At 35.2% G+C, this 72,089-nt stretch overlaps 1 protein-coding gene across 1 annotated transcript; it reads right to left on the reverse strand.

Moving 5' to 3' along the window:
* Positions 1 to 9,817: 9,817 nt before the first annotated feature.
* On the reverse strand, positions 9,818 to 43,554 carry LOC149794644 (neuronal acetylcholine receptor subunit alpha-3-like). Its single transcript, XM_089963951.1, has 3 exons — positions 43,435 to 43,554; positions 17,807 to 18,324; positions 9,818 to 12,011 (listed from the first exon to the last, which is right to left on the reverse strand). The coding sequence occupies exons 1-3, from the start codon at positions 43,487 to 43,489 to the stop codon at positions 11,160 to 11,162; spliced, it is 1,425 nt and encodes a 474-aa protein (XP_089820077.1). The 5' UTR covers positions 43,490 to 43,554; the 3' UTR covers positions 9,818 to 11,159.
* Between the last annotated feature and the right edge of the window lie 28,535 nt (positions 43,555 to 72,089).

Genomic DNA, 72,089 nt, shown 5'->3' on the forward strand with positions numbered 1-72,089 from the left:
GGAGAAATTAATATTAGATAAAAGTGTTTCTTATAGCAAATTGGACTATATTCTACCTGAAGATATATAAATTATTGCACAGCAATGCCTCTTTCTGTGTCCAATAGCTCACCTAGCATCGATATTAACATGTTGGTTTAAATATATGCGTTTTTAAAGATGTGAGCTGCATTTTACGTTTGAAGGTTACTGTAGTATGATATAAACTTTATATCACTACGGATTGGGTTTTGAGACTCAATAATGCAGTCTGTGATTTTTTTTGTGATGAGATTTTTATTTTTAACGTAGCTTTAACAATTTTTCAGTCATATCGCTACGATGTCTGCAATGTGGCAGTTTATAGTGATGTCTAGTACTGGGACATCATGTGACTGGGTGGGACATTATGCTACATGTCTGCGGCATGATGCCCCAGTGCCGCAGACATGTAGCATGATGTCCCACCCAGTCACATTATCCTGACACCAGGCCGACCAATCCTACCACTAACCTCTTAATGCTTAACGCCAAGCGAGGCAGCTGTTAGTACCATTTTTTTAAGTCTCTGCTTTGACTCGGCCGGGGATCGAACCCACGACCTCCCGCATCCGAGGTGGACGCTCTGACCATTAGGCCACCGGAGCGGTGAATATAGTCTGGTTAAAAATGTGTGATTTTCTTAACGGCTTGTTCCCAAGTTTGTTTTTAAAACGCAACTTAAAGAAAAATGTAATATATCACAGCCTATTTGTCTAAAATCGTATAACACATGCTGAGTTAAAAGGGGAAAAAAAGTGGCAATGACTGAGGAGTCCATTCTTAGCCACCCCCACCCACCCCCAACAAAACCCCAACAAAAAACAACGGTCTTAGTGTCTACGACAAAACTTCGAAGCTATTGAGATCTTTCTTTCTTTATCCAAATAATAATACAGACTGTGGGTAAAAGGATGCTATAAAATTATGAAATTCAGCGGAAACACTGTATAAATATATACACACAGATATACACTTACTGGGCATATAAATACAACTTTATTTATATAGACAACATAAACTAGTTTAGCAGTAAATTCTTATTAACACCCATCAAAATACGACCACACATAGAAGAAAAACTCCCTTAATTGCGTTCAGGAGGCGTTAGCCCTTAATAGCTGTCCTAAGCCGTTAATTGTAGTCTCAACGAAGTTGTAGATTCTGTAAGAGCCATTAATGTCGAGCTTAATCAACTTTATGGAGAAATTTTAATAACACCAGGTACCTAAGACTTTTCTTAGTGAACACCTGACTCAAGCAAAAAGTTATAACAAAATCTACGAGTGTATATACCAGTGACGTTCCAAAAATTGTATATACCAGAGTGTATATACCAGTGACGTTCCAAGAATTGTACATACCAGAGTGTATATACCAGTGACGTTCCAAGAATTGTATATACCAGAGTGTATATACCAGTGATGTTCCAAGAATTTTCTCCATTGTCGTGATTTATTTATGTGAGTTTGATGTGATTTTCCCAACGTGACAGGACGTTTCAATCGTGACCATATTTTTCTACTGTGGAAAGGTCTACCAGATGTGTATACTGTGACCAAATATGTATATCTTGGCAAGATGACCAAAGTGAAGTCTTTTTTTAAACAGACTCTGGCAAACAAGACCAAGCCTTCGACGGCCGAAAATCGACTACAGCTACCTCGAAAGAAAACATAGACTGCAACAGCGTCTCAAAAAGGAAGATTGGTTTAGTAGCATGGCATAATTGTAATCGATCGTTTTCTTTAAAAGCATAAATATTTATTATTATTATTATTATTATTATTATTATTATTATTATCATTATTATTATTATTTGCTTTTTAAGTTTACTGGTGCCCCAATAGAGTATTCCTTGAGAGTCGATTCGACCAGAGCAAAGACTTTAGACAGTTCTACGGTCTTTTCCTCTGTTTGTTTCCTTAGCTTGATCAGAGCCTCAAGCGGTGCTCCAAGAAACATGCGGGACTTTGACACCGTGGTGTTAGATGGCCCGATACTGCCCGTGAAGCTGAATCTTAGGTGTAGGGTCGAAGAAGCAATTTATAGAAATTGTCTTGAGAGATGTTTGATTCAAATATCCTTCTTGTCTACGGCATTTAGCTAAAGAGTTACTTCTATATAAAATGTTTTGAATACAAGCTGTTGAATGCAAAATGAGTTGACAGAAAGACGTAAATAAGAACATTGACTGTCTATAACCCATGTATTATCATCGCTAAACAAAGTATTGCATTTCTATTATCCTAATTCTAGTTGTATTAGCGGGATTTTGATACGCGCAATACAAATTTCCACAGCTTTTAACGCTGTCAAACCGTAATACCATTATATGACGCTGTCTTTGGTTTTACGCATACTGACGGAAATTCTACAACTTCTGTATTTTTTCGATTTCAGGTAGATGTGTTAAATAATGCATTAGAGAACCAGAAAGTCTAAATACAGGCAAGAGTCTCCATTTAAGTAATGTATTTCTTTATGTTCTACAGATAATAACATTTAATATTTATTCAGGAATAATGCCAGAAGTTAGGCTTGAGAAAGATATTGTTAAACGCATTTAACAGAAGTATTTGCCATTTGATTTTATTTTTATATTCGAAGGAAGTGATTTATGTTTTAAGAATCAAGGGAAAGATACACATAGAAAACTAAATGAATGAAATCGAACTAGTAAAGGAAAGCAAATTAAGTTCGTTGAATATTCTAATTGAAAAGAAATATATAATTACACATTTATTTATAGAACAGGGAATTCTCCATCTGCAACACAATATATACGCCAATATCAAACAAAAAATTTCTACCAATTGTAGGCGATTTAAGGTTTTAAACATTCCAAATTGATTTTAATCTTTATCTAAATTGGCATATGTTTTCTGAGTAGAAGTTCAATATTAAAAGCAAAGGATTTTTTTTTTTTTTTTTTTTTTATTGTTTTTTTTTTTGACATTCGAATGACTTCCTGCATTTGTTGTTATCATGAGTTCATTGTGAATTGTGAATCGTTATTGTGTAGACAAGTGAGTAACCAATTTTCGCGTCTTTAAATCTATTTTCATGTTGATTAACAGTTTAGGTTACGTACAGGTGCTACTTACAAATGAAAATAAGACTATCGGTAAATGGTTGTAGTGATGGGGGTCCAATATTCAAACAGTGCAATACATCGAAACTAACGGTTACTAAGGGCGTGTAGCGGATCTCCCACATACCCCACATAGTAAATATCAAGTTCGGCGTCTTACATTGTAGGACTGTGAATCAAATTCTTATAATTTTAGTCTTTGAACCTCCTTCTCCCAATCACTATATCCATTACCTATTGTTTGAAATGCATTTGTAACGAGCTGCAGTTAAAGTGATGTAGCCCCAATGTTCTTGGCAGATTTTTAGTTTCCCAGCTTTTCTTGTTTTCAGATCTGGTCAAAAAAAAATTATTTATATTCATAAAAGAGCCAAAATATGTTATTTGATTCTGTCAACTCAATTTATTCAGTTTTCTAAATAAAATATAAACCCACCGTTTTTATTTTGTTTTAAAGTCATGCAGTGTGTATGCCTTCCAGTTCAGTGTTAACGTTTGTTACTTTGCACGTGACTATATTTCTAGAAGTTAGTCTAAAGTAGTTCTCCGTACAGTTCATATAGAAATAAACGCAGTTGGGTTTGATTACATGATTGTGTTCTGACCAATGGAAATCTTCCCTTCATTTATCAACTGATGCAACTGCAGTTATTAAGTAATTGAAGCAATATTTGTTTCCAAACGTAATTATATTACAACATACATATGTGTGCATTCGACTGACATATAAACCTTGCATGTTTGCGTTCGTGATAGTGAAATGTTTTTCAGCATTGAAAAGTAAGTGTTTCGAAGCATTGTATGAGCCTCGTTCTGGTAAACGGGGCTGGGGGGACCCTGGTCTGCATCCACTAACATAGTTTTACACCAAGAATTCTTGTGGTATTTAGTCAGTTTACAATTATCTAGAGCATACAAAAGCGAATATCTTGTTGCCATCTAAAGTACATAGACTGAAGCGCGTGAAAATAATAACGAAAACAAAATTGAACTTATTTATTACGCAAGGAGTTCTATTTTTCCCCCAATAGTAGACTGGTTCCCTGCTCGCAAATAGTTCGAAATGTTAATATGCCACCTAACAGTTTTAGATAGGCATACTCAAAGTACAATACGTAAATATGTGGCTTTGGGCCTGAGTGCCTCAAAAAGATAGGAGAATCCAGGCCTAATATACGAAGAATACTCATATTAAGTGAGGTCAAGAACAGTTAAAACAAATAAGGCTAAGGTAATTGCAATCAAATAATCCTAAGTGTGTGTTAAAAATGGAAGTGAGGAGAGTCAAATGATTTAACTTCAGTTTATCTTTATGCTCATTTCCGGATTTCCTTAATTTTTGCGATAAATGGGAGATACATTTGCAGCTTGCCAAGGGGCAAAAGGGTTGCAGAATGCAATACGTAATTAATGTCATAATTATGTCATGTTAAAATGATATATACACACGCCAATCTAAGTTGTACCTCACAACTTGTACATAACAGTCGTGGATAAAAGACACGCAATGTGAGAAATTAATGTCGTTTCATTTCCACATAATGCACAACAGACTATCGATACAGGCAGTGTTCATATTAACATACATGTCGCGACGATCAGTGTTACATTATTGTGTAGTTATTGACAATGTAACACATGCGAAAATAAGGAATCTGTTTGTAAAACCATGCATTTGTGCTATCATTAGTAGTTGCAATAATATTTCAAGATATGCACGTGTAACCGATGACATTGACATTTTGTAGCCCGAAGTTACGGCGTAGTGATTAAAACTAATCACGTCAGCATAGTCCTTCAAACCCCGCGAGAGCTATTTCGCCGTCTTGTGTTTGAAATGAATTCAGATATTACCCATTGGAGCGTTCCATTGAACGGGTCCAATACGATGTCCGAATTTCGCTTTCACGTCCATTGTTGTGTGCTGACAAATAAAATGAATACATCTTCCATCATGACAAATTCCTGTCATACGCTCATGGAAACAAAGAAAAGACTACCTATGCTTATCCATGTGATTAGAAAACTTGATATGCCATTCTTCAGTTCTATGACAGCATTCCCAACGTATGCTACATGAAATATCTTGACAACATAGAGTAGATCCCTAATATTTCAACTCTCTGTTTGGTTGAAATCTAAGGCATTTAGCCAACATTAACCCCGGTCAGCACTCCACTATCTGATTGAACTTTTATCTATGTAGCCAAAAGCCTACGCATTATTCTGCCAGCCATATATCTGTTTAATATATTAAGCATCAAAACAAATAGACGAGACATTGATTTTCTGGCCTCCGGTTTTGACAATAGTCGTTAATATGTAACCAACATTATACGCACTATTTTCTTTAGCCCACCATTTACTTGAACCCTTATGAATATAACCATCAGCCCATACCATGATGTGCCTGCCCTCTATATCCTTGAAATCATAAGTATATAACCAACATCATAGACTCTTATCTGCCAGGCTTCCTTGTTTGAAGTATTAGGTATCTAAACAAAATTGTAGACCACGATCTGTCTACCCCCTAATTCCTTTAAGTCACAAATATCTAGCCAACAGAGTTGACCCCAATATGTCAGTACTCTGTTTGCTTGTAGTACACAAATTGACAGTACAGTGCCTATTCTATTTTTTTCTCTCTTTGTTTGCAGAAGGACACTAGAACATTAAAAATAAATGCAAGTAATTTACCAGACCCCCGGGGAGTGGATGGGTAGTGGTTTAAAATTCAAAGCCTGATATATCTGTAGATGAATTCGATTTTTCTCTTTCATTGTCTGAAATAGGGATATAACAATAAAAACGACGTGAATGTACACAATAAACGATGGCCCAAAACAGAACTTTAGATCTGTGTCGAGCTATTTAAAAAACAAACAAACAAAAAAAAAAAAACAACGCATACAATAATTGCCCAAAGCTAGATTTAATTCAATTCAACAATATGTTAAAGAGATAACATACATATTTCACGATATCAACATGAATGCAACAATGTCGCTATCTACCGATAATGTCCACTTGTTTATGAGTTTGGGCGCAATACAAATGTGCTCATTAATAATGTTAAGTTGGTAGTATCAAACATGAAATATACAGGTACTCCAATGTTTAACAATAGATGATGCGTTACAGATTACCCGAAGAAGGAAACATTGTCATATTGTCATATTTGATGCAAGTAAATATTAAAAATATTATATTATGCTAAATTTGCAGGAGAAAATTAATGAAATCCTGTTAATATAACGCGATTCAAAAAAATCAAATCGAATTTGTAGAGAACAATGTACAAACAGCACATGACAAATACAAGAGTGAGGTAATTTTTCAGAGCCAACAAAAGGGGTGGTAAAAGCTAATCAAAATCTAAAATCATTTATCGTCGAAATCATTAAGTAGAACTCATTTTTACTTTCGTTGAAATTCATTAAGTGGCTAAGTTTTATGTTGATAACGATTTTATAAACTTGACTTCAAATATTTGTTTCATATATTGCAACAACTACTGCTAAGCGCATATTACATCAATAATCATGCATGGTTGAGCGCATTTGATTTTTTTAAAATCCGAATAATGACAATTTGAATCACGGATGAATAACCACTAAATTGGTTTCGATTAAATGAGCAAACAATAATGAAATGTGAATCACATGGTTGACTGTTTAGTATACTAACCAGGATATTATATGATTGTTGTTCCGCCTCAATTTAATGTATTATTTTAATTTATCATTTCACTCTTACTGGTTACAAATTACATTAATAATAATGCATGTTTCATAACACACCCGATGACATCTGGGTAGATAAGTCCATCATTTCATCCGAAAAGTCGACCGCTCCGGCGGCATAGTGATTAGAGCGTCCGCCTCGAATGCGGGAGGTCGCGGGGTCGAAGCCCAGCCAAGTCATACCAAAGACTTAAAAATTGTACTAGTAGCTGCCTCGCTTGGTGCTCATCATTAAGAGATTAGTGATAGGACTGGTCGGCCTGGTGTCAAGATAATGCGTCTGGTTGGGGCATAATGCCACATGTATGCGGCATGTAATCCCAGTGCTAGACATCATTATAAACTGCAGACATCGTAACGATATCACTGGAATGTTGTTAAAGCTATGTTAAAACTCCAAAAACACACACACCTTATCTGAAAAGTAAGACCCCGTTGTTCATTTTTGATGACAATGGAAAAGCTTACTTGGAAACATATTAACTATAATAAACTCTATTTACAGCTCAGTGCTTTCGTGAATAAAGCACTTGAACTCGCACTGAGACTATTTCAGCTGTTCACTTGGGCTTCTTCAAAGGGAACGCTTCTCTCTATTTCTGTTTTCTCTTTAAATTAATAATCTGGAAATCTAACTGCAATTAAATATATAGATGGGTATCATTTTAGAAGATACCTCTTTTTATCCTTTGCTATTTGCTGATGATACTGTGATATTTTTAGAGATGGCAGATGGTCTACAAGAATGATTAAATAAGTTACACGCATACTGTATAAGATGGAATATATTTGTAAATTATAATAAAACAAAGTTACAATTTTGAGCAAAAGAGTAAGAAGATAAGACGTTTTATTCAAATACAGAGATGTATTTTGGACATTGTGAATATACTTGATTACTTTTGAACATGTTTATACCAACAAATGTGAGTTTCGATGTGTTATGGATACCAATGCTGCCAAGGGTGTCCAAATAATGAATAATACTAAAATGGACAATGTTCAGTAAGTATAATGAGTGATTTAATTTATACTTCAGTATCTCCATTTAGTTTTATGTGTGTGAATTCTGGACGTTTGAAAGCATAATTCATATAACTGGTACATACAAATATTGTAAGTGGTTACTACATGTCAAACTTTACACCAACAATATGCCTGTGTATGAAAAGATGGTCCAATATCCTCCTTGTGTGCGTGGATCTGTGCGTTTAATATATATATATATATATATATATATATATATATATATATATATATATATATATATATATATATAAAATTTATGTTGGGGTTTGGGCCGAGACAAGGAAATCTCAGTCAAGGGTGTATATTATTTGTCTCCCCACGAGGCTTGCCCGAGTGGGGAGACATATAATATAAGCCCGCGACTGAGATTTCCTTGTCTCGGTCTAAACCTCAACGTAGATTATTTTTCTCACCCAATATTTTCCTTTAAAGTAAAAAGAATTCTGCACTAGTGTTCACGTCCAATGTTTACATGCGGCGCATTAATATAAATATGTTAATGAGGGCTGTGGTGTGACCGTTGCGTCCGAAGTACACAGTTTATACGCGTGAGCAAAGAAAAATAAAAACATAAAACGTGGCATAATAATGATGTATTATCACATTTAATATATGGATGTTATATGAAATTGACAATAAATAATTAAATTGTATTGCAAGAAACTGTTTTATTTTCATCAGTTCCAATTTTGAAAAGTTATATTGTAAATAATAAAACGATATTGGCTACTCAGCTCTACTCTAGTTATACTTAATACAAGCTGTAACGAAGAGTAACATCTTTCTTTAGATTATTCATGGGAAACTATCGTATATAACTATTCTTTTCTTTGGAGTAGGTGCAACTGTGTGTGACATACTTGTATTGTCCTAAATATTGATTGTAAAATTACCTCTGTGTATAATAATAGACCCTCCAAAAACGGGCTCTAGCGGATATCCATGTGCTAAACTTTCATGTTCACGGATTCTTTGAAGATTTATGTTTCTGTCCTGGAAATATGGCCAGTGCTACAGTGAAATTTGCTTATGGAATTATGTGCTGACGGATAAATGATTCCTCCTGGCTGGTAAGTGTATTATTTGTCATTAAATATTGTAGGTATCTTTTTGATTCAACCGGGGCACAATGGAGATGCTTAATAAAATTAGAAGAATAAAAAACAACATGTTTTATATAACACTTTTCTGGCTTTTACTAAGTTTTCCGTAGTTGTTAAGAGAGTTGAGAGGCTATGAAGTGTATAGGTCTATAGTCTATATGCATGGAGCAGTGTTTCCTATTATATTGTTCATTTCACACACCATTGATAATTTTATCATATCTGTAGCACAGACATTTTCAGGTCAGCGTCATTAAATGTAGCTAACAGTATATACTTTGTTTCACACGAAGTATTTAAAATTAGTTAGGTAGCTTTAGCTACATTTAATGACGCTGATTTAAAACTGTACTGAGCTAGGACTGCATATAGGATAGAATTGACCATGCTGTGTGGAACGAACAAGCATAATACCAAAAAGCTCGACATCATATGCGTTAGTCTTTGTCTCTCTCTAAATGTTTTTGTAAGGTGTGTTCTCAAACATGGATTTAACTTAAGTTACTATATTTTTGTTATATATCTGTTGTTGTTGTTGTTGTTTAATTTTAGTACAACTACGTCAGACACAGCAGAAGACAAGAAGGGTTTCTTTTTTAAATGTAGTTCTGAGCGCGTGGACACCTTGACTGAGACGATTGGTCTGAGATGACTAGACTCAGACAGGAAAAGTAAGGTTAGCAAAACAAGCAGATTTCTCTGTCGCATGGGTGAGAAATATATATATATATATATATATATATATATATATATATATATATATATATATATATATATGTGTGTGTGTGTGTGTGTGTGTGTGTGTGTGTGTGTGTGTGTACAGTGTTGGTGTAACAGAGCTGCATGTGAATGTCTAAATGTTAAATTCTGGCGTTATATGCTATTATATCTATCTCATGGCTGTGGTTTTGCAACTGAACTTAAGGAAATACCTATCCTGAGATAATTTTCAAGAAAAGGAGACCCAGACGAGCTTAGACATAAAATGACTAAAACCCTCAGAACTATACAGAACTTTCTGTCTTACCAGAACACAATATATGAACCAGGTAAATCATGCATACAGATTGTGCCCGTGAACGACGCCCCTATATAAGTATGACATAACTAGGGCAACGGAGCAGTAATTGCCGCCCTTATTGCCCTAAAGCATGATTGTAAAGGCTAAGACACTTGATAAACTCTAAACATTAATCACCTAAATAAGTACAAATAAATTAATACGCTCAGACCTCACGTATTGGTCCCATATATTGAGCACTCATCATATTAAGTAATTATATTTTCTTTTCTTCAAATTTCCATTAATCATTTATTTTCGGACAATTTTGGAAATGGCCTGAATTTGGGGAGCAGCTTCCCTCACATTCCAAAAGTGGCTGCTTTAGACTGGTTCGACTACCACGATAAGCAGCTAGGCAAAGTCAAGCGTCGTCTGTTCCATTCAAAATTTAAACTATTATTAGTATTATTATTTTCTTTTTGCACATTTTGTACCTCTCAACCTCTTAAAGACATATTTCTAAGCTGCACAAGATCATGTTAATAAAAAATGCACACACCAGTGGACAGGATCGAATATCAAAGGCGATGGAGATACTTACTAAGTGAACTTTCTTTCTTTAAGTCTATCTTTTTCATGATGTGCTTTATTTTATGCATTCGTTTATCTCGCGCATTAATTCTAATAAATATGTTTTACTCTTACTGCGCACAATTTATGTTTTGTCCGTAGATAAAGATAAATAAAAGGACAAGTTAATTAGATTGCTTCTTAATATAATATAAATTTACGGTGTTAAAGTTACCATTTTATTTTGATTCCCGACTGCTGTAAATATTTTAACCTTAATCATATAATACAAAATTAATTATTTTGTCATATAAATGAAGAATTATAGCAAATTAGTAAGAAAACCAGTTGTTAAATCGATGAAAGCTAACAATTTAAACCATGGTTTTCTAATAAATGGCCATAGTTGTCAATAACAGCGCAAAAAAAGGATAATCTTTATGCTGTCAGTCTATATAAAAGAAACATTACAGTATGCATACATTTGTTTAAAAAATGAGACCAAAGGTTCGCATTTTCAGCAACATCGTAAGCATAGTGCCACAATACATTGACACGAATGGTATAATTCCTCAAAATGTGCAAAATGTATTTTGTTATTCAACACCTTTCGCCATGATGGATAGCACTGTCACTGTAATGATAAGGACTGCTACAAAGTAAAGCCAAAAGAAAACGAAATCGAGGGAATTAGAGATATTATTCCATGTAATTTCCATCTTTGTGTCCTCCTCACTTGGTGGTGGTACTTTCGATTTTGTAACGTCAACCATCTTCTCGTCCAAAGTATCGTTATACTCAGAACCGGAAATAAAAACTCCATTTTGTGCTTGCGCAGTTGGGCGTACTTTATTACATCTTCTTCTTCGCAAACGTTCTACAACCATGTGCAGTTTGATCAGCCACGATGGAATAGGGTCTATATTCACATCTCTGGAATTCATACGAAGTTGAAACAGTGTCAGAATGACGGTCAACGTGCTGAAACCAGCCATTATTACCAAGTAAATACCGAGGTAGGAAACTTTGTCCGAATTCTGCGGCAGTGTTGACGTGACAATTGTCAAAAATACGGCCAAAGAGAGGAATACAGTCACGGAAAACGCAGCTTTTTCGTCTGATTTTGCCGGAAGTACAAATACGCAAGTGTTCATAACGGACAACATTATTACTGGTACTATAACATTTAAGAGATAGAAGAGAGGTTTCCTTTCTAACTTCATAGTAAAGGCCACCGTGGCATCTGATGATTGCGGCAATGTGTCCACGTTTGACCCAACCACTGTCCATGCCGAATTCTCCTCGTAGTCATCCAATAAAATTTGATTGCTACCGACCATAAGCTGTACTTCAGTCTCATAATAACTCCAAGCCGTGAATCTGAGGCTGCACGTTTGAATATCAAACGGGAAGTATGTGATATCTACTTTACACGTAGATTGCAAAATCTAAAAAAAAGAATCAGATCATGAACAAATTAATTAAAACGTTATAATTTTGATACATTGATGGATCCACAGATATATAGATACATGTAACTAGGTCACACACACACACACACACACACACACACATATATATATATATATATATATATATATATATATATATATATATATATATATATATATATATATATATATATATATATATATAGATAGATAGATAGATAGATAGATAGATAGAGAGAGAGAGAGAGAGAGAGAGAGAGAGAGAGAGTTGAAAGCTTACATAGATTGTTTAATGCTTCGTCTACCTTTATACAAATGCTTAGTAAAAATTTAGTTTCTGAAGACGGGGAGTTAGCTCGATGAAATATGATTATAACGGTGACAACATACTCGCCAACAGAGTTCATGATTGTGCTAATGACTGACCCTGAGATTTTACGAGATAAACTTGAGAAGTTTGATCCTTGTTAAGGATTTTTTAATCTGAGAGCTCAATCGTCCGACGCGTCCATTCTTAACGTAAGGAACGTCCGAGCAGAAATATCGTCTTAATCATCACCATTCGTATCTGTTATCGTTAAAATAGAGTCATGTACCGACTTAATTATATTTCTTCTATTGACTATCTTTCTTGGAAGTAATAGAGTTCGTCTAAATTTAATCTAATATTATATTTTTGGTCCAATGCCAATGCCTTAAGAACTTCGATAACCCTGATATTTGTTGTCAACTTCAGTTGGTCAATTTGGTTAATGTTTACACTCATTCTTAGTGAACGTGTATATTTATGCATGAGCTTTGTTTTTTGCTGTTAGCGTAGGAGAGGAGGTATACTTCCTGTGCTTATTCCCAGCACGAATTAGTCAGGGCAAATATCACAGGAAGGATTATTTAACCTGCAATCGTATACGTAGCAAGTAATAAACATTTATCTGTAATATTTTGCATTACAGCAATAAACAAATTAATGTAGTCATCGAAAATTTCAAATTTCAAATCTCCCAAAACTGCCTAAAAGTCACAAGGCCTGTCAAAATCCAGCGCATTATTTTGCATATTAAAATCTTCTTGAACGTTCACATTCTGAAGGCAATTAAAGCAACGAAATCTCCGAGCGAACACTAATTTGAATATTTTATGAATAACCACGCAAGGCTAAATAGTACGGAATTCAACAATTTTCATAAACTTGATAGAACTAGTTCAGGAGTTAAATAGGAAAGCAACTAAGTTCGTATATAAAAAGATACTGTCTACATGCTTCCAAGTTTTGACAAAATAAAAGAGTGGTCAAAGAATTTTTTTTTCTCCAACAAATAACAATCGATAGAATGCAATTTTTCATGATTTCAGATATTTAAAAGGATCTACTGTATATTTAAATATTTTGGAATTGAAGGTTTACATATTACATTGAATGATGACTAAAATAGCCCTTGGTAAAATGCCCCTTGGAAGGAGTTTGTTAAATTCAGGTGGATGACCGGTGGCAAGTCGATGTAGCTAACAAGATGTGATTGTACCATATAAGTGATTGAGAACGAACAGTATTTAAAGCACGTTTACTACACCCCTGAAACTATAGCTACCAACACAAGTATCACTGTATTGTGGCAAGAGATAAAATAAGATAAGACATACACAGCAGGTAAAGAACAGTTAACTGAACAATCTGCTTTAGAAATGTATACGCAAGCGAGAAAGAAAAGTCGCTTGAGAAAAGTGAGAAGTTGATATGCAAGTATATGAAGAAGAAAACAAGCCATGCATAGAAACACATGTTCACAGTTATCTGTATTTTTTGTTAACGTTTCTGCGTAAAAGTTACAAAAATAGGAAGATAACATACGATATATAGAAAAGTCCTGATACGACTTAGTTGGAAGAAAGAGCTTTAGAGAAGAAAATTTCATGGTCCACTTAAAAAAGAGAACCTTTAATATTTTTCAACTCACTCAGACAAAAGAGCATCAGTAATTGAATGTTTTGACATAACCGTGAAGACTAGAACGTGGAAGTGTTTAACAGAAAATGAACCCATTACATGAACTCAAGTTTTCCCAAAACTAATTAATGGTCACAAACACACTAATCATATTTTATTGAAAATGATTTGGTTAAAAGAAGCAAGGAAAAAATCCGATCAAAAATATGCATGAACATGTTCCGTTACGTGTCTTCTGATATATTTGGGATGTATAAATTTAAACAGAAAATATTTAGCAATATTTGAAAAGAGATACTTTCCTACCGATGCAATTTCGGATAATAGAATCATGAAAGGAAAAGAAAGTATAAAAGTGCATGTTTCATAGACGAAAATATAACAAATATGAAGTTCAAAATATTTTAGAAAGAAAAGATGTAGACGATTAAAGATATGTACTAGGGAAAGGATCGATCAACTATATGTAAATGAAAGAAACGAAGCACAATGCAAGAAAAGAATTAAGAAGCATGAAAACTTTGATAATGTATAGGAGAATTGGCTTATAGAATGTAACAAATGTAAAAACAACCTAAGATAAAGGAATTACAACATGCATCATACGTGTATTTGGTTTGATTACAAAATCATGAGTCGAAAAGGTACACCAAGAACGACAGTAGTAAATAACAATACAAAGACTTCAAAAACAAGATAAGGCAAGGGGAGTCCACCTATCGCCCCATAATTGTAATACAGGACACCATGGAAGGAGTAAATGACATGGTGAAATATAAAGATTTTGGAATAAATAAGTTGAATAGTACTGATGAATGACAAAAATATATAATTACATATAATTGATTTTCTTGTTGGTAATAAAAATGTTTGAAAGGAACTGTGAAAGGATATCTTTCCCTACATTTATGACATGAACCGAGAGCAGATGAACTATCTTAAGTGACTGGCATTCAGAAAAAATCGCTTGAATAGTGTGGAGATTTACAGTCAAAACAGGAACAGTTACATACATATTTGGATGATGAAATTTTGAAATAAAACGAAAGCGAGCTGAGTTTAATATGTCAGTGACTGTGCGAAGAAAAACAAATAATTTTAACGCAAATAAACTACTTAAACACCAGGATAGTATCTAACACCAGCCAAAGGTAGCAAGCAAAAAATAATTTTACCGAAACAACAAAAATTTAATAGATCAACAGAAACAAAATGAAAGATAGGAACCCAGATTATAGTCTATATATCACTGAGTTGATGACAACAATGGAAGAAAATGCTATGATATCGTGCATTACTTTCACGGCAAATTTAATTACTTGGGACGAACTATGGAGAACATATACAAATAACATATACAAATAATTGAACTTGTTCAGAAGTGAAAGTAATATCGCTGTGTAGTAAAGAAATAAAAGATTAAAACTGTAGCAGATTCATTTGAAGTTAACATTGTTTCAACGACGCCCGCATTATAATGTATCACTGATGCAGATCTAAACTAAGTAAACAAAAAAAAGATTCATTAAAACTTTAATTAAGGTGGGAATGGTGCATAAAGAGTCCCATAAAGGGTGTTAAAGTGGGTTAATTTAGAAATTAAATTGATAATAACAAAGACGAGGTTAACGACGAATCCATAATAATGCGAAAATGAATGTAGTTTCTTTCCCGATATTCACACTTTCGCCTTGCATCAACACAGGATCATCCAGGTATTAGAGTGTGAATTTAAGAGATGCATTTTCAACTGCTTATGACGAAATATCGCACCGATAACGTCCTTATACAGAATACATAACAAAGAAGATATTAGGAGATATCTTTAAAACCGAGACTTCACGTCCGTGTTGTGAAAGCAATAATGCATGATCTAAGCATGATTAAATTTGATTAATATAATGTATTCATAATATAATGAGTAGATAATTCGCATTAAAAAAACAACTCTAATTTATACAAGTGTTCGTTTAATATTGAACAGATATTATCATATGTTTTATTGATTTGTTACATTGAATTATAGCTAAACAAAATCAGTTGTGTGTTGCGTACTCATTAGAAGTAATAAAAGTATCCGTCATGTACTTTGTACAGGAGTCATGGGCACACTAATAAAAGAAGCCAATGTCTTCATAATCATATTTAAAAACACAGAATGACCTTGCTGGTCAGAATGTAAGTAAAAACTGATGGATGTATCGAAATGGATTCTTCTTAACTAAAACGACGTTTCTTAGTAAGCAATGGTCTGTACATGTTATTTTATGCAGATGAAATGGAAATGATATACTTCTGCTGGACAAAATAGCAGAAAAATAACAGGGGAAAAACTACAAATCAATGAAATAAAGCTTGACTACGTACATTAATAAATGATAGTATAAGGATTTGTGATTCATTTTTTGAACAATCAAGATGGTGAGTTTGCTTCTGGTGCATCTTAAGGGGGGACATGATGGCAAAGCAAAACTACGACGGTCAAAACTGAGTTATTTCTATTAGCATCTTGATTAACACATACAATAATTTTACAGCAAAACTTATAAAATGTGGAAACGGGGTTGTGAAGCGCAGAAACTGTGACATGAATTAAAAAGTCCTGGAAATGCCTATCTGGTCCGTCTTGTCCGTTGATCCAGGGGTATATGTTTCTATGGCGTTTGATGTGCGCCTTACAGGCCCACGGATAAGATTCGTTACACTTGCATACTGTGCATTATTGTGCGTTTTGGTTTGGGTGCGCTCGGTTTGCCATTGATTTCTGACGTCAAATCAGGCGAGCTGATTTAGAATCACTGCATTTCACGGTTGGATTTAGCCAAAACTTTATTCCCTAGGTGCTCCTAAAGTGACTCAAACTTCGCATAATAAGAAAACATGGATGCTTTAAGGTGCACAACATTTAGAAATGTAATGTAATGCAGTTTGATGTCGAAGCGATGTGATTTGTTTTTATATAATCTTTACATCAAGTAATTCAGATCATTTTCACTTTAATACTTGACGAGCAGTCAGTGAGAGGAAGGACATTTTCTGTTATTAATAATGCCAATTTTTCTTTAAACATCGTTATCGTCACATTGTCAAAGAAATAATGCAGTAATGTTATATTTTACTTGGTAAACGAGACCTCGACACGTGTGTCGGTTGTACCACAGAGCACGAACAAAGCCTGTCATTATTTAGAGAGAATGGAAAATGCAATGATTTTCAGCATTGCAGAGGGGCTTTTCATTTAATTTGTCATCTTAATAAAATAAGCGTCTAAGGATATTAAGTGCGAATATTTAACAATATGATGGTAATTTTTCTTGTGAATATATATTTTTTAGCAGATGACCATCCCCATTTCTCTAAATATTGATTTTCCAACAAGAAAACTATATACTGTCGTACCAAGCATTATAAAATATTCCTCACAGATTTGAGTAAACAGTATTTCAATATGGCTACAGTCTCAGAAAATGTCTGGCGCACATCTTATCAGTTTAGTAGTCTGGAATTGTTGGAAAAGTAGAGTAAGTGAATCATACACTTTGTCCTAATACTAAGCAAAGATGATTAATTTGCACAATATATGACATATTAGCAATAGCGATCAATTTGAGACGTTATTATATTTTATATGCTTGCTGTTTGCTTTGTTCACCGTCGTAAATGCAGATTTTCAGCACAATGGTCATCATGTGTAAGCTTTTCACAAAGATTCTTCTTCAAAATGTACATATCAAGACTTTGCACCAAAGAGTTCGAAATATTAATGTCCCTATCCCCCTTTGGTCATAGTAGATGTAGATGGTTTATTGGGGCTTTTGTCATTCACAATATAGAAAGATATACATACCGCATAAGGCCACCAAGAAACGAATCCATCGTTAGTAACGTTAACCAATAACTCACTGGAGCCAAGCCCCTTGAATTCTGAAACGCCATTTTGCAGAGCTATGTCTGGTTTCCACACGTTATCTTGGTGAATAAATACGTTTGATGTCCCATAATAATCGGATGGGTTCCACTGCAAGTAATAATCGTTCCAAGTAATAATAAGGTAGCCGGATGTGGTCAGTCTTTCCTTCTGTGAGTCGAATTCTATTATTCCTGTTAGAGAAAAGTCAACACTGACATTGGTTGCCTGACTATGGTTGGCAGTTGGTCTAACCGCCTTGTTGTAAGCATCTGTTGTGAAAATTCTGGTAAGAATACCCCTCGCGCCATCCGATGACTGGGCATTTATTTTAGGTATATATACCATTATTACGAATGACAACAGTATAACACAGAGTCTTGGAGGTGCCATATTCACTGAATTGCGTTGCCTACCGCTCGCATATGTATACATTTCATCCAAAACGATGACGTTGACTGAAAGCAAATGAAAGGAAAATTGTTAGTTCAAGCATTTATTGCATCTTTATAAAAATGTAGGCCAATTTTGTGTTTTCATACATGTGCAAATATTTACAGAAAGACACATAGCTTTTATGTACCTTTCTACAAGTGTTTCAAAGTTTCACATACAGACTGAATTCTTGATAGATGTCTTGTATGTCTATGTAATTATTTCAGTTCAGATCGTCGTACATTAAGCCGTGCCTATTGCGCTTTATTAAACACGACCTATTTACGTCTGATCACGATATGAGCTTTCGCATTCGTTCCAAAGTAGTAAAAACAAACGTATTAATATTCTCATGCATAAAATTGATTAAACGATGTTTTCTTAATATTTTTAACATTGTTAACCATCCTATTCACGCTTGCTTCTGATGTTAGAATATCATGGTTTTGTTATATCATATCCACTATTATAATAATGACTTCTTTTCAGTGAACAGGTACTGATACATCGCTCTGCATGGCTCATTAGATTTCGTTTTTTTTTTTAACTCATTGTGTTCAACCAAATGTACACTAAGGTACAATTGACAGGGTCAATACTCATTGTGTGGACGCTAGACACTTGTGCATAGAAAAACGGTTCGATATGTCAGATCTAGTCGAAATGTAGTGCTTAAGATCGTTACCAAGGAGACACAATTATCCTGTAATGTCTTTGTTCTCATTATTTGTATCGGTTCGTATTTAACTAATAATTATGTTCTTACAGTTGTCTGCTTACATCACGTGCTCGAGTAAAGCAAACACATAACAGTGTAAGGCGTAGACTTGTATCTGTCATCACACCAAGAATGATCAGATCAGGGTCTACTCAGTTTCTTTTATTGATTTTTTCAAACGAACAGTCCCGGAATAACTAGTTAACATATAGTTGTGGTATAGGCGCGAGGCTGAAACGGGTAAATGTAATATAAGGTCTGACCTGGATCAATGGTCGAAATAATACTTTGTCTTGTCAAATATAGAATTTTAATGCAAACACTATTAATTAATGTGGAAGGGTGTAGCAAACTTTATTCCTAGTATTACATTTTCTGCAATCAAAGGTTCTTTCAAAGGGAACAAAAGTAAATATTAATGATTGTTTTTGGAAACATCTGTTTTTCTGTCTCTCTATGAACTATGAAACAGACAGAAGGAGCTGGATAAATCAAATAATAATTTACTGGCATGAATCGACAAATGTAGTGTGTTAAAAGAAAATCACAAAAGAGGTATAAATACTACCGATTATATTACAATCAAGCATACACAATGCAACCTATCAACCACTTTCCATTACCAGCCCTACACATGCAATACACTATCCAACAACCACCTTGATTACAACCCAGTTCAAAAACCAAACTATATATACTATTAGGCATAAGCGTTTTCATTAATATCCAAACATAACGTCATAATATATATCATGGAGTTATGATTACTTTCAAAGCAAATCATTGGTCTTGTCGATTCTGACTAGGATGATGGAGATTTCATCCAGAATAATGTTCTCGCGTCAGGCTGGTTATTTTTTTCTCTCCATGACATTAGGAAAACATAAGAATAACAGATTGTTCTTGTTCCAGCCCCCTTGACATTGTGACTGTCAATCTATATTCCAGACTGAAAAGATTTCTAAAATTCTCATATTTTCGTGTTACATGTGTTCCTTACTTTTGATAATCTGTGATCTTTTCTTTAGATTTCTGTGTTTAATTGTGCATTCAAGATGACGTTCACCTTGCTGGCCATAGATTTTGTGGGCTGTAGTTCCATACAAAGATGACCTCAATTTATAGAGTTGAAATGTCATTGCAGTGGTCTGGAGTAAAATAAAATCCTTGCAAAGTATATCCTTCCTAATATTCATCGTACGAACTACAGCGGCTATTGTCGTTACTCAGATCTACAGTTGTTTCAGTTTGTGTCAACTAAGACTTCTGGTACAAGTTAAGTTCCCAAAGAGTGTGGTACAAAAAGTCTGCCCATTTCGGTTGACTTATATCTTCGACATGTTTAGTGTGAATCACAAAAAAAGATTTTAGTTAATGGTTCCGTTCAGTGCTGCATTGATGACGATACAATTTCTCAAACATTTTATTAGTGTCGTTAGAAAACCATAATCCTCGAGATTGGATTAGAGTTCAGATGCATCGATGTAGGTTTTCACTTCCACTCGTATTAGAGGATATCGGTATGTCGTACTGCTCAAAGTTAGACTATACTTTGTTCTCACGTTTGGAAAGACCTCCGTAACTTCTTGATGACTGTTTTGTACTTGTTACATTTGTTTTCGCCAAGCATTTTGATTTACATGTCTGCACCGTTACCTTAAATCAGCACAAGATATTCTCGTAGTGGTAAAAGTTTGAGACGGAAAGCTAGAGGCAAACAATGTGCTGACATCCAGATGTCGCCATATGAATCATGACGCTTCGCGATGACACAGGTAAATATTCAGCTAACAGCGTACATCAAAAGTTGTTTACATTTTTCATTGACAGTAGATTCTTTTTTAAAACATGTATTTGTTTCTTATATGTGGTTCTTTTCTTTTATCTTAGATATGTTCTCATTCAGGATAGATAATCTTCTCTTTGTCCAAATGTAAACATATATTGTTCTAAATGTGTCACTGTGTATGTATCTCTATTTAAATATTCCTTATGGAAGACCCTTCTATAGGTCAAAAATGGGGAAACGTTGTTTATTATGTTTCTACTTTTGAGGTGTATGTGCGTGTGTGCGTGCATGCATGCATGCATGCATGTATGTAATTGTGTGTGTGTGTGTGTGTGTGTTCACTGTCGGGCAAATAACATTTGTTTGGTTAAAGCTCCACTTGCCGTCGTTGATCATAAATGTCACCATTCTTCTAATGTAACTCAAGTTTTGAAGGAATGAAATGATTTGTTAAATGGGGTATCTGACATAAACCATTCCTTGAAATGATCAAGTTGCTTGGCTTAATAGACTTTAAAATGTTCAATTTACAATTAAGAGGTGACACCCGTTTATGTCCACTTGGTTTTAAGCTTTAAAGAAAGTCAGTCAGCCAACTTTCTTATGTTTTTGTTGATGCCAATCAAATGCAGACAGCACCGTTTAACACTCAATAGAACTTACTATTTTCCTACAACTCAAGAACTTAAACTGTGATATTATATTGCAGACTGGATGTGAACGAAGATATGTGAAGATATCGGAACCAGAGCGACGTAGCTGCAACTGTGGGTATTTGCTTCTACAAGTGATGATTTTCTAAGATAAAGTACATAACAACAACCTAATTGACTAAATCAGTAAATACATAACATGCAAAAATGTCTTATATGTTACATTTAATAGACAATCATACGTCTTAGGTAGACAGCATTTTCCTCAAATTTCCATAAACCAGTTTATAAGAGTGCGAACAGTCTAATTTGTTATTCATTTGTGCTTTGAGCTGAAGACAATCCTGGATAGCGTGGTGTTCTTATCTTTAAAACGGCAAAGTCACCATATCATGTGTTGCAGCTTTTGACTGAAATCGGCTCACCCACGGATGTCACAGATCAACATCAAATTAATTTGTACACAAGTGAAAAATGATCGGGTCTCTCTGTTCGAGGGAGAATTACACGGCTTATAAAGCGATGAAACGTCTATATTATCTGGTTTAAATGGAAGCAATATCTTTCAAGATCCTGTATTTTCCAGATGATTTGGAATACATTACTTTTTGCACGTAACAGCGTCATCGGGGCTTTAAAAACAGTAGGTCAGCCAACTTTGTTAAGTTTTTGCTGATGCCAATCAAATGCAGACAGTAGAACTTAATATCTTCCTACATCTCATAAACTTAAACCGTGATATTATATTGCAGAGGGGACTTGAACGAAGATCTGTGAGTACGTTTAGTAACACGCCTGAAACATTTGTTATGACTGAAATAATGTTATGGTACACACATTCTGAACACGGACGAGAGCAACAGGTAGTACTACCACATTTGCCCAATGCATGATATTAAGAATGAAACAGTGGCAAGCAGATCTGTGGGAGATCTTTTCACATGGTACCAAACTCTCTATTATAACACTCTGTAAATATGAATGTTCAAGTCTTCTTGGTTAGATGTCATTGTATTGCGACGCTGTTGTATAACACTTCTTAAGTTATTCACCTAGTACATCAATGTATATCCTTAGAAGAAAGAGTGTACCGTCGTCAAACGGATATGTGCATAGATAAAATTGCATTATTGACAATCTAATTATTGTGCCGCCATAAACGCATGCATTTCTTAGCCGTATGTGTTTGGCAAGGGCTTTGATTTCATTACATTATTTATGTAAGATTTCTAGACAAGTGTATACAGCATGTGCTGGTAGAGATAAATTATTGCTCCTTAGTTGATTGTCTTGATTTTGGTCCTTAGTTGATTGTTTTGATTTTGAAAACCCACAGATCATACGAACCGAGAACAGAAAAATCCATATAGCAAATTCGACATGGAAGACTTAAGGAAGGTCTCAGAATATATGCTACAACGTAGAATCTCAAGGATATCGCTCAATGGAAATGTTGGAGTACAAATGAAAGTGAGTTCTAGAACTTAACTCAGAATTTCGACATTTCGAGATCAGCTAAAGATGATCAGCCTTTACCAAAGTGATGAAACCTTGTTTGTGCGAAAACGGGTTCGTGACAGACATTGTCCATTTGAAATCGTACTCGGTTGTAGATCATCTAAATACCAGCATGCTTTGCTTAGATTAAGACGGCTCTATCGACCTGGATGCTATCACCCACGCATAGATAACAAATATATAGGAAAATACCAATGAAATCATTGTGAATTTTCTAGTGGCGGACCCAGTAATTATATATATTAATGCCAAGATAAGAAAGGGCAACTTGCCACAAGGTGCAAAGTTAAATGAGTACAACTCAAGTTTTATGTAATAATCAGGAGGTAAACGCTGATATGTAGAAATAAACAGGAATGGACAAATTCTGTATCGTCAAGACCTGTGAACTTCACAAGATTGTTGGCTCGTCAGATCACCAGTTTGTCACTACACCGTCGAAAAACTATGTGACATCGTTCGAAGTGTGCAACATTCAGATTAAAACACTATACCTTAGGGCTGTCATCAATTATTGGTATGACAGAGTCGTAGGGATGACAGGAGACATCGAAAACAGTGTTCTGATTGGTGTTGAATACAAAGATGATGTCACTGTGTAAGGAAGAGGTTGGATGTATCTTGTTCGTACATAATACTTTTCAAGAATGCTGGGTGGTTACTGTACTGATCTTCATCGGCATACACTTTCTTTGGCATGATCTGTGCGACTGGAAAAATCCTGACTTTTAGGCATTTTCTATAGTCTGCCACAACACACCAGTCTCCCTACCGACCTAGAGAAATATAATTGGAATTTCCAAAGTACATTCCAAGTTTTAAAACCATGCATTTCAACATAGAATCATTGTTCATTTCCACTGCTCCTCCAGCTTAAAAATGTGTCTGCTAGTCTGTTAATAAGTGTAAATGTCTGTCTCACCATCATTTTCTATTCCCACAGAGGCTTGGTCTGTCCTATTAAGTTGTACAATTCCGATACCGACCCAAACGCAATATTAAATTCCCATAACCCCTGTACCAGATTAAACATAATGACAACTGCTCATAATCACTACATATTAGACCCAAACGTAATGTTAATTTTACATAGGACTATATAATGACCAAAATATAATGTAAACTTGTCATAGCCCCACAATGCGATTCTATAAAAATTTGTGTAGTAACGTATGTACTGTTAAATTCTCACCATTCCCTTCATTTAATATCATCCACTATAAAGGCTGTACTATTTACACGTTATACAATCCATTCTTTGTATAAAAAAAGTCAAATGGGTACAAAACAGTGGCAAAAAGCAAGGCTATTTACGTTAACGTTTTCAATGCACACTTCAATACAGGGTACCTCTAAGCATCTAGCTACGGACGAGCTGGGGCGTTTTAGGCTAAGTAACCTTGGCGGTAGGCGCTCGCTGATACAGGTTACCCTTTGGCAGCTAGCTAGGGACGAGCTGGGGCGGTATAGCTAGGCGGCCTGGGCGGCTAAGTCGCGATATGCTATTAGGACCTAGGCTCTGAATTATATCGAAGATGACGAAGTTTCAAAGAATTTAACTTGCAAGTTTAACTAAGCCCAGGTAGGACTACAATGCTCTACAAAATGATATATTGAAATCGATATCAGCATAATTAAATTGCAGTCTTTCTGCCAGTACCTATAAATAGATTTCTATACAAATGAATAAAACAACAATCCTGATTAAACGTAAATATTGTTTAGAGCTTTGCAGATACGGTGCCAAATTGTAAAAGAAATTATGTACACAATCAAACAAATATTTGTTTAGAAAAAAGTGTATTGTCGGGTGCATTTAGTATTCACAATATCTTGGACGGATTTGAAACCTACAGAGGAATCATGCCATTTAATCAGAAGATCTGGTATACAACATGAAGGTGGGAGAGGGTAGATCAAGAACATCTTACCGATGCGACATCTTGCTGAACGAAAAGCACGCCGATTATGCACATTAGAAGCGACCTATCGTAGAAGGCTAATATAGAGCATGAGTGAATGTCACTATGGCACGATGTTGGTCCAGCTTTAAAACTTACTGCCTCTGATTGAAAAGCTGTTATTGAACAGTTATAGCAACGTTGCATCGAAAGGCACGAAAATATGATGGATTTTATAGTTTTTTGACTGCCTATTAATCAATGAAATTCATCACAATATTTCACGAACAAATAACCTATAAGTAGTAATTCATTTTTGTTTGTTTTTTATATCCTTTTTGCTATTGACTAATATTCGGTGATTTTGACTTAACTCGACGGCTTGAGTAATGTTTGAATATTTGTTCTTCCAAAGATGACAAATTTCTCTGACGAAGGATCATAATTTTTAAACGGGGACCATTGAACGCACATGATAATATCTAAGACTAAGAAATCGTTCCCTATACTTAAAGTAAAATGAAGGCAGAGCGAGTTCTTTAACAATTACAAAAGACACTCTGGCACAGATTTATATGTGCATGGGTATTTTCTTGCTTGCGTACATAACTTGTGTAACAAAATGATATTGTTTAAAGGAATAGCTGTACAAGTATACATAATAGCACGTGTACTGCCAGCTTTATCGAAACTGCGTATTCTTAATAGTCCAGGCTAAACAACATTATTAAACAGATTATTGGTAATTCCTAATAAAATATGTTAGCTACTGGAAATCATGTACATGACTCAAAAAAATAAGAGCTGTAGAAAGAGAGATTATTGGTTGAAAATGGATCACAGCCTACCGGAAACAGAAATGAACCACAGCCAACCGGAAACAGAAATGTACCACAGCCTAACGGAAACAAAAGTGTATCAAAGCCTACCGGAAACAAAACTATCACAGCCTACCGGAAACAAAAATGTGCACATATAAATATGACAGTAAGCAAGGTTACTTATTTTTTATCTATAGTACTATATTTTCTAAACTATTCAAGAATAATCCGTCGAATAAAAGGCAAAATGCGATAGTGGAAGACAGTGTACAACAAATGTTTACAGTATTCAACCAAATAATAGCCATGTCTAATAAGCCCATCCCTTTTTTGAAAATGCTAAGGGAAATGACATAAACATCTACTGTAAGGATTTTTTTTATATCCAAAATGTCTAGTGAATAACATGTCCTGTCTGCATATGCCTTCAAGTATTTTCATTTGTCAATATCTTACAAATGACATTTTTTCTTAGAAGCTATTTGAAGCAGCGATTTCTAGTCATGCTTGAATATCGATTCATGTGCAGTTCTTCCAATGAAGCAACAGGCCAAGCCCAAAACCTTCAAAGCATTTCGTTGCTTTTTTGTACACAATTGTATTTCAGAAATACCTTGATAGAGAGAAACTGTGCTAAAAGGGGAAAATGTCAGAAGATATCTGTGAAGTACCTTGTAGTACGTTAGGCAAATCAAAACTGCTTTAAAAGCATTATGATACCTTTGTGGAATTATTAATCATGCCTGAACAATGAAACCTTGGAATGGTTAGGCCAGTAATACTTCATGTGAATTGTGTGTTATGCAAATACATTAATTTGGTCAACAAGGTACATGCACATGTACCCATTCATATTTGTTTTCCCAACAGTTGACAGAAAGTCCACTGCTTTTCTCTTTTACCAAACTTAAGCTTATTATTACTTAAAAATCTGGACACATTGAATTTAATATTGGCTAATAGATTGGTCCATTATCCTTTCTTGACTCACCTTACATAGTTGAATGGTAAACGTTTGTAGACACCGGCAGACACTGGTAAATTTAAAAAAATTGCATACTCGTCTTTTATAACGGTGTGGTGTGTATCGCTTCCTACTAACAGTTCGTTGTATTTCTGAACATCAATCACACGCTTTCTTATATATAGAATGGTGTTTGACTACTCCATCCTTTTGTAACCGTTTTGTTTTCGATGGAGGAGGCGAGACGTTTTATGTTTTAAAATTTCTTAATAAAATCTAATTTACATTACTCTGACCGTCATGATATGACCATTGCTTGAAACATGCTGATGAGATTTGTTGCTATTTTATATTTTAGGTAGAGAGATAAAGTATGCAAAGAACAAGGGAATAAAGCTGTAATATGCCACATGACACTGCTCGAAAAGAAAGAAGCCATGTTCTAGCTATTATCAATGTAAACTTATTACACAGCAAATGAAAACCTTTTCCTCAAAAGTCAGATTATTACACTACCAATGATAACTTGTTATTACAGGTAAGTTTATTACACTGATGATGATAACTTGTTATTACAGGTAAGTTTATTACACTGATGATGATAGCTGGCAATGTTTATAATATCATCGCGGTTCTTGAGGACATCTGAACTCACTGTATGCATTTGTCTATTGTTGACCATGTACTAGCTATTATCTATATACAAAAACAAACATTGCTACAATCAAGCCCGTAGCTTTAATAACCATATGCGCTGCCAAATCTTAATGTTTAAACATGTGTATTATCCTTGAATTGAATGGCAATTATCCTCACATTTTGAATTTAGTTTTAAAGTTGTGTCTCTAAACGTAAGCTTGAGATCTGCTGAATGTTCAACTTGGCTGTGCGGTTTTACTGTTCATTCTTTTCTAAAATTTATTTCAATTAAACTTTTGTTTGCAACTGCTCCTTTGTTGATCCGGCTATTACAACCTCTTCATCACCTAATTACTGATCAAACTGTAGATGAGTGAAAGTTGTATAGATCTCTATTCCTTCGCAATTCTTATTAGTTACCTTTGCACAACAGTACTTCTAAAGATCGTTATAAAGATTGACCTACAGTTTTACCACTTGGTAGTGTCCACTTACTTGTTTTTGTCCAAAGTAAGTGTGGAGATTATTACCACATTTTATTGCTATAAATTAAGCACCAATATAATGTTTCCATTGCACATATTTGAAATATGTTTTGTATTTGCTTGTGTCACTACTTTTCCCTCAGTTTTTAACGAGGCATGATTGTTTTTGTGTACCATGTACCATCGTTTAACAAATTGTATGTATTATTCGAGTAAAAAGGGGACACAGATGTTTGTTATACAGTTTTAAAATATTTATTGGATGACGCATCAGTGAAATCGTCATAAAATCTTGCACCAATAAATTAGTCATTAAAACTATTTTTAAGTTTTTAAACGATTATCAACTTTATGATCAAAATCGCATAAAGAACGCTATTGAAATGGATAAAAAGAAGCAGGTAAAACAAAATTCAGTTTCGGAAGAGATAAAAACAGCAATAGATTTTTTCACCTGAAAACGGTAAGTATAAATTTAATATAGCAGATTTAACATACGAAGTGGTCAAACTTTCATGGATAAGGAGTTGTACAATTAGACGAAATACAAACGAGATTTTCAATGCAAGATCAGCTAAAATAGTTAAGTCAGTTTCATATTAATGATTTAGATGACTTAGTCAGACATATGTCTCGTTTACTGTTTTACTTCACTGCAACTCTAGTAGGTTTTTCAGTGCAAAGGCAATTACAATAAAATATATTTGATAAAGAAACACAAGGAGTAAAATGTCCAACTGATTTGATGGAAGAGTCTTCTGACCTCATCAGTTTCCTTATGCGGCTTACATGATAGCGTATTTGACCTACTGTACACGGGGCCCCGAGTGACCGAGTGGTCTGAAGCGCTCACCGTTATGGATCAATGCCATTTCTACGTGGGTTCGATTATCGGGTTTGGCGAATGTGGGCAAATGAGATAGCTTACCAGTAGCTTCTCGATGGTCGGTGGGTGTTTCCAGGGTTTTCCCGGGTTCTTCTTCTACCATTTATACTTACCATCATGTATAGCCTATCTTGTGCTGAAAAATGGCGTTAAACCCTACAACAGCAACAATATATTGTACACCGACCCTCGCAACAAAAGAGAGGGAAGGGAGGGTTTACTGAGAATATTTAAAAGGAGATTGCATGCCATAAACTAATATTGGATTCTAAGTTGTGTTACAATGACCTTTGGGGTACAATCTACATGGTTTGCGTGACAACTTGCCAACATTCCAACACGTTAATTGTAATTTCTTTAACATTAAACCAGTTTAACAATAGTTCTTACAATTGGAGGGTATATCTATTATGCAGATAAAACTTTCAGAAACATAAGAGAGGAAACAGACAAAAGCATTCAATCGCAAATCTTCTCACTGAACAAATTGGCCTTTTTGAAAACCTTGGTTATTTAATCACGTTAAATACGCCCATGGAGGTCCATAGTTCCCACATCAGCTACAGTTACAATATAGCGCTTTTAGTGAGACGCGTTTAAGAGTGAATATAGTGATATTACATAAGCGTGCATATATATTTAATTCGTAAAATACTAAAGTATGGTTCATGAGAGCGGCTATATGAGATTATTATTACAAAATATCACATTTGTAGATGAATCCGTTTACAACAATAACAATCACACTGCGTTATAAAATTCTAACATTTATCATCATTAAAAGCATATAGGATACAACTTAAGCAAGCTTGCCTGGTATAACATGTCTAACCTGAATCAGACGTTTTTCGATCGAAATGCATAGCGAGATATGACGGGACTGACTTTCTGAAATTTATGATAAATTCATAAAATATTAAAATATTTTAAATAATTTCATCACATGGGATGGGTTTCAAGGAAACATAAGGTTTTATATTTTCTCATATCTCTACATTTGAAGATTGCTTCCATAATGTGGACATCTTCCTATAAAGGCCGTTTCTATTTTGACGTAAAGAGAAAAATAGCTTTATAAGTGATATGACCCTGGTCAAATCCATTGCCACAGAACTCCGAGTTTATTTGATTCCCTTCCGACACTTTGTGTGTTTTAGTCCGTGAAGAGAAAACATCATTTCGAAATCGTCAAGATTAAATCCATAGATAGTAATGATGTATGGATCAACGAAACCCAAATTACACTTATGTTTAGATTGATACAAAATATATTTTCATGCTAACAATTCCGTGACATCAAAGTTGAATCAGATATTTATTTATGTTTTGAATCGAGGCAGATTCGATCGCAATATAACGCTCTGGAAATGGGACACATAATAAAACAACAGTACGTATATGACAGTCGTGACGTACCTACCTATATTATAAACATTAGGTACATCAGTCTAGGTACAATAATTCATGTACCTAAGTCAAAATATATATAATATGGTCTTGGTGATATTTAATGTGATTGTCTTACTGTCCAAAATACTCATTCTTTTTGTAGATGGTAAGATTTTAATGTCTCTTCTTAAGCTTGGAAATAAATAATAAATCCCTTATTGGTTCTTCAACGACTGGAGAAAATGTATTATGTACATATTTTGGCTTGAAAATGAAAGATTTGCACCTTATCAACATCAATGAAAGAAACATCTTTCCAATAAGATAAGACCTCAGACGCAAAATGAATCTAACCTTGTAGTAAATGGACTATGCTAAAAGCTTTAAATTGTAATACACGTATTTGTGCTATTACTATTATCTGCATTTTATTGTAAAAGCAAGATAAACGCCAAGGCATGGTAGGTGGGATAGTTGTTTACTTTCCAAATAACGTTACATAACAAAATGCATTTTGAAATAAATACTAAAAAATAAATATGGATCGAGTTAAGTTTCCTCACTAGTAAATCTGTATCTGCTGTCTCTTCTTTACAGACCTCCAGAACTCGGCACCATGGTCTGACCAATCTGAGTATGAGCTAGAGCTTGCATTGTCTTACATCGTGAAATAATGATCATGTGAGACTTAAATATTGATTTCTTATCTGATACTAACAGCAAATGGCTACACATGATGCAACTGCACCAACGTACACAGGTAACAATACACCAGATCTAGATAGAATTGGCCTCAAAACTCTGAAAATATTAGCTTTATCAATATGTGAGTCACTGAAAGAAGCAATTAACTGTAGTATCACTTATGGTAAATTTCCGGAGTTATTGAAATTAGCAAAAGTAATTATAATGCATATGGGAAATGAAAAGGATGACCCATCCTACTATCGACCCATATCTGTTCTATCTATACTTTCCATATTTTCGGTATTCTTAACAAGTACCAACTCCTCCATAAATAAGAATCGGGTTTTCGACCGAAACATTCAACTCCAGCTGCATTGACAAACCAGTGGCTACTAGCTGTCAATCAGGCCAACGTACGGTCGGAATATTCATTGATTTTATAAAAGCGTTCGATTTGGTTCACCTTTAGGTGTTCATTAGAACACTTCCAGCCTAAAGTTTTCTTCAGTTTGATTGGTTAACGTCGTATATCACTAACAGACCTGAGGTTGTTTGCACGGGAAAATGTTCGTCCGAATAAAGTCATACTTGAAGTGGTCTTCGTGAAGAATCTATATTACGGCCTCCTCTTTTTTTTACTGGTTACCAATGACTTGGCTTGTATTAATATCTCTTAAATTTTTTAAAATTAAAATCAGAACAAGTAAGTGCATATCGATTAACATGGATTATTTTCTAGTTAAATTCGCATAAACATTTGATGTTCAAAATTTAAAAGCTTCTTGGAAACATTGATCTACATCTAAGCTCGAATACAAATATTGATCATGTATGTGCATTGGTAGTAATAAAAAATATTTAAAAAAATACTGTCGAAATCTCCCCAGTAACTAGAACTTTATTTTAAGAGATATATACTACCACTGATAGAATCGGCTGTACCATATGTGGGAAACATCCAATTATAATCTATCTAGAATAGAATATCTTTAGTTAAAGGCCGTAAAGTCGTATTATGACTTCCTCGAATGTTTTGTTTTCACTTCTGCAAGGGCTTCTATACAAAAACGTAATCTTTATTTATAGGAAGATGACATGTACATCTTTAAACGATCTTTCTCTAGAGTATATATCTAACCAAACTGAACTAAGATCATTAATTACTGAGCTTAATTTTCGATCAACAACTAACAACGCTCTCTAAATTCTGTCATCAAAAACCAACTAATACAAAAGCTCACTGACTGTATCAGCGCCTACCATTTGCAATTCCCTGCCTCTGAAAATATTCATTATTCAGATATTGTTTCTTCATGAATTATTTCTTATCTATCATATCCAGAAACATTAACATCAGATTGTTTAATTTGTGTAGCTTAATAATAGCATTGAGCTTTACTGATGGCTCAGATTTATATAACTTGAGTTCCTTATCAAAACACTGATTCTGTTTTGTCGTTTTTGTTTGCGGATTAATGAGCTCAATCTCAGCGACGGTTGCACTTATTCATCATTTTCTACATAATTTGTATCTGTTAGTTTTGATCATAAACGTATATAAGAAAATCCACAAAATTGCTGGCCTGTGTCGACGTCACATAATCCTTATGTGCCTTGCATGATTGTATTTATTTGTTTGAAAAGGTCTAAATAGTTATTTATGTTGTCTGCTACAAACTAGTTCCACATCTTGCTTCTGAGAGTTCGAGTACAATGTTTAACATCCACAGCCTTTCCCTAAAAAAACATATGATACAATACGATTATCAGTTATCCTTTTTGAAATGTTTTATTAAAACGTTTTGTTGGTTCTTCAATTTAAAGCACTTCTATTTTTCTTTCTCTAATGTCATATATATTTATACCCTTTGTTGTGCTTACTATATCGCTGCAGGTAAACCAAATCGGCTGTCCATATTGAATATATTTAATTTATTATTGCATGAAGCTGAGTGAATATTTTTTCTATGGGTTCGTGTAATTCTTCAGCTAGTTATGTTGTCCACTTCAGTGCCTCATTCCGTTTTTACTTATAAGCCTTTACCGAACTTATGCTTAAGGTTTACGATTGGTTTTACAATTTATTTTTTGTGTGCTTTGCCTGGTGTTTTTTAATCTACGCAACTATTACATTCATCAAACATTTCCTTTCGACATTGTGATTTAGGGATACTGCTATAAAATAGCAAGAATCATGTTTACAGTTGGCATCTAATTCCTTAACTGAAGTTATATTATATGTATTATATAATTATGTTATATTATATGCATTATATAATTATGTTATATTATGTGTATTATATAATTATGTTATATTATGTGTATTATATAATTATGTTATATCATGTGTATTATATAATTATGTTATATTATGTGTATTATATAATTTATGTTATATTATGTGTATTATATATTTATGTTATATTATGTGTATTATATAATTATGTTATATTATATGTATTATATAATTATGTTATATTATGTGTATTATATAATTTATGCTATATTATGTGTATTATATATTTATGTTATATTATGTGTATTATATATTTATGTTATATTATGTGTATTATATAGTTATGTTATATTATGTGTATTATATAATTTATGTTATATTATGTGTATTATATATTTATGTTATATTATGTGTATTATATAATTTATGTTATATTATGTGTATTATATATTTATGTTATATTATGTGTATTATATATTTATGTTATATTATGTGTATTATATAATTATGTTATATTATATGTATTATATAATTATGTTATATTATGTGTGTTATATAATTATGTTATATTAGAAGTACACATTGTTTCACTAAGTTCTCACTGAAATGACTTGCTTGACGTTGAGAATTAAGCAATACATATTCTGTCTGTCAGCATACCTTTGCTAAAACAATATTTTTCTATACTATTCTTTACCATAATTATTTGTTTCTTCTTCATGGTAACGCCAACACTTTTCCTAACCTTATTCCCATTAGACCAAGTAAAATCAAACCTGTTGCCTCGTTGAGCATACATAGCATAAGAAGGACGGAAACCACCCTCCCCCGATTCTGTGAATGAATATATGACAGGGCCGTTGATTCTTGCTCTCGTAATTAGTTTGAATTGCTTTTTTTATTAACAGCAGTACATCTAAGTCTTGAAATTGGATTTCATTAAGCATTACAACGATTATTTTGTTTTGTTTTTTGTTTGTATATTAGCGTCGTTGTTTTATAATGTTGGCGTAGACTCAATCCGATTCCAAGGTATAGCGCTTTATTGTTACATTAAAATCGCTTTTTCTCAGAACTCTTTGTTTAAATAAACTAAAACTGGAGTTGATTTTGTTGTTGCACCGTGAATAGATCATGTGACTGCTGCCCAACTAATGTTGGCAGCATATTTTCATATGTTGTTCCTCTTTTCAGAGTAAGCGCTGCAAGAAAGAGTAAAATAGCAAAAACGATAGAACCACTTTCTTTCAGCACATTTATTATCACTTTGTCACATTTATTCAGAGTTTAAATTTCTCTTATTGCAATCATTACATTTCGTAATTGCGTTTTAGTAAGAATAATTCTATCATATTTACATTTTTAATTCTTTTTTAACAGAATTGCTGCTGGTGTATTGTTTAAAAAAAAAACATTTTAAATGTTTCGTTTTGTTTACTTGATAATAATGGAGGAACTTTGGTATGACTTATTATGATACTAGTTTACACATTAACATTCATCTTACCATCTCACCATTTATTTTATTTAATGTTAATTACAGTAATTTGACATAATACAATAACAATTATGCGGGGCACCTGCTAGTTGATCTCCATAAAAATGCCACACAACTCACAACTAACCTCAGTATTACTCATACTATCTACAAGTGTTTAATCATTCTAGGTAAAATCAAATTTAAATATGTAATATATGGTTCCAAATGTAACAGACATAATGTGACAGTATGAAGGTCGGTACATTTATGTACACCTTCTTGAAACATCATAAAGGCTCTTGCAACATCACTATTTGTTTCAGTATAATCGCATTGTAATGCCCACTCAGTATAGTTAACGCTGATGATTCTAACAAACACTCGTCTTCAATTCGCATGATTTGTTTATAGCATTGGAAGAGACTAATATAACCTGTAATTGATAGCGACGTTTCAAATTTGGACATCAATAAGATAATATCATAAATGTTAAACTTACCTGCAATTACTCCATCTGCTCTCATAATCTAATCTACAGGATGACTGTCATCTAATAGTGTGGAGTGCTTCACTCCACTAAATACAGCATTTATTTCATTTTACAAACGAAATATACTTGATAATGGTAGAATGAACGCAGTCATTGATGGATGTCGATTTTGCAAAGCCAGTTGTATGGGCACAGTTTTTTTTATACCTGTATTGACAGGATTTCTGTCATTTAATAATATAACAGTATCTCATTTTTGCCACTGTTACAGCTGTTATCAAGTTGGTTTAATATTGGAACTCTTTAAAACAGAACAACCAATTCCACTATAGCTAAGCCAGAATATAATTGTTGCTGACGATGATTATTTGAAAATAAAACAGTGGCGTCGCAAATGTGCGAAACACCCGAGGGAATGCTCTTTACTGGAGACCATACATTGCCAATAATAACAGATTTTATATCAGTTGCCAAACTAAATCCTGCTTCATCCGCCCAACCTAATATAAGTGTTATCAAGAATTGCTCCCATTATGCAAAGGTGAGGTAAAAGAAACTCGGCTGCAAAACGCCCCCGACGACACACTTGAGGCAGATGAAAGAAAATGCGCTCTATCTCATTATAATCCATCATATATTTGGCACTATGAAGAAGCCTCTGTGCATTATGAATTATTGATTAATGATATTGCAGCATTCGAAGCAATATTTTTGATGAGGACTCCCTATGTAATCTACTTTAAATCTAAACAAAACCATTATATGGTACTAAGTGCACATTTTTATCCACCGTTCTATGCTATCGATCATCTTTATTCACATTGTTAGTATCAATCAGAAAGTATTCAACCGTTTCAAATATCATATTTAATTCATCGAATGGTACACAATTTCATTGGAATCCTTTTTTCCGTCACCCTCTTCCCTCTCGTGCGTAAGGGACAAAAAGCAAGAATCTGTAGTTTGAGAGAAAGGCATATGGTGCTGGACGACAACATTAAAACTGAACTTGTACCAAGTAAAGTATACTAATCTGGTTGGGGATTTTCGCTTGTGTCATACGACGATGCCTCTGAACCTGTGATTGATGGCAAAGTTTAGTCAAACCGTACAAAGAAGAGAGAGAGAGAGAGAGAGAGAGAGAGAGAGAATTATATAGTCTTTAGAGATGCTCATTAAAAAAGAATAATGACTTAGATGAACTATCAATATATTAAAATATTTGAATTACCTCTTTTTGGTTAGTCATTTCGCTTAGTTTCTATTCCACGCTAATTTTCATACGCCAGTACGTGAATGCATCATAGATCAGGTTCAGTGTAAAAGAAGCTAACCGTATTTGTAGTGCACTACTTTCTTCATAAAAAACCATATTTCATCTTTATATCATTAGTGTTACTTATATTGATTTAATAAAATTGAATAAAAATAGAAACTCAAAAAGAAAACAACCAACTTATCAATCTGCATATGGGATTGTGAACAACAGAAACAAATCATAGAACGATATTTTGTAGCGGGCAAAAACAGTTACCAGTAGCATGTCGTAACTTCATTCAAAGTGCAAATATGTATATTTGTCTGTGATAGAAATAAAATATATGGATAGTATGTGCGCTGCATCAGTGACATGCCACTCGTTGTTTAAATGTTTCATTAAAAAGACACTCGGCAAGCCTCATTTCCATTTAATGAAAAATGTATACATCTCGTGGTATATCATTGATAGATATAATTGTCATTATTCGTTTTACTGCATTACATCAAATTACTACAAAGCAAAACATCTAGTTCTCTAGAATGTTGATTTAAATATCTTTGTTTTGCCGTATTAAGTAAGACATATGGAAATGTAATATTTGGTCATTTGTTTTGTAGGAACCCGCGTGTTGACTATTTGATGTATCAATATATACAATAATCGAACGTCTCTGACTAAATTTCTATGTATACTTAATGAATTTATATATGTAATAGTTACTATTTTATAATAATTATTTATTGTTAAGCATAATATTCCAAACATTATAACCTACACATCAATTATATGTTTTGGAATTGTAAAATCAAACCAGCGATTTCCTTTTACTCTTATCATATATCGTTATATGTACTGGTTCAAAGTGTTATACCATATGAATATCCATGTGTGTGTGTGTGTGTGTGTGTGTGTGTGTGTGTGTGTGCGTGTGTTTCCTTTCTAATTTGTATTTATTTATGTTTTTTGTCAGCGATGATGGTGGTTGTGGTTGTTCCTCCATGTCGGTTTATAACCACTTGTTATCATTTTGGAGACGGATACGTTGCGTTCTTTTGTTTTACTCTATGCTACAAAACGTCAAATCCATGCTCATTTGGCTCGTTCGGGTTCTGGTAGTTTGCTTTCCAAGGGTATAAATTGAAGGTCCGTCCCTTGTAAATAGATTTGATACATGCTTTGCTATCCAGTTCGTACGCCCTTAAGCGATAGTCACATAATTTAGCCAATATTAAAGGTGCGGTCCAATGATGCTCATTTAACGTTTGGAACGGTTGATTATTAATAGAGGTAAACACGAGAACCATTGTAGTTTTGCAATGTGGTGTTACTTTCTCGCCTTACTTTTATTAACTTTAAATGAACAAAATTTATTTAAATATTTGAGCGAGTGGCCACATTATGCCCTCATTGATAACTTTGAATCATATTACTATATAGGGTTTAATAACTGTATTTAATAAATTCTCAAATATTTCTTTCCACAACCGCCGTACACACACATTCGAATAGTCTACCAAACTGTGCTTCTGATATTCTATCTCCATCTCTCTCTCTCTCTCTCTCTCTCTCGCTTGTCTCAGATTCAAAATAATACACACAATTTGATATTTCACTCATCATTCATTTTATTGTTATGGATGACTGTAGCGGTTGGGTAGAGCATTTATGGCCGTCTAGAGTTTTATTTCTGCAATAGTTTCTTGAAATAGGATGATAAAAATGAAAAATTAAAAATCAGTCCCCTCTATTTAAGGGATTTATTAATATACGCAAACTCATTTTAGTATTGATAATAAATAAGCCGTAAAGTATATATTTTTGAAGAAAGAAAAATGTTCCAAACACGTAGAACGTAATGTCTGTATCAGTGCATTTAAAATTGTACTTTATTAATGGCTATAAATTAAATCAAACACAGATGTTATATATAAACTATATTGTGATGGAAATGATTAATTGTGATCTTGATAATAAAAAGACAAAATATTAGGCGTCAATTTTTTTAACATGATTGTCATTTTAAGATTGGTAGACGCACAGGCAAGGGAAAGATCAACCTTTTGGTTAATTGGTCGCTTAATACTTTAATTGTGATAAACATATATATATATATATATATATATATATATATATATATATATATATATATATATATATATATATATTAGTAACGTTGACGAATTCAAATGTACCGTTTCGAAAGACTCATTCAACACATTTGAAGACGAAACTAATACAACACTATTATATACCGGACCCTCTGAATACAAGTAAAAGAATTAAATAATGATACATGCAAATAATCTTTTTTGATGCCATTAAAATTAGTCAAATTAATATGAACAATACTTTTTTTTAAAAAATCATTCTGGTTTATACACCCCTAGGAAGAGATAAACCAACAACGTGTTGCTTATGCATTTGCCACGTGTGTGCAAAATCAGATATGGCAGTGAAAACGTATTCCGGAACGCTACGGTATCGTGGGTCTTAGAGTTTTCCATCGGCTAATAAGCAAATAAAAACAGTGACCTTTAAAATATTATACATGTATATCTTTTATTCGCTGCTTTATATAAAAATGCATTTAATATCCAGTTCAATTCAGATGACCGCGGTCAGTGATATATACACAGGTTCCATGTAGATTCCGACTTATCCAAGGGAAAATACGGGATATCGTGTTGATCATAAAAATGTCAATGCCTGCCAATTGGGAAAGCCACCAGAAAATAATAACTGTCCATACTTCACATTTTGACCCTAATTTGCTACCAGTAATCAGTATTTATTGTTTAGCATAATGTTTCAAAAGGTATAACCTACACATCAATTATATGTTTTGGAATTTTAAATCAAACCAGTGATTTCATTTTACTATTACCATGTATCGTTATATGTACTGGTTCAAAGTGTTATGCCATATGATTATCCAGTGTGTGTGTGTGTGTGTGTGTTTCCTTTTTGATTTGTATTTATTTATGTTTTTGTTGGCGGTGATGGTGGTTGTGGTTGTTCCTCCATGTCGGTTTATAACCACTTGTTATCATTTTGGAGACGGCTACGTTCCGTTCTTTTGGTATACCCTTTATGATACCAAAGGTCAAATCCATGCTCATTTGGCTCGTTCGGGTTCTGGTAGTTTGCTTTCCAAGGGTATAAATTGAAGGTCCGTCCCTTGTAAATAGATTTGATACATGCTTTGCTATCCAGTTCGTACGCCCTTAAGCGATAGTCACATAATTTAGCCAATATTAAAGGTGCGGTCCAATGATGCTCATTTAACGTTTGGAACGGTTGATTATTAATAGAGGTAAACACGAGAACCATTGTAGTTTTGCAATGTGGTGTTACTTTCTCGCTTTACTCTTATTAACTTTAAATGAATAAAATTTATTTAAATATTTGAGCGAGTGGCCACATTATACCCTCTGTGATAGCTTTGAATCATATTGCTATATAGGGTTTAATAATTGTATCTAAAAAATTATCAAATATTTTTTTTTCCACAACCGCCGTCCACACACAGTTGAATAGTCTACCAAACTGTGCTTCTGATATTCGCTCTCTCTCTCTCTCTCTTTCTCTCTCTCTCGCTTGTCTCACATTTAAAATAGTACACAACATTCTATATTTCACTCATCATCCATTTTATAGTTATGGATGACATTTGCGGTCGGGTAGAGCATCTGTGGCTATAAAGTAGACCAAACACAGATGTCATATATATACATATATTATAATGGAAATTATTAATTGTGATCTTGATATTAAAAGACAAAATAGTAGGCGTCAATTTTTTCTAACATGATTGTCACTTTAAGATTGGCAATCGCACAGGCAAGGGAAAGATCAACCTGTGGGTTAATTGATCGCTTAATACTTTAATTGGGATAAACATAACATATATACTAGTAACATTGTCCAATTCAAATGTACTGTGTCGAAAGACTCATTCAACAAATTTGAAGACGAAACTAATACAACACTATAAGTGTGATAGATACATGCAAATAATCTTGTTTGATGCTATTAAAATTAGTCAAATTAACATGAACAATTTTTTTATAGAAATCATTCTGGTTTCTACGCCCCTGAGAAGAGATAAGCCATCAGCGTGTTGCTTATGCATTTGCCACGTGTGTGAAAATCAGATATGATAGTGAAAACGTATTCCGGAACGCTATGGTATTGTGGGGTCCTAGAGTTTTCCATCGGCTAATAAGCAAATAAAAACACTAACCTTTAAAATATTATATATATTTATCTATATTGTATTCGCTGCCCTATTTAAAAATGCATTTAATTTCCAGTTCAATTCAGATGACCGCGGTCAATGATAGATACACAGGTTCCGTATAGATTCCAAGTTATGCAAGGGAAAATACGCCGATATCGTGCTGATCATAAAAATGTCAACGCCTGTCAATTGTGAAAGCAACCAGAAAATAACAACTGTCCATACTTCACATTTTGACCCTAATTTGCTACCAGAGATTCCATCTCTTGGTTCTTGACAAATAAGCATATGACCTGACTCTTGCTATCAATATCAGACGACAAACTAGTTAACCGATCTATTACAGTGATAACGATTTTAAGAAGATATAGATTATATTAGAGAACATGGGGTACGGCAATAATTTGGAAACAGTGCTATTCATGGGTGTATTTTTAAATTAATGTACTTGTTAGCAATCCCGACATTTTACCGAAGTCAACTGTTAATGCAGTACTAGTAACTTATGGTAGTGTAGTGTATATAAGCACAGGATAGATGGCGCTATGCCGAATAAATGCCAGAAATTCCGAATACCACGATACCATAGAACCCATTAAATCATAGTAACCTACCATATATTGTCCTGTTTTGGGCAAGATATTTCCAAACATGATCAAGGTTTATATATAAATCTATCCAACACAAACAACGATCATAAATATAACCAAAACCAATTAATATGAGTGGAAATTCATGATTACATCGATACTAACTATATTCTGGTACAGATTTTACCCCCAAAGCGAGAAATTAACACTACTTTACAAACACTAACATAACCTTTATATAATATTAAAACAGAGGTGGCGCTAAAATCAGACATTTGAAAGAACATGATTATCCGTGGAATTACCTGTTTTAAACAGTCAAAGTGTGAACTAGACTTGGTTGAGACAGATTATGGGTACTTCATTTTTGTACTAATGTAGTCATCCTTGGCCCAAGAAGATCTAAAGCAAGACATGATTTTTCAAGACGACGGTGCAGTATGATAGATCCTGCTGGCAAAATTAGACATGAATTTTCCAGACGACGCTATAAGTGATATAGACCCTTTTGGCAAAATTAAACACTACTTTTCAAGACGACAATGCAGTATGATTGACCCTTATTGCAATAATTAGACAAAAAATTTCAAGACGACGCTGTTGGTGTGATATACCCTGATGGCAAAATAAGACAGGATTTTTCAAGACGACACTATAAGAGTGATATACGATGATGGAAAAATTAGACATGACATTTCAAGACGACGCTATAATTGAGATAGACCCTAATAGCAATTTAGACATGACTTTTCAGGACGATGCTACAAGTATGATAGGCCCTTATGGCAAAGTTAGACATGAATTTTCAAGACGACGCAATAAGTGTGATAGACCCTAATGGTAAAATTAGACATGATTTTTCAAGACTACTCTATAAGGGTGATAGACCCTGATGGCAAAATTAGGCATGACTTTTCAAGACGACACTATAAGTGTGATAAACCCTGATGGTAAAGTTAGACATGACCTTGCAAGACGATGCCATAAGTGTGATAGGCCCTGATGGAAAAGTTAGACATGACTTTTCAAGACGACGCTATAAGGGTAATAGACCCTGATGGCAAAATTAGACATGACTTTTCAAGACGACGATATAAGTGTGATAGACCCTGATGGCAAAGTTAGACATGACTTTGTAAGACGATGCCATAAGTGTCATAGACCCTAATGGCAAATTTAGACATGATTTTTCAAGACGACGCTATAAGGGTAATTGACCCTGATAGCAAAGTTAGACATGACCTTTCAAAACGACTCTATAAGTTTGATAGACACTGATTACATAATTAGACAGTGGTTAGGAGTCCTCGTTAATGTTTACCAAATCAATGATGCATTGTTTTTGATAGACAATTGCGAGAACTTAAGCTCTTCAAAGAAAACAATCAGCCAGGCACCAAATTATCATTTAATTGTAGACATTATGGGATATACGTGTGGGTGATGGTAAGGAAATAAATTTATATTATGCAAGACCAACATCGGGCTGTACATTTTTTTACGGTCTTCAACTCAAAGGATAAGAAGTCAATGAAAATATACAATATGAAAAATATACAATATGAAATATAGTTGAATCGAAATAAATAATCATTAGGTCAGATTAAAGGTCGTAAATTAAGAATATTGAGGTGTGTTTATCAGAGTAGTACCCGTCCTTACGTGATATTCTTAAGTATACACGTAATTTTGTTAAGAATTTATTTATATTAACATCATAGCATTAGTTCTATCATATCCACCATTTATTCCATGATATTTCGATATTATTTTAAAAACAAGCATTTTTTAAAATTGTTTTTTTGTTGTAGACTTGATAATAATACAGGACTTTTTCTATGATACATTAGGTTACACGTTTATACAATAACATTATTGCATTTAGTGCTAAGTAACTATCACATACCATAACACTATAATGATAAAACAGGGCAACTGATACAGGATCTCCATATTGTAAACTGCCTAACAACTCAGTAAAAAAGTATTACTGGTACACGTTACAAGGTTTTCATCAGGCTAGCTAGCATCAAAGTGAAATAAGAGATATATCTGTATTTGGTTGTGTAAAATGGCTTCATAGTGCCCACTCAAAGTATTATAATAAAAATGCGTCTTAACTTTTAATGACGTTTTCTTCTTTATTACTTAAAATAGAGATACACACGCCAGTGCTAGAACCACGTCTTGGTCGATGTTCAGATCAATGTTACGGTGATTTTCTCCGTGTGGCATTTTACGTATTAGCGTCATTTTGTTGCCTGTTTACTTTCATTAGTTCGAGATACATCTCATTGCAACTACATATATTTAATATTCCTTGCTAATGACAGCGACAATTCAACTATGAGCATCCATACGATAAAGTGATAAATTTTAAACTTACCCGCAACTTCTCCATTTGCTCTCTTAAAATATCGTACAGGATTTCTGTAAAACATTTTAGAGTATCTGACGCCACGAAATACAACGTTGATATCACGACATACAATCTATATATATATATATTAGATAATGGTAGATAGAATGGCATCTGTTTATCTCCAGTCACTAGTAGCTATCCTTTTGAAACTTCAGTCGTATAAGCAAAGTTGTTATACCTGTATTCAAGGCATATTCGTTATGCATTCCTGTAATAAGATCTATGTTTGCCACTTTTACAGTTGGTTGGAACGGTGTAATCATTGAATTCTTTATAACAAAACTACCAATTACACTATATTTAAGTCCAAAACATGCTTGTTCCTGAAGAGACTAAACATAATAGAGAGGCGGCACGAGTGTTCGACGTTCAGCGGGGCAATTTTATTTACTTCGACCCATACTGTGCCACAGCGAACAGTTTGTATATCAATTACCCTATTCCCCTCTAAATACAAAATTGTATAAATAATTTCAGATGCAAAAGAAAGCTCTTGACTACTCCTCACTTTACTGGCACCCGGGGAAATTTCCCCCACCCCAGTTTTCGTGCCGCCGCTGAGTGGATACTAGTCCTATCTGGTACTGGCTTTTGGCAGATATAAGGACATTCGCTCTATCTGGTGATCATCCATGAAATATGTGGCTCTACGATAGACACTCTAAGTATTACTATTTTTTGTTAACGATATGGCAGCATTCAAAGCAAAATGGGGCGTCAGTTTATAATCTACTTCAAATCTGACCGAAACCAGTATATGATAATAACTGTACATTTAAATAATATTGGCCGTCTTTATTCGTGTTATTATCATGCAGACGATATTGAATATACTCTATTTTCCCCAAATGATTAATCAACTGGTTTATATTAACAGAAATTCAATTAAACAATTTTTATGTCAGTTTACAAACACATCCTCCTTACCACCCACCCCCTTCTAAAATACGTTTGTGAAGAATTGCCCCGTTACATTAAGATGAGGTAAATACTATGCAAATTTCAACTGCAGAAGTATTCTTAACAACGCACCCTCACCCTGCCTATGCCTGGCACGTAGAAATTTCCCAAGTAAATTCGCTCATTCACAAACTGATCCATCAAATATTGGTCACTATAAAGGAGATGCCATGCATTATTGAGTATTGTCTAATGATACTGTAACTCGTCATCAAGAGTCTCAAATGTCCTAATCATAATCTTTGCTTACTGCATTTCTGGTGTCAATTTTTCTGATTGTGCAATCATTCGTTTTCTTCTATTAATTATTCTCAACTGATTTTTTTCCAGATATTGTATCTCTACAAGACATTTTGCACCGTCTATACCATACCACGGAACCAATTTTTGATGATAATTGTGTCCTCGTTTGCATAGTGAAAGTCTTGTCGATAGAAAAGCGTTATCAAATTACAGGGTTCTAAAAATGTACCTCCCTTTAGATCCACTTGAGTTAACGCGTAGTGGGAAACTTAAGATACAATGGTGATCGTGTCCCATAAAAGCAGATAAATACACGACACTTCATACGTAAGATGTCCATGAAACTGCTATTGAAAATAGCTGTATGTTTCCTGTAATGTTGTAGGTATAATGCTCCTGTAGTGTTGTACCAATATTGGGCAATTATCATACCTGAATGTAATTTCAAAATCTCCTAATTTCGGTGAGCTATTTCAAACTAGTCCTATATATGCTACATTTATAAATATATCATGTTCTCAAATCACCACTTTGATTTGAACATAATGAAGTATGCTTGTATCCACGATTCTATTCTGACTTTAAAGTCAGGACCTAATTTACGACTTCAAGATCTGATTCATGGCAATTTTAAAATCAGACCCCCAATTTATGATTTCAAGATTTGACTCAAAGCATTTCTAAAGTGTTATGTATATCAATATTTTTGTAACTCATGGTTCATGACTGGTCTTTAATATGTGTATTATAAATTGTAAATGATCATCTATATTCAATATATTAGATAGTTCTTTTTGGTATCCAGGTATACAAATTCTGTTTTAAGATATTAAGAGTGTATATTGCATAGGATCTATAATCAGTTTTTTATTGTAAGTTTTTTACGATCATTAAAAATAATTTATTTTAATAAGGAATGTTTACGAGTTTGGGGTTGTTTTTCATTGGAAAGGTCGATCAGGTGGGTTCTTAGAAGAATTTATTTATTTCCCAATGGATGGGTTAGTTCGACGCATGTGTATTTTGAAATATTTGATTAAGATGGAAGATCTGTCAAGTAGGGTATATTACGACATATTCTTAAATGTGTATGTAAGGAGTAAACTAAGCAATCATATTCATTCCTATTTTGGATTCATTCATGTTCCGGGTTCTTGTTTCATGTATTAAAGTCATTCTGCAGATATGTTTAATGTCGGGTTTAGATAACTTGAGAGTAGACATTCGGAATATTCGAAACTTTTAGACTTGAATAGATCTTCTCCGATTAGTTTGGATTCAATTCCTAATACTGTATGTTCATTTTAATTTTATAACTTTCTTGGCATCCGTCCGTCTACGGGAGACGATGGCGTAGCTCCAAAGTAAGCTTTTGTTTATCCTTCTTTCTAGCTCTCTTTTCAGCTCGTTTTTGTTTTTTTCTCTCTTCCTCTGCGTTTTGAACTCCCTGCCTGACAGCTAGCCGCCAGCTGGAACGGTTGTTTGCACAGCTCTCCCAGTCGTTGACATTGATGTCTGCCGTCTTCGTATCCTTCTTGCAGACATCTTTGTAGTGCAGATGTCGTCGTCCAGTTGGTCGTGTACCTTCTGCTAACTCCCCATATAACAGGTCCTTGGGAATGCGGCCTGGGTCCATTCTCTTGACATGGCCAAGCCAGCGAATGCGCCTCTCACTGAGAATGGAGAACATGCAATTCATGTTGGCGCGTTCTAGAACCTCTGTGTTGGATACTTTGTCCTGCCACTGGATGTGCAGAATGCGCCGCAGACATCTCAGGTGGAAGCTGTTGAGTTTCCTCTCGTGTCTTGCATAGGTGGTCCATGTTTCCCTGCTGTAGAGAAGTGAGCTGAGCACGCAGGCTTGGTAGACACGCAGTTTGGTCTTCTCTGTGAGGTTGGTGTTGTTCCAGACCCTCTGGTTAACTCTGGCCATCACTGCTACTGCTTTGGCAATCCTGCCGTTCACCTCAGAATCAATGGAGAGTGAGCTGGAGATGTTGGACCCGAGGTATGTGAAGTTCTCGACAACTTCCAAGTTGTACCTATCAATGGTGACAGAGGGAGGGGAGCCTGCGTCCTGCGCCATGACGTTCGTTTTCTTCAAACTGATGGTCAGTCCAAATTCCTTACAAGCATCGGAGAGGCGGCATACCACCTGCTGAAGTCCATCTTCCGTGTGTGATGTCAAGGCTGCATCGTCGTCGAAGAGCAATTCACGGATGAGTACCTCTATGACTTTAGTCTTAGCACGGAGACGGGCGATGTTGAACAGCTAGCTGTCAGCCCTGGTATGGATGTACACTCCCTCGCTGAAGTCCTTGAATGCGTACTGGAGAAGCATGGAGAAGAAGATGGCAAAGAGCGTCGGCGCAAGGACACAGCCTTGTTTGACTCCGCTGATGACTGGGAATGCTTCAGATGTTGCGCCATTGAAGCACACTGTGCTGTGCATGTTCTCGTGGAACGACATGATGACAGCAAGCAGACATGTGGGGGGGGGGCAGCCGATCTTCTGCAGGAGTCTGAAGAGTCCACTCCGGCTAACCAGGTCAAACGCCTTCGTCAGGTCTATGAAGGCGATGTAGAGGGGCATCTGCTGCTCGCGACATTTCTTCTGCAGCTGACGTAGTGAGAAGATCATGTCTACAGTTGATCTGCCGGCTCGAAATCCACACTGGGACTCTGGGTAGACGCGGAAGGCTAGGATCTGCAAGCGCGACAAGGCAACACGGGCGAAAGCCTTTCCGACGATGCTGCGGAGGGAGATGCCCCGATAGTTGTTGCAGTCGCTACAGTCTCCTTTGTTTTTGTACAAAGTGACGATGTTCGAGTCACGCATGTCCTGTGGGATGTATCCCTGTTCCAGCAAAGGCAGAGGAGTATGTGTAGGGGCTGGAGCAGTGCTGGTTTTCCGCTCTTGAGGACTTCAGGCGGAATGCCGTCGCTTCCAGGAGCCTTCCCACAGGAAAGGCAATCGATGGCTTTTCCGAGCTCTTCCAGGGTGGGCTGTGTGTCTAGCTCCTCCATGACAGGCAGGTCTGGAATGGCATCCAGGGCAGTTCCAGTGACATTGTTTTGGGTTGCATATTGCTCTAGATAGTGCTCAACCCATCGCTGCAGTTGTTTCCCTTGATCTGTGATGACTTCACCCGTCTTGGACTTGAAGGGGGCGGTCTTGTAGCTGGGGGGGGCCTGTCGCCTTTTTGATACCCTCATACATTCCTCTTGTATCCCCGGTGTCGGCAGCTGTCTGTATACTGTTGCAAAGGTTCAGCCAGTAGGTGTTGGCACATCGGCGGGCGGTCTTCTGGGCGTTGTCCCTTGCAATCCTGAGGGCTTGTAGTGTTCTGGGACTAGGTGCAGCCTTGTATGCCAGGAGGGCTTTCCTCTTTGCCTCAGTCACGGGCTCCATCTCCTCCCAGTTTGCCTCATACCAGTCGACATTCTTTCGCTCCCTCTTCCCGTAAGCTGTGATTTCTGAATTGTACACAGAGTCACGGATATGGGACCACTTGGAGTCAATGGTGTCATCAGGTGTCACTTTGGTGAGGGCTTCCTTCAGTTTGCTGATGAACTGCTGTGTTTTCTCTGGGTTGCTTGCACAGCAGGTGTTGATGCGTGGGTGACCCTTCTTCTTGGCGTGGTGCAGCTTCTTGGGTAATATTCGCACCTTGTTGGCCACAAGGGAATGGTCAGTGTCGCAATCGGCACTGTGGTAGCTGCGGGTGAGGACAACACTGGCCAGTTCTGCACGCCTGGTGATGACGAGGTCTAGCTGGTGCCAGTGGCGTGAACGTGGGTGTCTCCACGAGACCTGGTGGATCCCCTTGCATTTGAAGAATGTGTTGGTCACACATAGGCTGTGGGAGCAGCACATCTTCAGCAGTCGCTGACCATTCTGGTTGATCTTGCCCCTTCCGTAAAAGTCGAGACAGGTGGACCAGGCCTCATGGTCAGCTCCCACTCCATCATTGAAGTCTCCTAGTAAGTAAAGGCTTTCATTATTGGGGATATTGGATATTGCCTGATCCAGAGCCTCATAAAACTTGTCTTTCTCCTCGTGGGTGGAGCAGAGGGTTGGGGCGTACATACTGAAGATGTTGACCTGGCCTAAGGATGTTGACAGCCGGAGGGCAAGGATTCTCTCAGTACCCGTTGATGCAGGTTTAATGAAGGCGATTAGCGTGTTCTTTACGGCAAAGGCTACACCATGCTGCCTAGGTTCATCCGAGGGCTTCCCCTGCCAAAAGAACGTGTAATTGACTTCCCTGGTGGTGCCGCTGTCAGCCAGTCGGGTCTCCTGGAGGCAGCAATGTCGATGTTCAGTCGGGAGAGTTCTCTGTCAAAGACGGCAGTCTTCCGTGCATCGTCGATCTGCTATAGGTCAGCGGTCAATCCAGGACACATGGTCCTGATGTTCCAGGTTGCAAAACGAAGAGTTGGAGTCTTCTTATTTCTTCTTTTAGTCTTTCCTGGTGCGGAGTTTTGTGGCCTACTTGTCGAGATGGTTCTCTAAGCTCCACGCACCCAGTGAAGCAGGCAGGCCATGGCGGGCAGCACCTTACTGACTGGGGGCTGCCCAGCTTGAGGCGGGCGGTAGCTGTCCAGTGAGACCTGATGATCTCTCCCACCGTCAGAAGTAACCCCTGCCGCCAAGCTCTACGCCAATCGAGCTTTGACTTAGAACCGGTAAACTGCTATTTCTCGTGTTGTGCCGACGCAGTACGACGACGCTGGAGTGTCCTCTCCAGTGGAGCTATGAAGCCTGGGCAGGGTGGTATGGAGAATCAGCTGTTGTCCATGCAGCAGATCCCCCCTCTCCACGCAGCTGGTGGGCCCAAGGGAACGACGAATGCCGATACAGCTTGGCACCAACGGCGTCGCAGGAGTTGCCGGAATGACGTTGAAGTCAATGTCAGACCGCCTTAGGGACTCCATCTCCGGATTTTCTGTCGGGGTTTACTCCCTTAGCCTTTCCCATGAATGGGTATAGCCACAAGGCAGCAGAGGTTTGGAATCGGAGTTTCCTTCTCCTAGATGAGCTACGATCCAAGGTTTACGAGTCCCATCTACCCGAAGCAACTGGTTTTAAGGCGCCAGTGGCCCGCCTTCGCCCCTTCTCCTGTTAGTGGAAAACGTGGTCTGCCGGACTTCAAATCTAAGTCACTCGCGAAGGCCAGGAGCTGTATTTTAGTTGACAGAGGCAATCAGAGACGCAAGCCGTATGGGGCATTTTTGGAGGATTGGGGCGCTTGTCTCTCACTCCCACCCTGGGCAATGTCAACCTTAGACCACTTTATAACTTTAATAATTAACTTATTTGTTAAGTTTTACAAACCTTGTTGGTTTTACTTCATTCAGTGACGGAGTTTTCGACCACAGAGTCATACCAAAAGTCACACCCCGATTTTAACTTCAAGAGTCGATTCATTTCATTTTTAAAGTCAGGCCACACATTTATTACTTCAAAACCTTATTCACGGCACTTTTAAAGTCAACATTCGAATGTTTAACTTCAAAGATCCTATCACAGCATTTGAAAAGTCATGACCCAAATGTTTGACTTGAAGATCTGATACACAGCATTTATAAAGTCAGGATCCGAGTGTTTGACTTCGAGATCTGGTACAAAGTATTTTTAAAGTCATAATATGAATGCATGACTTTAAGATACGATACACTGCATTTATAAAGGAATGGGGCGTACGTAAGACATCATTTCCAAACTAATAAATGACCTAAGATATGTTGAACGTTTAAGCACCGTGAAAAAATGATGGTCAAAATCGGTCAATATTAGTTTTAGTATAAACTAAAGGTAAAAGCAAGAGGGGAAAAAAACTCCATGGGAGACGTTTTGCTGTATTTATTAGTCTGAGGTACACAAATTTTGCATCGATACAAAAATCGATTTGTTATATGTGCGAACCAGCCTGGCATTGTACTTCGGGAAACTCCCCAGTTGAGTCTCAAAATGAGACCCGAAGCAAAATAACATGTATGTGTTTATATTTTTATTATCGCTAATAGTAAGTATAGGTCACTGCATTTATATGGGAAAATATGAAAGTTTTTTTTTTCGGATGGAAATACCGCACGTTCATATGTTCTCATGCAAATGCAGTACCGTTATAGTATATGTTCATTTTGTATTCTACCTTAGGCCTAATTATTTAAACAAAAACAAAAACATCAAAAGAATACACAAAACAAAGTACATGAACGTATGCCGTATTCCAAACTAAATACACAAAGACAGAATAATATTAAATAACAACAACATTATTAATGCGCACATAAATCCACCCAGATAAATGTGAACTTAGTCGCGCGCTAGACATAACTTTCGAAAGAAAATGGCGTTTTGTTTACTTAAAATTGAAATTTGGAGTCATATTGTGAATGTATGCGCATTGCAACAACTTTTCCAATTTATCTGAAATTAATAGATTTTGGTATCTTTGTTGTTTCTACGAAATTTCATGATTATGGACTGGATTTATATGTGCCAATTTTACACGAAGCACATCGGATTTCAGTGTCGACGGAGCAGCGTGTTGCAAGTGTGTTTCTATTCTGTCATTGAATGTTTGAAATCATAATGTGAGAAAAATATGATTTCTTTCAATTGCAATTATCAAAAAGACGCTATGCAATAAAATGTTTATTTCATTTTGAGTGCAGTAAGGAGGATGTAATTGTACTTGGAATATCGTCGAAATTGCAGTACAGTTTCGAAATGTGTAATCAAGCTTGTGAACCCATGCGATGGAAAGTGTAATTCGGATTCGCAGAAATAAGAAAGAACATTTTGAGGAAATTCAGGATGTAAAACTAAGTATAATTTTTCCATTCTTTTAACCATTTAGAGAAGACATTAGATGCCTTGTTTCTTGCATGTTATTTTAGGAACCGAGTAATTTGAACGAAATCTGGCGTCTATCGCCCGCCTAAATCCGAAACATTGTATCAAAGACGTTAATGCAAAATGTAGCAAAATTGCTGGTATGCGGCAGTCTACAAACCGTCTGCTTTAGTTCATTCAAAAGAAGAAAAAAATAATCAACCAAAATGTAAAGCGCCTACTACGTGAGTGTACATGATTTGTTTACAAATCAAAAGTGCTTGCGTTTGGGTCCATTGTTTGTTTACAGTAGAAAGTAGTTCTTTCATGACTGCAATATAAAGTGAGGGTGAGTGCAATATCGTAAAATAATGAACGATTCTGACAATGTAAAGTTAACAGAGAAAAAATTGAGCATATCATAATCATGAATCTTCAATCAAAAGCGACACAATGAAATTGATTGCAGTGCGTGTTACAGTATGAATGAATACCGTTGATATTGTATGGAGAGGGTCTCCAGGGTCGAGTTGGTAGAGACAACTAGAGTGATAAAGAGCCTCGATTTAACTGTCATACCCTTTTGACTCCCCGTGACAAAATCTTTTACCCCATTCTTGAATCGACCTTCCCACATTTAAGTGCAAAAAGTACTGTAAAGGTCAGCGCGGATGCAGTTTTGTGTACATTTGTTACATGTTTTGTGTCATATGGATAGAAAGATGGCTTATTCTTAAGTGTGAATTATTATTTGATAATCGAAGTTGCATTGTTAAAATTACCATTTCTTTTTATTTATGTTTTGAATACCAATTTTCTGTTTGAACATTTATCTTATCATTAAAATATTGTAAGCTAAAGGATTTCTACTTTTCAATTTCTACCGATCATTTACTGACTGCATCAAAATGTAACATTCATGTGTTATATACTGTCCATAATTTTATCTAAGTGATGAATTTCTTTTTTCTACTTTTGTATCTGCGGACTGAAATAAAGATTTTTTTTGCCAAGCTTGTTGCGTCAGAATATTTGATTCTGGATTTCACTATATTCCATAGTCAAGAGAGAGAGAGAGAGAGAGAGAGAGAGAGAGAGAGAGAGAGAGAATGGGGAGAGGATCGTGCATCAGATCGATAATATGTGTCCTCATCAGCCGGAATCCTGGATATAGTAGTAGACGTTGTGCTTATTTTTTTCTAGAGAAAGATGAAACAGATTTTAGATTGTAAAAGTCATTAAATGTAATGTACGGTATTTACTTACTTGTCTCATGTGTAACTATGAGCCCAGATTTCACAGTCAACAATTTTCCGTAATGCACCTTCTTCTTTGATTCTGTTATTGTTGAAATATTTTCTCTAATAGTTGTTAGAATTGTAATTCAGCCATTGACCTGTTTGCATTCCTTTGGCTGTGTAGGTAAATTATACAGATAGAGACCGTATGCGTTCGTGAGCAAGTATTCATACGAATAGGAACAACACCGTCATATTTTCCGAGTCACTTTTAAAACAAATAATTTTATTTGCATCATATTTACATCGATCCAAAAATTAATCATACTGAAGGTAAACATGGGTTGTGAATGAGAGAGAGAAAAAATATGAGGAGAGAAAGTGAGGTACCTTAATTTAACGCTTGTGTTCTTACCGTTGGGGATCATAACTCATAACTCTCTAACATGCTTCACATAAATAAATGTGAAAAATATTTCGAACTGTAAAACTTATTAAAATATAATGTATTTGTTGCATATGAACTCGATTTCATATTCAATATTTTTCTTTAATGCATTTTCTTCTTTGTCTATATCTCGGTTAAAATCTTGCCGAGTCACCTAATGTATTTTTAATAGCTCCATTTCACAGTTAGTGATTGTATTCAATGTCCATATGAAATACCTCTATTAAAAGGAAATATCGGATTCTAATAAAAACTGCAAATTTTCTCTCAATTTTAAGGCGATTAAATTTTGACTGAGCAATTTTGTTCTCTTGTCTGAATAAGTGTAGCACCATATATATTGAGGGTGAAGATGTCATGGTTACGATCACATATTTTATTTTATTTAATCTATAAACAAAAGACCTGCTATTCCAATAGGGTTTGTAGAAACCTTATAATTGTGAATCATGGAAATGATCCAGTTCGTATTAAAATTAAAATGGTCTGGAACTTCAGCCGACTGAGTCAAAACAAAGTAACAAACCATGCAGTTAGCACCAACATGACGGTCAGAGGTCATCAATCGATTTCGTTCCATTTGGACCATTGGTGCAGGAGGTAGGTAAAACAGTGCTTTCAACAAATCTCTTCCCCCAAATTAAACTTAAGTCTATTAAATGAAAATTAATTAACCAATCACAGGCCTTGTTACTTGTCATGTTAGGTTTTCAATTTGTTTGACTTCCATTGTATGCAGTTGCGTCGACTTGAAAGGAAATGTGAATGACAGGATTATATTGGTGAAATTTGCACGGGGTATGTGTCGTTGTCTACCAAGGCCAGGGCCGTAGAGAGCGATCACGGACCCTGGAGTAGGATACACCCTGGCCTCTCCTAGTTCTTGTTCAAACAACTTTGTTCATTTACAAAATTAAAAAGTGTTGTTCGGCCCGGGCCCTCTTACGGGCCCAAACACCGGGAATATATCCTGGCTTGCCCCCTCCCCCTTGTCGGCCTTCACAGAGGCTGCTACATTTATTCCCATAAATAAATATCTAGTAACTATTAATCTGAATGGATCAATTTCATTGAGCTGCATTCTTTCAGGTTAAACACTGAGGTGAATAGGTAATGACTGTTGTTGTTTGTTAGAAATTGTTGCTCATGTACCATATGCATTTGTCACATTTTATAGGTCAACATAACAACACGGCTAATAGGATATTTAAATTCATTCATTTTCTTTAACAAAGTTTGACTGTCATACACTAAATTGTAGTTTTATAATACATTGATAGCAAAACTAGTGTCATTTAGTATCCGAAACGTATCAAACTGTTGCATGCATATTTTTCTGGTATTTTTTCCATTCCAGGATATTCAATCATTCTGAGCGAAAATCCGACCCTGAGTGGTTCCGTTTTGGTGTTTTACGGCAGATCAACACAAGTAGGTTGCTTAGTGCCAAGGCAACTTGGGGTAAAGTGCCGTACCAGGGGACACACCCATGTAGGCCACACATGCTGAGCCGATGACGTGATTCGAACCAGCAGCATTTCAGTAGCGACTCCAGAAAACTTATCACTGAACCACTGTGGCGCCTAAATCCAAGTCGTACATACATTTTACAACATGCGAAACCTATCTACAAATGGAACACGTATCACATGTGGCAGTACACAATAGCTTTTCTAAGTATGACAATTAAAAACTACCTTTACTAAATGTTCTTATTTAAAAATCTTCCCTTTAATTTACAACACGTGTGATTTGCTTGTGGAATTATATGCATGTATGTACAGATAACATTTTTCCTTTTAATCAAGTCTCGATCTTTCTCTTTGTGATACAACAGGTTTATACCAAGAAAAGGATAGAAATTCATTCTTCTCAAAGATTCTGATCTAGTCTAACGCTTTCTTGCCGCTAGGGATTGACAGAAGATGTATATGGCTTATTCACACTGAGTATTGACCTATATGGAATCGACAAAACCAGTGCATTGATTGTTCACTTAAACTTTGATCTGTACTGTATGACTTTTAGCTGACTTTTAGCTGACTCTTACAATACAGGAATTTGTTTCTGCTTTAACGACTATATGCTTTTGACACTGCAATGACCTTATTTCTTCACAAACTTGCAAGTAAGCAACAAAGTATAGACACATAAATGTTCTTAAATGTAATAAATGAATAAACTGAATTATATCTTCTACTATTCGTTAGCACTTTAAGTGTATGAATAACATGTACAAATTGAATAAAGTTCTCTCTCTTTACTATTCAATACAAAAAATATTAACATATATTTGTGTATGTGATAGAAAAGTATAAAGTATAAAAAGCAGAAAACAAAAAATAGTATCACATATAAAAACATGAATATGTTCAATGAAAAATATAAACTCAAGACAGCCACTGAGTGTTGTGTAGGTGATAATTCATACATTTTGCTACACTCTTTAAACTCTGTTATAAGCTTAACTAATACATTAGCGTACTGTTAAATAAAAAGATCTTGATTGCTAATCAAAATACTGTTGTTTTCATTATATACATCATACGAAATTTAAAAAGGAATATAACTAGCTATACTAACTCTTATTTTATTGTAGAAACTCAGAGTTGATTCAGGCTGGGCTAACGTGGGTACGTAAGAAAGCCTGCCAGTAGCTTTTCGTGGGTCGGTGGTTCCTCCCTGGGTTTTCCAGGGTTTTTCCTCCACCAATTATACTGGCCGCCATGTATAGCCTATTATGTGCTGAAAAATGGCGTTAAACCCTAAAACAACAACAACAACAACAACAACAATCAGAGTTGATAGGGCATTCTAAACAACAGCAGAAAATGTTCTTCCCCGTTTGTCCTGGAAACTTTAAAATAAAGTATTCATGGTGGCAGATCCATTCGGGCTCTGTCCTTGGCAATTTTCCAATTAGTTATACTATGCATTTCCAAATCATGATTGAGCTGCTCGTTAGTCTGGTTATTTTCTTCAGTTTTTTTCTCCTAAGAGTACTAAATTTTCTTTTAATGAATCCTTTTGTTCCCTGAACAATATTTTGTGTAAATGTATAATTCGTTTCAATTTCAGATACCATGAAATGCTGTAAAATCTTAACTTTTTTTCATTCATTTGTCAGTGCTGGGATGTATAGTGATAACTTTTAAGAAACCAGTTCTATTTATAGCATGCACCTGAGGGCATGATAAATCATAAAAATGAAGCAGTATAAAGGATAATTTTGATGTGATCTTAATAATTTCAGTTCATTAAAAGTACTTCAAAGTGTGGTTTTGACATTCTGACTGTTCTATTGCTGATCTTAACATTAGTTTACTAAAAGTATAGTTTTGTTCTGATCTTCTGGTTTCAATATTGTTGCTTTAATAACGACATAAAACTTATGATGTAAGATGATTTATTTCTTTGTATGATAAGATGGTATGAAATGATTTTGTATAGAACTGTAGATGAGTTCGACTGTATCCAAAGATCCCACTTTTTAAATATATGTTAATGTTTATATTAATGTACATGGATAATATATTCATTAAAATATGCAAGCCTTTAATGCAGAATTTAAGAAAGAAATAGTTTTTAACAAATACCAAAACATTGAGCTTAAATTACTGCTTTAATTAAGGCTATTTGCTACAAAGATAAAGTAGATTTTATCCATCAATGCTTTCGTATGGCGAAAGATTCACCGGGGTGAGAATGGGACACATTTATTAATGCTTCCGTGGGTTGAGTGAATGGGTAGGGTTGTGTAGGAGATCATGATGATAATGGGGCGTATTTATTAATGCTTCCGTGGGTTGAGTGAATGGGTAGAGTTGTGTAGGAGATCATGGTGAGAATGGGACGTATTTATTAATGCTTCCGTGGGTTGAGTGACTGGGTACGAGATCATATCTATTAAAGTACATTTTGGTTTCACATGTGATGCAAGTTGTTCATAGATGATATCTATATAAGCTTCAACTTAATGGATAATTCACTAAAATGGTATATTGCTAAATTAGATGGTAGACAGGCATACCTTGTATGGTTATGATTTGCTTTCAAAAATATAACAAGCATTAAAAAAGGTAATACACATTACATACTTCAAAATGACGGTACGAGTAATAAATATCGTTTACACTCTTTGATCTTTTCTTATGAATACATCTCATTCAGTAAAAACATACGTATATATATATATATATATATATATATATATATATATATATATATATATATGCGTGTAGCTATCTGACAACTCAATCCTGGTATCATTAGATGAACATCACTATATACCATATATACCAGCATACCTCATACAGATGGCACTGAAACGTGTAAATATTTTCTTGATAACAATCCTGATAACAGCGAACTATCTATTGAATATATTTGTAAAATAATAAAACTTATCTTGGAAACAATTTATTTCCAATTTTTTAATACAAATTACACATAAATAATGGGTACGGCAATGAGTAGTCATTGGGATCCTTCATACGATTCCCTTTTAGTGAATAAATTAGAAAAGGATTTTCTTCAAAACGAAAAATTTAATCCAACTGTTTGGTTTAGATTTTTTAGATTACATATTTAGGATCTGGAACCATTCAGATGAAGAACTGAAAAAATTCATTGACCGCCTAAGTCATTTTCACCCGACGATTAAACTTACTTGTATTGCATCTAATACGCATGTTTCATTATTAGATGTAAATGAGCAGCAGGCAGGGTGAACAGACCAATTTTGGAGCAAGACTTCTTTGAAAACAAAGCTTTCTACGAAACAAATGAAATAGAAGGTCAATAACGTCAAACCGCAGCCTCTAACCGACCGAGATTTTCTCTAATTGGGTCAGCTCATTTTGTTACTTTATCTTTGTCTTTCGTGTTTTCAAATTTGTATGTGTATTTATTTACCCACCCGGACACTCATTTTTGGTCGCACCCTCCCTGCTGCTGTGTTTAAACCAAAGATTGTATCAAGGCCTACACAATATCGCGACCGAGGATCATATAAATTTATCGTCATAAATCCGTGTAGGGTAGCTTGTGCTTTTGAAAGGACGTTTTTTAACTTAATCATATCCATATCCCCTGAACACCAAATCTGATGAATGTTTCGCAGAGTATATGTATCGATTCCATTAAACACGACTAAAATAGTACAGTTAACTATATCAGTTCAGGTATTTGTGTATATCGCTGAGTAACATAAATCACATCTGTGTTTTTATGTCTGCCTAGAGAACATATCCGAGCTGAATTTGATTGTTTGTACAGCAACTCATAATCGTATACTGCAAGATTAGTAGTAAATCCATCGAGGTCATCTACAGATGGAGCTTCATCAATATCGGTGATAAAATCAATAATAGCATGACCGTTTACATCCAACAGGTTATCGTTTTCATTAAAATCTTTAAGCACATCGTAGCAACGCTGATCATAAACGGCTGGTGCCTATAAATATAATTTATCGCACTTGAGCAATCTCGTTATCAGATTAAGCAACAATTGGGTCTTACCAGAGCCAGATGGACCTATGATAATTGCTCTGATTGAATTTGGTAGCGTTGGATGATGTTTGACTAGCTCTTGTTTTCGCGTCACAGAAAAAATCAATGATATCCATTTATATTGAGTTTGCTGCAGAGTATCCACCCCCACCAGTGGATTAACAACAATAATAACAAAAACTAAAAAGCGTGCTATTACAAGTAATTGTGTCAAATGTGGTACAAAAATATAGAAATTTATCTCCCTTGACAAGTCAAAGAAAACAGGTGGTGATATCGCTGCTTCATTAGGAAAATTACCAGGAACTCCATGGGCTAAGTATCCAGGAGAAAACCATCTTCCTGGATATAATTACTGTGGTCCTGGAACCCGACTTTGATTTCCTACTTGACGAACGAGATCCACCAAGAGCTGGAGAGTATCCAATAAATGCGAGTGATCAAAATGTTAATGATGTTGCGTTAAAAAAATAAGGATTTACAACAATGACATATTGCAGATGTCAAGTTGATTCACTCGTTAAATTCCATAAAAGATATCTCTCAGAGAAATAATTGCTAGTTTCCTAGTAAAATCTGCGATGAAAGGTAAACTAGTGCTAGGGGCCGGTAATTAATCAACAGATTATTAAAATAATGAAATTTATTTATTATAGCCTACAAGGATATTGGAGGGGAAAGCTGCGATTAGTAAACTTGCTAATGCAGCAAATGTTACACGTTCTTTTGCTGCCAAAATGATTAGCACGACAGGCAATATGGCAAATTGTATCTACCACCACCTAAAAAAATTTAGTACTCAAATTTTGATGTCAGCACTCGAAATTAAGTTCATCAAGCAGATATTTTGTATTTACTGCATGATACCATTAAATTTGGTAGACGTCAATCATGCACATAAAAGTACGCGTTGACTATCGTAGATATGAAGAAGCAGAAACATTATCAACTAAATCAGCAACTAAAGTTGCATCTGAACGAATATATCAACGTGGTGGTCCACGATGGCCACAGTTGCTCTAGGTTGGTCCTGGCAAAGAATTTCTTGGTGCATTCTCATCACGGATGAAGAAAAAAAACATAACGTCAAAATCAGACTTGTACATACCGCAATTCATCACGATCAGGCAATTCTTGAATGATTTAATCGAACGATTGCTGAGTCATTGTTTGGATATCAGTATGCGAAAGAAATAATTCAGAACGACATGAGATCTTGTGAGTGGGTTGCCAGACTACCAAGTGTAATATCTGCATTAAATAATTAAATTACTCGTGCAAATTATATGAAACCTACCAATGCGATCAGAAAAGACATATAAAAATGCAAGACATGACTCCTTCTCAAAACAACCAATTCTAGGTAATGAGACTGTAAGATATTCATATGAACCTGGTGAAATAGAAGGTGGTAAAAAAAGAGCAACTGATCCGATTTGGAGTGTGACGACACATAAACTTTCCAGGGCGGTAAGATCCACGGGTAGACTCGTAATCTACATATTAGATTCAACTGCTCCTGAATGTGGATTTGTATGTGAACAATTACAAGTAATTCCTGGCAATATTCAAATTACTACCGCCTTCACTTTTGTGAACTAGCGCGTCGACGTCGATGACTTTCAAGACAGGTCAGCATCACATTTTTGCGTGTGTGACCAAGACGAATATTAATACTATCTATGGTAAACTATCTTGGATTATTATTTGAATACTACCACAACATTACTGTGTTACAGCTCGCACAATGATTATTCTGTTGTTGTTTCATTGTCTTGACAAATTTATCATCGAGATCAAAGTTGCGTTTATTTTTTTGTCATAGTGTTTATAGCTATTGTTTTCATACTACATCATCGCTATTGCTAGCAGTTTGATCGTTATTTTCTTTGAAGTCTATGATAACCCTCCGTAGCTGAGATAGTCTTCTAACTCGAGACACTGAAAGATAAGCTAAGTTTGACCGTACAATACGATCATCAACAATCCATGTATTAGTATCGAAATAGTTATTCCTTGTGACGAATAGCATATCCTAGCGTCCATGGAGTTTTATCCATCGTTAAGGTGCTCTCAACAACACTCACAAGAACTAAAACTATATCATTTAACACAAGATTTTCTTTCTTTGACTGTGTCAAGGAACCTGGAATTTCAACGTCGATATTTTGCCGTCGAGTATCTGCTGAGCGGTAAAAGAATGGTACAGGTAGATTTGAAAACTTTACTTTATGTAACAGAAATAATTGTTGCTGAAGTGTATCACGAATTGTCTTTCTGCTTGCAACTATCAAATCATCTGGTCTCCACATATTCCAAAAAGCATTCATAGGAGTTTCTGAAATCACTCCACGCATTAGTTCACACTAAGTTTATTTGGTTGTAGTCTGATTAATTTTTAAGCTCTCCTAATTCTGGATCAAGTGCTCTATGATCATCAGTTATTCCCTCATAATAATCTACGAACTTTTTCAGTCATTCATGAGGAGACAATCCAACAAAAGGTGGCGGTTGACCATGATCACCACACAATATCACAGCAGAATTTTTTGTCAACAACCAATCAAGAAATATTTGTAATGTCTGCAGCGATACTGTACCTATTTCATTCCAGATAATATTCTTTGGAATATATTTTTCACCCATTCGTTCAGGAGACCATATATCTCTCTTCCATCGGAAAAAGCTGTGATGCGTATGAGATTTATCTCCTCGTTCGTTTATTTCTATAGCTAGTATATGTGTAGTGGTCAACACAGTTATATCAACAGAGTTCTTCTAATTTTGAAGAAATAAGTCGATCACAAGTGTTGTTTTACCAGAACACCCCGGTCCATTTAGTTAAAGTCTTATGTCTGGTCACATGATCACATACCCATCATGACAATCTGATATTTGATTAGTTTTGTAACAAATATTCTTGATTTCAACGTCGGCAGATTCAGAAGAACTAAGTATTTTTTCCTGTTTTATTCTCCATTCGCCCCGTGATGCATCAGTGCCAGTATATAATTGTTCTAGCAATCCTGTATTTTTTATTAATATAAAATGAAAGGTAGTGACTTTTACCGCGTTATCAGGAAATATATTTATCATCGATAACAAGTTTATCAAAACATGCGCAAGCTTTGAAGATCTTAAATCAGGAAACTGCGTTGACTCACCATCAATATAACTAACAACTGTACCTAATTTAGTTCCGTCCGATAAGTTAATATTACTTCGGCTTATAAACGTGCTTCACTCCGTTGTATCGGTAATTACAAAATCAAGTTCAGCATCATCTATAATTAATCTTGTGCAATGTCGTTCATCCGCCTTGGGTGAATTTGATAATAATATTTCTGCTAAGATCTTTTGCAAAATATTTCTCAAAATCATTTACATCAGGATTTTCATGATAGAATATTTCTTTTGTTGTGGTAACCAAATTTGTTTTTACGGACTATATGATATGATTGCTTCACTTACAATCAACGGTATTAATATTTTTACATTATGCATATATCCTAATAAAACTGTTGGAGCCCAACCGCGTTCGCTAAAATGTTTTTCAAACGAAACAGCGACAATCGGATGAAGGTGTTTCGATGCAGATTTAAATGATTCGATACAAGCGAATCCAGTCAGGTTAAAATCGGCTAATAGTCCGTTTATCGCAATTCTGGTAATCTCGTGTGTTGAATGTCCAAATCTCTTAAAATATATAGAATATTCACCATTCCAAGAAATCTTCCAGGGTAACATGCAACCAGTTCAACCGAGATAACATTCTTATAATTGTATTTAAAATTATACAATACGCCGTGTCCGTATTCAAAACAACTTGCGTTGGATATCTTCAAGAACTTAAAATCGTGTTGGTTTCTATGATTTTTCTTTTTGAGCAAGATGAACAGCAACTGATACAACGGTAAAATAATTATTCAGTAATTATTCAGCATCGTCATGGGTATATTTCATTTCTTCATGGAGAGATTCTGTACGACAAAATAATTCCATTAGGTTGTACAAACTGATGATCGTTTCCATAATCGGAAGTTTGAGACAGCTACACATGTACGATCGCTTTTACTGATATTTCTGATAAAATCAAACATATCACTGTTATATAATTTAACAGTTCCATTTCGTGGAAATATTGTCATCGCCGATGTCGACGCATGCGCGTTATGATCAATAATATGTATCGGAGCTCCTTTTCGATTTATATTTCAATTCATTTATGATGTCTCCCGTTATTGTTTTTATCATTATTGGAATGTTTAGATTCATTCCCAGTTCAACAACGTCTTCGATAGACGCTCCGGTATCTTTAACTCTTAATTCCTACTCATTTACTGTTTCACGTCTTTGATCCGTTAAACCGTTTCCACGTATCGCGTTTGTGAAATGTTCTGTAATTTGTAAGTCCGCGTCGAAAATTTCATAGGTTTGAGATCATGAACGATAGGTTAATCTTTTATCGGATATATTGCATAAATAACTGCAGTCACAGAATACGCTCGTTCATGATAAGGATTATCAATACTAATCAACGTTCCTGGGTTGGAAGTTTTTTAACGTAACAATATTTCCAGTGTGAAGACGGACAAGGTCACGTTTGTCAAAGATAATTCAAGTATCGTCTTCCACGTTATCTACCGCTGCAATAACTTTTATTTTAAAAAATATCTTCATCGAGATAATTAATAATCGTTGCAGCTCGTTGGTCATTCATTGTAGCATCGACAACACCTTCGGTGATGCGGAAGATTCTGAATGTTGACGACACATGAGCTGCACCATCTTCGCGAAATTCTTTCTTGGCGCCACGAATACTTTTAATAAGAGTTTCCGTAGGATCAACCAGAACTCGCCTCTGCATGTCAGGGGTTGTTCTGTGAAGATCGAATCTACCTTTAGATTGTTCGATTGTAGATAATCTCTCAAACCCTTCCATATTATGATTTTATATATATATATATATATATATATATATATATATATATATATATATATATATATATATATATATATATATATATATATATATATATATATATATATATATATATATATGGCACGCCGCCAATAGAGCAACGACATAAGGGCACCAACAAAAGAGCGACCTTTAATGGCCGACAAAAGACCGCCAAATTACCGACAAAATAGCGCCAGACACAATAGCGCAGGTTATACATATAATATAATATTAAAACATTCTAAATAACTTAGATGAAGTGTAAAAGTTTGGAAGATTAGAAAACACTTTAATAAGGTATACGTACTTCGATTTATAGTTAAATTTCTAAAATGTGGGCAATTCCTCGTAGATAATCCATCTCGTTATCGTTAGCATATGTTGGAAGGAGCGCTTGTAACCTAAACTTCTGTTGAGCTGGACATATTTGTTCTTAGAAGCTTGTGGCTGAATCACTCCAGATAGATGACGTTCCATTTCTATTTCGACATGATCTTGCTCCAACCGGAAATTTTTGATCAATTTGAAAATCGATGGATGATTACCGTCAACAGTTTATTGGAATGACCGATGTCAGGCTTCAACAGAGTTATTTGGAAGATTTTCATTAATGCGATCATGCACATTCCACATATCCACAGTGAAGCGAGGATTAGCTCTACGGTTTCTTCTTCGCCTTCTTATGTACGTATCCTCCCAATAATCTGCAAGTGGCATAATTTCTTCCGGACTAGCCTCCACCAAATCGTCAAATGAAGCAACGACATCATTTGCAGGCACAAAACTCAAGACCAGTATCATCTTCACTGCCATACGGAATTCCTTGCTGCCCTGATAAAGTTGGTAGAGACCTAATTCTTGCACTTTTCGCCAGATACATTGCCCTAAGTGAAAAAGACAACCGACGAGATGCGCATTAGGAAAAACGTGCTGAATAGCATTATGTGTCGCTTTTTCAAAATCGCACCTAATGCTTGCTGAATTCAAAGCAGGTCGAAGTTCCGTAATTATTTCCAAACCTCGTCTATATGTTCCTTCTGTTTTATCCTGGATGAGACAATAAATCAATGGAACTGCATTACTATCAATTAGAGCATGGATTGGAAAAAGCTGATAGAAAATGCTGGTGCGACTTTGAAAGTTCCATCCACAAACTAATGTTCATTTGATTGGAAACGATTTATATTTTCCATTGTTCCAAACATCAGGATTCTGTCTTCATCATTCATTCCTGAATCACACAAGATAAAAAATTAGATCCTCGTGTTGACGTTTGAAGAGTCTCGGGAATCGTTATTTCTGCAACGTTCTGTGGATTAGGGTATGGCAGCTGTTTGCGTTTCCTTTGTCTTTGTATTGTACGTTGTGATGCGGTATAGTATCGTAAATGAGGTGCAACTTCAATCGAAGTTCCTAGTCTAGTTTGTTGTATAATCTGCCTCGGTTTTTCCACCCCTTCCACTGCTTGTCTACGTATAGCAGGCACAACCTTCGCTGCCTCGTTTCTAGCTTGATCCGGAGCGTGATTGTGTCCCAGTGATGACAGAACGTTGTCGTTTAACACTTTCATCCTTCCACGGCAACTATCCTTCCTGCAGCATCTCCATGACGTACTTCCATCAGCATTTTCTTTGTCTTTGCGATATCTGTAGCCGTCGACTAATAACATAATCTTTCCTTTCTGTGGTTCGATCTTATCTATGTTTCTTTATCAATAAACTTTTAACAAATAAAGTTTGTACTACATTTTTCACTGTATATGCAAAATGACATCATTGATTCTTAGCTCAATAATTAATTTCTACTCAAAACTTTGAAAAGAAACTACACTTTATTGTGCTTAATTGTCGGCGCTCTTTTGTCGGCGCCCTTATTTTGGCGCTCTTTTGTCTGCGCTCTTTTGTCCGCGCTCATTTGTCGTGCGCTCTTTTGTCGGGTCACCATATATATATATATATATATATATATATATATATATATATATATATATATATATATATATATATATATATATATATATATATATATATATATATATATATATATATATATATATATATATATATTCAAACAAAAAATAACTGTAAATGGCTAATGATATATTCGATAGCTCCATGTAACATGACAGCGTAAACGAATTTTGTAGAATTCAACTACAAAGCATATGAAGAGGGAGTCGAGGACCAAAACGGTGCTCGAAATGTGGTATTGGGATAAGATGAGAAATGCAGTTGTGTGTGCGGTGTGGTAGTAAAAACTACAGAGAGCTAACACGATATTATGATACAAAAGTAACGCCGGCAATGACAACGTAGTAAAAGCACTGAGTAATATCTCGTCAGACCTTCAAAAAATTATTTTGACAAATAATACATAAAATGAATTTTTCGAACATCCCATCATCAAGAAATATGAGGCATCCCGAGAAGGTGTAATCCACAATTGTCAACTAAACAAAAAAAATTCACTGGAAAAAGTCTAGGGATATAACTCATCCAGGTAAAGGTAGAGACTGAATCTTATTATTAATTTGTATTTACTGTTGAATAATGCTTGTTTTTGGTGGGTTTTTAAAACCATTATCCTTATTTTTCTGAATCTGTCAGGTTTCTTGCTCCTTGTAGATTTTGTCAGCGATAGTAATTAAGAAAAGAAAATACAAACAAGGAATAAGCCACGCCCGTTGTGTGAGCTACTTTTGGATTTCTAAGTATTGGTTAGCTTATATAACATAGAAACCGTGTTATTAGTTGGGTTTGCTACAAGCTTGAACTTCAGCAGAAAAAGTAGACCTTCCTACCATGTCACCACGTGTGGGCGCTCTTTTGCACTTCCTCTGAATTGATTATGCGGGTGTGTGTGCTGAAAATGGCGTAAAACCCTACAACAACAACAACAACAACAACAATTTTGAGTAACATTTACCTCATCAAATTATAAAAAGTGACTGTCTTGACTTTGTCAAGGTGAGTTTAATTTACAATATCAAAAAATAAGGTATAACTGCCTTGACTTTGTCAAGGATGAGTACCATTTACCTGAAATCTGGACAAGAATCAGCAAAAAATAAATTATGTTATAATATATTCATTTGTTATTTGTGAAATTATTATCATGTAATTCTTTTTGTTTTCGATGAGATTTATATATATATCATTTTGAGTGATATTTACTTCATTAATCTGATGAAATTGTTTACTAATCTAATTTAACGTGGGTAATATACCCATCAATTTTATGAAATTGTTTGATAATCTGATTTAATTTTGCTAATATACCCGTCAAATCTGCGAACTTAACCATTAATCTGAAAAAAATATTAACAACGACTCAATGATTCTAAAATCAATGATAAAATCACTGAATATAAAATTGTTAATGCATTTGACTAATAATTCGAACAATTATGGGTAATATGCCCAACAATTGGATGAAATTGTTTGATAGTCTGAAAATTTATGGGCAATATCCCCATCAATTTGCTTAAATTCGATTTTTATTCTGTATCAGATTCAAGGATTTTATCATTGATATTTATTTCATTCTGCTTTGTCAAGGGAATAAGATAATATTTTCTTATGCTGATCAAATTCAGTGCAAAAATGTGCATAATTCATAATCTGCTCTCTATTGCACATAATTGTAATATGCTCTCGCTGCAGTTAATTTAACTGTTCCTGCATTGACAAAAATTCTTCATCGCCGTATTCATATATAATTATATTAATACTAACTTTTTCTGCCTTTACTGTGTCGATGTATCTCTTTGTTGTATAAAAAACTCTCACGGCATGACATATTCTATTATGCCCCTTGATATGAATTGTTTGTAAAACGCCAACTTCGACTCAGAAATATGTTGTTTTTTTTTATTACTTTTCTTGACTCTGTCACGAACGTGAAGATCTACGAAAAGATCCATGATCTAACATACAGATTTCTATCAAAGTTTGACATCACAAATTAAGTAAATGTCCGTTCTGGTCAGTGAGAATGAAATTAATTCGTGATAATAAATTGTTATGATATTGTACATAAACCGGGTTACCGGGTTCTAACACAATTAAAAATCCAGGAGGTTTTTGAGGCGTAAATGTATATAAAACGTATCCTTGTTGGGCCTGACTGGACTTATCAAGAGGGGTATTATTTCATCATCAGAAGCATGAAGCATAAAATGGAGTTTTAATTCTTGTAGGAGGAGATTCGCATGGAGTCTTTTCCTCGATATTTTGGAGTTGTTATAAATATTTGTTATCTGTGATAAAATCAGCGAGGTTTGGTTCTGGTGGTACTTGATAAACATATGCTATTTCTAGCCATCCTAATACGGTTCTGGACGATGAAGAATCTTTATAAACAACATAATCGAGATAATTTATTTCTATCCACGATGATAAAGTTGGTTCGTGAACAGTAATAACTATTTTAGATTCTTTTTTCGTAATAGATTTAATTCTGCTTTGAAACTCATCACTGATATGTTCAATTTGATAACTACCTGCAGGAATATCAACTTGCAAATCAGAAGTTGTATTGGGTGTCCAGAGAATTATTTACTGGAAATTCACCGAAAGAATTTGATCTAACATTTGGCCAATTGTGAAATACTCTTAACTGTGCTAGTGCTATTTCTTTGGCCGGAATTGCAGTTCGAAAGTTGATGCTGAACTCAAGATTAGTTAAGTTTGCTGATATCATTGTGGTTTTTGACGGAATTGTATTGACAATCTATTGTAGTAATTTATTTGACATCGACATTTTTATTATTATTATTATTATTATTATTATTATTATTATTATTATTATTATTATTTTCTAAATCGAACGTAGATTCTGACGTAGTTATTTCCAAAGGTACTGTTGTGCCTTCTTGGTAAATCCTAACCATTTCTGAGAATTCCTGATCTGATATTATTCCATCGCTAAGGTATGATGATATCAGCGAAGATAATTTGTAGTACGCTAGCGTTGCTGCATGTAATTCTACTATGTACTCATGCAATTTTGTATTTGTACACCTACATTTGGCGATGATATTAAGAATACCAGCAATTGTTGTTGAAGCTGAAACACAAATTGTTATAATTACTGGATATGTCATTGTTATCGTTGACATCAATACGCTGGTGTCAGCTATAACAGCTATACGTCTGCGATATTTTTTTTTAATTTTGAAGGATATTTGTCAACGATATTTCTCAGTTTGGTTTGTCACTCATATACTTGATTGTATCTACAATGTTGAACGTCGATTAAGGGGTTCATTATATTTTAAGTACTAAGTAGTGAATTGAGGTGTTTCAGCAAAAAATATATGTCGCTGTGCAAAAACACCTTACTGTTACTTTGAACACTACGAGTGGTCACCGTTAACCATGATAATGCTTATTTACCGCCTGATCCATGAAGGAGAGTAACCGTTGTTTTTCAGCGAGTGATGGTATCATTGTTGGCATCCACAACGAAGGCTTTGTCAGCATTACTTTACCAGCATGACCGATAGGGCGCCATATTGCTTCATAGTCAGTAGACTGTCTTACAAGCATAATTGTATGCTTGACTCCAAAAACAACTTTTTTCTTTCACTTCTGCAAAATCCAAAGATGTTGGACAATGGAATTGTGCATGAAAAGTTTCTACGACCATCTTTCAGCATTGATCGACGTTCCTAAGTTGAATTCTGGATTAGCACCATGAACCACAGGCCACTCATCAGCCTGATTGTTGTCGGCGAAGTTTCTTGGTCGTCTTATATTATACTGTATGTTATTAGGGTGGTCAGAAGTGTCCTTGGCAGCATCATTGACGGACCAGCTTATCTTGAGTAATCGTCGGAATATCTTGCTAGACCCAATATTGTCGTGGCAACATCGACATCGTTCTGGTATATTTCAATGAATTTTATGTCAATCATGTTTGTAGCACTGTTGAATGTCGCCATAATACCATTATTAACAGAACCAATTCTAACATCAGCTCCATATTCAGTCTCATGTGGTTTTAACATTTCACCTTCTATTTCCATAAATGCTTAAGCCGGTAAGAAATATCTGCTTGCAACCTGAATTTGAAATTTGATTCGTCCACGCTGATTTGGTGTCTTGTGCGTCATATGATTAATACTGATAATCATGCACATACTCATCTTTGAGAACTGGCGCATCCATGTCAAATGCTGGATCAGATACATGCTTGAACATATTTATCATACTTGTCATAATTGTCAAGAAGACCATTTCATGCAATCAGACTAGATGTTAAAGTTTTTTCTTTTTCTGATAGTGGTACACAGCCAACGCTGTTAGTTTTTGAGTTGCAGCTTGATTGATTATTATGGTAACATTTGCAGGTATAACTTCGGTACTGGGTAATTTTACTGGCTGTGGTTTTCTTCGTAATGAGTAATTTTACTGCCTGCAGTTTTCATCGTATTAATAGTGCTAGTCTATCCTTGACTGCTGAGCATGTTTTGCTGGCAACATCACCAACTGTACCAATACCTTTATCACGAACAACGTCAATAGCTTTCATTGATAATTGTTTTGCAATCGGTATCGCTTTTAAGCTATCCTGCGAAATAGACCCTGAGCAACATCACCGATTACATCACGGTAGGTAACCTTATATGTTGGTAATCGTGAATTTATTAACCTTACCATTACAGATTCACGTTGAGCATTATGTATAATGATCTTATTTTATTGTTACTGATCTAATTGCATGACCTCAATCACTGTGATAATCATCAACGATTTTATCGATGAGAGACCGATAAACATTAATGTCCATGACATCGCCTGCAAATAATCGTTGACAAATTTCAGCTGCTTCGTAAATAATTTCTGGGGAATTATTATCGGCTCGTCTTCCGCCAATAAAATTTTTCATCGTTCAACATCGGCAAGGGCATTATTAGGATAGAGTTCATTAAGGCCACCGTTGCACAAACCACTTCCTATTGTTTCTTCTGCTTCTTTCTTACTTGGCAAAGAACGTAATTCCTTCCTTCGTCGAATTTCTTCAAATTTCAAATTTTCTTCTTCTTTTTGTTTCCTTGCTTGTTCAACCTCTTTAAGTTTCGACATCATTTCATTTTCTTTTCGTTTATTTGCTGCTGTATTTTATTTTTTTGTCAAGTTGCTGCTCCATTTCTTCGTATATTTGTTCTCTTTCCTGCATTTCTTGTCTAATATGCTCATCTACTTCCTGGTTAAAAATGTCAAACTGATTAACATCTCTTTCAGACCTGATTTGCGAAATATTATTAGCTATGCGATATACATCCCTAATCCAATCGACAGATCTCGTCATTTTCATATACTGGGGTTTTATATATTTTTCTCTTTCATAATATCCAAACACTGCAATATAAATATTTTGGTTGGGTCTTTGATACCGGCAAAACCTTCAGGTATGAATTTGTATGTAATGTTAGTTCTAACTCTTGGCAGGGGTTGTGGCCCATCGTCAGGTTATGGTTGAGGAGGTTGCTGGGGTGGTGGAAGAGGCCAGCAATATCAGCAGGTAATATCTCAAGAGCTTTTTTAGGCGCCTCAGTTGCTGTAACAATGTTCTTGGTTGGTTCGACAATTGGTTTAAAAAACTGTTTTGTACCTTCTGCAAATTCTACCTGAGACTCTTGACGCTCTTGTAATTTGTGCTTGACAGAATAACGGACTGGAATATATTTTTTAATTCTCTCTAATCGCTCTAGAGCATAATTACTCACACTACAGCAGCAGGGAGGGTGCAACCAAAACATGAGTGTCCGGGTGGGTAAACAAACACACATACAAATTTGAAAACACGAGCGACAAAGATGAAGTAATAAAATGATTTAACACAAGTAGAGAACATCGCGGTCAGTTAGAGGCTTCGGTTTGGCTTTTTTGACCTTGTATTTCATTTTTGTTTCGTAGGAAGCTTTTCTCCAAGGAAGACTTGCATCAAAATTGGTCTGTTAACCCTCCTTGTTGTTAAATGTAATAAAATATATTGATAATACTATCTCTACAAATGTTCATATCAAGGAAACTAATATCCAACAATATGTGGAGTATTTCTCATATCATCACATGTCATGTAAAACGGGTATACCATATAGCCAGACCGAAAGATACCTACGCATCATTTGAGCTGATTGTCAATTACACAATTCGTTGGATGAATTAAAAACATATTTCCAGAAAAGAAATTATCATACAATTATAATTGATTATGTGCTTCGCAAGGCTCGTAATCTTACTCAAGATCAGGCTTTAAACACAGCAAAAAGTACAATACAGAAAAGTATAATTCGTTTCACAATATAGTATAATCTTTCATTGACTAATATAGGCCTTTTAATTAACAAATATTGGAATCTCCTAAATTTATCAAATATAAACAGCGTAAAAACACTTTCAAA

Source organism: Sinohyriopsis cumingii, chromosome 7, assembly GCF_028554795.1.
Source record: "Sinohyriopsis cumingii isolate HCF-2022 chromosome 7, ASM2855479v2, whole genome shotgun sequence".
NCBI lineage: Eukaryota > Metazoa > Mollusca > Bivalvia > Unionida > Unionidae > Sinohyriopsis > Sinohyriopsis cumingii.

Coding starts and splice junctions, on each gene's coding strand:
- LOC149794644 (XM_089963951.1), bottom strand. CDS start 43,489: ATGTTTTACAGAAATCCTGTACGATATTTTAAGAGAGCAAATGGAGAA. Junction 18,325..43,434: donor AGCAAATGGAGAAGTTGCGG/GTAAGTTTAAAA, acceptor ATTTGCTTTCAG/TCAACGTCATCGTTTTGGAT. Junction 12,012..17,806: donor TTTCTTGGTGGCCTTATGCG/GTATGTATATCT, acceptor TCTTTTTTTTAG/ATTTTGCAATCTACGTGTAA.